The sequence below is a fragment of the Rana temporaria genome, chromosome 3 (genome assembly GCF_905171775.1).
Source record: "Rana temporaria chromosome 3, aRanTem1.1, whole genome shotgun sequence".
Taxonomy (NCBI): Eukaryota; Metazoa; Chordata; class Amphibia; order Anura; family Ranidae; genus Rana; species Rana temporaria.
In genome coordinates, this window is record NC_053491.1 from 97,136,125 (window position 1) to 97,208,213 (window position 72,089).

General features: G+C 47.8%; 1 protein-coding gene across 2 annotated transcripts; it reads right to left on the bottom strand.

The window, feature by feature from the left end:
* Window positions 1–14,449: 14,449 nt before the first annotated feature.
* Window positions 14,450–18,275, bottom strand: SENP8 (SUMO peptidase family member, NEDD8 specific). Of its 2 annotated transcripts, none has more exons than XM_040343043.1 (2): window positions 18,245–18,275; window positions 14,450–15,205 (listed from the first exon to the last, which is right to left on the bottom strand). In XM_040343043.1, the coding sequence occupies exons 1-2, from the start codon at window positions 18,265–18,267 to the stop codon at window positions 14,560–14,562; spliced, it is 669 nt and encodes a 222-aa protein (XP_040198977.1). In that variant the 5' UTR covers window positions 18,268–18,275; the 3' UTR covers window positions 14,450–14,559. The 2 variants fall into 2 exon arrangements, with proteins under 2 accessions (XP_040198977.1, XP_040198978.1); XM_040343044.1 differs by having other exon boundaries at window positions 18,176–18,265.
* Between the last annotated feature and the right edge of the window lie 53,814 nt (window positions 18,276–72,089).

Here is a 72,089-nt window from a genome sequence, read left to right on the forward strand (position 1 = left end):
CTGGGTGTCTATAGTATGCCTGTGAAGTGGCACGCGTTTCCCGTGTTTAGAACTGTCCCTGCACAAAATGAAATTTCTAGAGGAAAAAAAAGTCATTTAAAACTGCTTGCGGCTTTAATGTAACGTCTGGTCCTGTGCAAAGGACAGTAAATCAAAATACTGCAGGTACCTGCCTGTAGTTGTATGAGAACACCAGCAATTGTATTCAGGTAAGCTTTAGGTGCACGCTGTGCAAAGGACACAGTACACTAAGTGAAAAATACTGCAGCTAGCACAATCACCTGCCTGTCAGTATATTATGAAGAGAATAACAGGAACGGATCTAGCTAAACACAATACAGTGTATAAATATATATATACACAACACCTGGGATGCATATATATCCACTACACACTGTAACTGAAGCTAACTGACTCGCCTGCCTCCCTGCCTGCTCTATCCAACTCAAAAATTTTCGACAACATTTGTGTGACAGTGTGTATGCAAGACAAGTTTGAGCCAACATCCGTTGAAAAAAAAATCAATGGTTTTGTTGTCGGAATGTCCGATCGTCTGTACGTGGGAATTATAGGTTTTCTTCTAAGATTGCCCTGTATTTGGCTCCATCCATCTTGCTATCAACTTTGGCCAGCTTCCCTGTCCTTGATGGTGTATTCAGGGTGATGTGCAGTGTTAGTTTTCCGCCACACATAGCGTTTTTTCTTTTAGGCCAAAATGTAAAATTTTGGTCTCATCTGACCAGAGCACCTTCTTCCACATGTTTGTTGTATCCCCCACATGGCTTCTCCCAAAATGCAAATGGGACTTCTTATGGCTTTCTTCTTGCCACTCTTCCATAAAGGCCAGATTTGTGGAGTGCACGACTAATAGGTGTCCTGTGGACAGATTTTCCCACCTAAGCTGTGGATCTATGCAGCTCCTCCAGAGTTACCATGGGCCTCTTGGCTGCTTCTCTGATTAATGGTCTCCTTGCCTGGCCTTTCAATTTAAGTGGACGGTCATGTCTTGGTAGGTTTGCAGTTGTGCCATACTCTTTCCATTTTTAAATGATGGATTGAACAGTGCTCCCTGAGATGTTCAAAGCTTGGAATATTTTTTTTTATAACCTAACCCTGCTTTGAACTTCTTCAAAACTTTATCCCTGACCTGTCTGGTGTGTTCTTTGGCCTTCATGGTGCTTTTTGTTCACTAAAGTTCTCTAACAAACCCCTGAAGGCTTCACAGAACAGCTGTATTCATACTGAGATTAACCAGTTAACCACCGGCCGCCGTCGAAAAACGGCGGCAAGGTGGTTGCTTAACTGGGGGTCGCCGTTCTGAAACGGCGCCCAGCAGAAGCAGTAATGCGCGCTGCCTCGGGCGCGCACACAGAAAATGACCAGTTACACTTACCGGTAGCTGGATTTCTACGATGTCTTACAGGACGGCACGCTGAGAGTAGACTGGCCACCTGACAGGAAACACAATCAAAAAAGAGGTTAAAAGGCCCCACCCTTCCCATGTGCCTCAGTTTGTAGATAAGTAACCGCTATTAGAACACGGTCCTAGGACCTAATAAAAAAATAACTCCGAATAGCAGTAAATAACAGGGAGGGAAGTAGGCCTGCCGTCCTGTAAGACATCGTAGAAATCCAGCTACCGGTAAGTGTAACTGGTCATTTCTCCCTCGTCTTCCAGGACGGCACGCTGAGAGAAAAGCAAGCAATCTTTGGGCCTACCTTAGGGCGGGACCACCGTCTGTAGGACCTTCCTACCAAACATCAGATCTTGCGGTGACAGCAGTTCGACTCTGTAATGTCTGACGAACGTATTCTGGCTTGACCAGGTCGCCGCTTTACATATTTGTTCTATGGAAGCTCCTGCTCTTTCTGCCCAGGAGGCTGCCAGTGATCGGGTGGAATGGGCCTTGATAACAGGAACTGGTCTACCCGCTAAGGTGTAGGATAAAGAAATAGCCTGCCTGATCCATCTGGATATAGAAGCTTTTGTTGCCTGCTGACCCTTTTTCTGACCAGAAAAATTAACCAAAAGATGAGGGGAATTCCTAAACTCACTTACCCTCTCTAAATAAATCAAAAGACAACGTCTTACGTCCAAGCAATGAAAAGTAGCCTCCTTCTCATTCTTGGGATCTGCGCAAAACGAAGGGAGGACTACCTCCTGGGATCTGTGGAATTTAGTTGCCACTTTGGGCAGGTACAGAGGATCCTGACTCAGTACCACCCTGTCTTCAAAAACCCGAAGAAAGGGTTCCTTAATGGAAAAAGCATGCATGTCTCCAACTCTTTTGGCAGACGTGATAGCCAACAAAAAAGTAAATTTAAAGGAAAGTAATTTCATTGGAATACTATCTATAGGTTCGAATGGTGCCTTAGATAGCTGATTTAAGACTAGGGAGAGGTCCCAAGGGGGAACTCTAGAGACTTTTATAGGGGAAAGTCTGTCCCTGGCTGTCAGAAACCTCCTAATAAGAGGATCCCCAGAAAGGCTCCTGTCCAAAAAATAGGACAAGGCCGTAACTTGGACTCTCAAGGTCTTAGTGGCTAAGCCTAGTTCCACCCCATCCTGGAGGAAATCCAGGATGACGGGGATGTCAGGGTAGGAGATCTGTTTCGCGGAGCACCAGCGCGAAAAGACCCCCCAGATTCTTGCATAGATGAGTCTGGTGACTTTCTTGCGACTAGCCAACAGGGTTCCTATCACCTTTTCCGAACAGCCTCTCTGCTGCAGGTTCCACCTCTCAAGAGCCATGCCGTCAGGCTGAAGAATTCTGGGTTCGGATGAGAGACCGGCCCCTGCCGCAGAAGACCCGCCCGGGGAGGGAGAGGAAGCGGGGGAGCTAGAGCCCAATGTTTCAGGGTGGGGAACCAGGACCTCTTGGGCCACCAAGGAGCGATTAAAATCAGGTTGGTGTCTGAGGCGTTCAATTTTTGCAGAACCCTTGGGATGAGATTCAAGGGAGGAAAGGCGTAGGCCAACCGGAATCTCCAGGGTTGAGCCAACGCATCCACCCCCAGTGAACCCTGCTCTCGGGAGAGGGAAAAGAACCTGCTCACCTTTTTGTTCCCCTTGCACGCAAAGAGGTCTACTTCTGGGCGACCGAGCTGTTGGCAAATCCAGCTGAAGGTCTCCGGGCATAATTCCCATTCCCCCTGAAGGATGGGCTGGCGGCTCAGAAAATCGGCCTCCAGATTGAGGGACCCTCTTATATGGACCGCTAGAAGAGAGGGCACCCTCTGTTCTACCCAAGTTAGGATCCTCAGGGAGAGGGCTAGGAGAGAGTGTGACCCGGTGCCCCCCTGCCGGTTGAGAAAGGCGATCGTAGTCGCGTTGTCGGAGAGGACTAGGACCTCTCGGCCCTGAATTCTCTCCTCGAAGGCTTCCAGAGCCTCCCCAACCGCCAATAACTCCCGGTAGTTGGAAGAAGCCCGCCTTTGCTGGGGATTCCAAGAACCCTGGGCTCGAAGTTCCTCCGTATGGGCTCCCCACCCCCAGCTGCTGGCATCTGTGGTGACTTTGATCGGGTTGACCTGACTCCACAGACGACCCTTTAAAAGGTTCTGGGGCAATAGCCACCATTGTAAGGTGTCTTTTACTGGAACCGGGATACTGACCCTGGTATCCAACGTCTCTTCCGTTCCCCCCCAAGATGAGAGAAGGAAGGCCTGCAGGGGCCTTGAGTGGAGTTGTGCCCAGGGAACTGCCGGGATGCATGAAGTCATCCGTCCCAACAACCTCATGATTTCTCTGAACGAGGAATCTACAGCCGCCACTAGGTACCTGACCGCTGTCATAAGACCCTGTGCTTTGTCTTGGGATAAGACAAGCTTCCTTTCTAGGGAGTCTATAAGAAAACCTAGGTACATCTTCCTTTGTTCTGGAAGGAGAGAAGACTTCTCCTTGTTCACGATCCAACCAAGGGATTCCAGGGTGGTTATGACAGTGGCCAGGTCCAGAAGGAGCTGATCCCGACTCAGGTTGAAGAGCAAAAGGTCGTCCAAGTAAGGGACGAGGGAGATCCCCTTTAAATGTAGAAAAGCCATCACCTCTGCCAGGACCTTCGTAAACACCCTCGGACTGGAAGCCAGTCCGAAGGGGAGGGCCGAGAACTGCCAGTGCTGAACTCCTTGGGCAGAGGTGAGGGCGAATCTGAGGAATCTCTGGTGATCCGGACAAATAGGAACGTGAAGGTAAGCATCCCTCAAGTCTATTGTCACCATGAACACGCCTTCTAACAAGAGGCCCCTGAGACTGTACACATTCTCCATACGAAATTTCTTGTATTGAAGATGAACATTTAGGGGTCTGAGATTGATGATCAATCTGAATTTCCCCGAGTGGTTTGGGAACGACAAAAATATGGGAGTATACTCCCTGGCCCTCTTGATTTGGAGGGACTGGGACTATGACTCCCTGTTCGGCCAGGCTGGCAACGTTCTGGGAAAGTCCAGCGGCTTTGCGAGGATCGCTTGGTAGGTGTGTGAGGAGAAAAATGGGGGGAGGAAACTGGCGGAATTCTAGCCTGTAACCTTCCCTGATGATCTGAAGGACGTGAGGACTCCTGGTTATTTCCTCCCAAGCGGGAAGGAACCTGGAGAGCCTGCCCCCTACCCTCTCGTCACTTGGGATCCTTTTCACCAGGCTTGGGGCTGGAAAAAAGAATCCCACTCTTTGGCTTATCCTTTCCAAACCCCCAGCGCCTGCCGGGTGCCGATTTCTTCCCTGGGGGGGGGTTTTTTCTCTGGTTGGGACGAAAAAACTTCCCCCTATTTGCTCTAGGTTTGGAGGGAAATTTATTTCCTTTTTCAGAGGATCTCGCTAGGGCCTGATCTAATGCGGTGCCGAACAAGAGGGAACCCTCAAACGGAATCGCACACAAGCGGTTTTTTGACGCAAGGTCGCCCCTCCAAGTTTTCAGCCAGACAGCTCTCCTAGAAGCATTAATAAGTGCTCCAGTCTTGGCTGAAGCGCGAACCGTCTCAATAGCTGCGTCTGCCAAATAGGCTACCGCACTGCCGATCACCTGGAGGGACTCTTGAGTTTCTCTAGACTTGGAAGAACTTGCTAGATGATCTAACAGCCTGGAAGTCCAAGCGGCAGTGTTCCTTGCGACGCATGCTGAAGCTAACGCAGGACCCAAAGCGGCTGCATTGGCTTCCCAGGCTCTACGGAGGGAGGTATCCGCACGCCTATCCATGGCATCCCTTAAACTCCCAGCATCCTCAAAAGAGAGATCGGATTGTCTAGAGACCTGAGCTAAAGATGCGTCAAGACGAGGAACTTTAAAAAAGGTATCCTCCACCTCATCTTTAAAGGGGCAGCGGCGTTTCCAGGTTTTAAACTTGGGAAGTTTCTTTTCTGGCTCAGCCCATTCCCTCCGGATAATATCCTTGAGGGATTGATGCACTGGGATAGTCTTAGACTGAGGCTTAATTAAACCCAAATACATCCTGTCCTGGGCTGAAACCTGCTCCGCTGGATGTTGGATCTGCTCAGAGGCGTAAATGGCTGCGAGAAGACCCTCCATATCATCTGCGGAAAATATATATTTCCCAGACCTGGCATCCTCGTCCTCTTCCTCCGCCTGGCTTTCCACCAGGCCCTCTTCTTGAAGAGTGACCTCAGAATCCTCGGAGTCAGAGGAAGGAGCCTTCCTAGTTCGCTGGCGGGAACCCAGCCGCGCAGAAGTGGATCCCTCCTGAGACGAAGGACCAGGTACAGGGGGATCAGACTCCCTACTTTTCAAGGAAGATTTAAAATCCTTGAGAGTGGCGAGCATTTCTGACTGCACAGAGAGAAAATCCTTCATGATTTGCGAGGTCTCTTTCCCAGCTAGTTTAAGGATACACTTGGAGCAAAAGGGTTTGCTATAGTCTGTCGGGAGCTTATCATTACAATTCCCACATTTCTTAATTTTTTTAAGGGGTTTAGTGGCTCTACTGGCTTCCCCCTGGGCAGAAGGGTCCTCTCCTAAAACACAATGTAAAATGGAAAGGCCCATTAGCAACATACTCTCACAGCTGAGGTTCTACAACAAGAGGGGGGGGGGGTAGTGCAGCCATTCCCCCCCCCGAACACAAGGAGGACTCACCCCGGGTGGACTCCTCAGCAGCCATGTCTGTCAGACGGTCCTCCATGATGAGGGCGCCCGGCCCTTCTCTCTCCCCGGCTGCGCGTTGCTCTGCCTCTGCTGTGCTCTGCAGCGAAATGTGGCATCCGTCGGTGGAGGCCGCCATCTTGTAGGGGCGGAGTGACGTCACGCCGTCGGACGGCGTGCGCGTCATCAATACGCGCCCAGCAAGTGACGGCGCCGCTCGGAGCGGCGCCCAGCCCAGCCGACACCACGCTGCAGAGGGGAAGTCTCCCTGTAAGGTAGGAGGGAAGACGGGGGGGGAGAGAGGTACGGCCGCCTCAGAGCACTAGGGAAGCCCTGCTAGCTAGGAGGCTCTGGCGTCCAGGGAGGCACTCTTCTTAGATAGCACTTTCAGCCTCCCTAGACCATAAAGAAGGGATACCCCCCGGGAAAGTGCAAGCACCTTGACCGGACCCAAAAGCACCCAGTACCTGAGGTCTAGACTCCGGGGGGGGGACCACCAGCCCCAGGCCTTAGGTCAGCTTGAAAATAAAAAACTGTTTCGCTGTAGGGGAAACACAATCAGAAACTGAGGCACATGGGAAGGGTGGGGCCTTTTAACCTCTTTTTTGATTGTGTTTCCTGTCAGGTGGCCAGTCTACTCTCAGCGTGCCGTCCTGGAAGACGAGGGAGAAATTCTGTGCGCGCCGGGTCTATGAGACCCGGCGCTACACAGATCAAGGTAATTGACCAGTAACAGCGGTCTTTTACCATGTGATCGCGCCGTCCAATGACGGTGCGATCACAATGTAAACAAAGGAGGTCAGGGAAAGTTTACCTCCTCTCCTCTCCTCACACAGTATCAGCGGGAGAGAAGAGGAGATAAACTGAGTGTTGCTGACCTTAAAATAGTTAAAAAGTGCCCCATAGTGCCACATCTGTGCCCATAGTGCCACATCAGTGCCACATCTGTGCCCAATAGTGCCACATCTGTGCCTAAAGTGCCACATCTGTGCCCAACAGTGCCACATCTGTGCCACATCTGTGCCCAGTAGTGCCACATCTGTGCCACCTGTGCCACACCAGAGCCGCACCAGTGCCACAACAGTCCTATATTAGTGCCACAACAGTGCCGTACCAGTGCCGCCTGTGCCCACCAGTGCCGCCTGTGCCCACCAATGCCGTCTGCGCCCACCAGTGCCGCCTGTGCCACCACGGCCACCTGTGCCCACCAGTGCCCTCCAGTGCTGCCTGTGCCCACCAGTGCTGCCTGTTCTGCTAATCGGTGCACACCAGAGCCCCACCAGAGCCACCTGTGCCCACCAGAGCCACCTGTGCCCACCAGTGCCGCCTGTGCCCACCAGAGCCACACCCGTGCCACTACAGTGCACATAAGTGCCGCCTGTGCCCACCTGTGTCCACCAGTGCCACCACAGTGCTCTGCAGTACAGCCTCACCAGCCACCAGTATGGCAAAACAATTCTTTACCGGTGAGCAGGCCGTACAGCGTCTACTAGCCATGAGCGATGAGAGCAGCGAGGAGTCTGTCTGATTCTGATTCGGCCTATGAACCCGTTATAGACAGTGGGTCCGATTCAGAATCTGAAGAAGAACGTGTGCCCAGGAAAAGAAGGGGTGCTGGCATGGAGAAGCGGCCTACTCCCAGACGCGCAGGGCCGTCCACCTCAAGCGCTGTGCCTACCACCTCAAGCGCTGTGCCGTCCACCCCAAGCGCTGTACCGTCCACCCCAAGCGCTGTGCCGTCCACCCCAAGCGCTGTGCCGTCCACCCCAAGCGCTGTGCCGTCCACCCCAAGCGCTGTGCCGTCCACCCCAAGCGCTGTGCCGTCCACCCCAAGCGCTGTGCCGTCCACCTCAAGCGATGTGCCACTGCAACAAAGCCCAGGCACCAGTAGGGTGTCATCTCAGCCCCAAAGGGATAGGGGCCATGCCAGCCTTCCCTATGGCCTTCAAAACCCCCTGTGGCTTCCCCCTAATTCCGGAGCAGCAAATATCCCCCCCTTCACTGCCCAGCCAGGTGTCCAGGTGAACACCGAAAACTTTTCCATGCTTAATTTTTTTAATTTACTTTTCACCGAAGATTTGCTATCCTTCATTGTGGCCCAGTGCAATCTCTACGCACAACAGTACATAAGAAGTAACCCTGGTTCCAGATATGCCCGCCCCTTTGAGTGGAGAGAACTAACCGTGGACGAATTTAAAATTTTCTTAGGCCTAACGTTTACTATGGCACTTTCAAAAAAAAAACAATTGTACTCCTACTGGTCCACCAAACCCATTCACCACATGCCACTCTTCTCCTCCCTTATGCCAAGATCCCGATATTTAATAATTATGCGGTTCCTCCACTTTAACGACAACGCCCAGTGCCCTCCCCGAAATGACCCTGCTTTTGACAAGCTATATAAAATTCGGCCACTTCTAAATTTTTTCGCTCAACAATTTCCCCAATTATATACCCCTGAACAGAACATATCTGTGGACAAGTCCCTTGTCAAATTCTCAGGCAGGCTGAGCATCAAGCAGTTCATCCCCAGCAAAAGGGCCCGATATGGGGTCAAAATGTACAAACTTTGCGACAGAGCCACAGGGTACCTCTACTCATTCATGGTGTATGAAGGGAAGGACTCCCAACTGCATCCCCCTGAATGTCCAGAGTATATGGGAGTCAGCGGAAAAGTGGTCTGGGATCTGATCTATCCACTCTTTGGAAAGGGATACCACCTTTATGTGGATAATTTCTACACCAGCTTGCCCCTGTTTCGCTGTCTTTACCTTCGGAATACCCCAGCATGTGGCACAATAAGACCCAACAGAAAAGGCTTCCCGCAAAAACTGGTGGATCAAAAGCTCAGACGAGGGGAGTCTGCAGCATTGAGGAACCAGGAGATATTGGCTGTCAGGTGGAGGGACAAACGGAACGTCCACATGCTTACATCAATCCACAACGACACCTGCGTGGAAGTCCCCAAAAGAACCGGCCCAATCCAAAAAGCATCTATGACTATAATTTGTTCATGGGGGGAGTGGACTTCAATGACCAGATGATAGAACCCTACCTGCCCACAAGAAAATCCTGCCACTGGTACAAGAAAGTGTCCATTTATTTTTTTAGTTTGGCCTTCTATAATTCCTATGTAATTTACAAAAAATCATCAGAGAACCCCGTATCATATCTGGACTATCAAGAAGAAGTCATCACCGCCCTTTTGTACCCTGAAAACCCACCGGAAAATATTCGCTCTGATTCTGTGAGCAGACTGCACGAGCGTCACTTTCCTGAGCAAACCCCCTCCCGTGAAACAGGCAACAGAAATCAGAAGAGGTGCCGGGTGTGCTCCAGAAGAGGAATTCGAAAAGACACCACGTATTACTGTCCCGATTGTCCTTCCCAACCAGGCCTCAGTATTGGAACATGTTTCCGCCGTTACCATACGTTTCTACATTATTAGGGACGTATGGTAAACGCAATTCTCATTTCCTGTAATTTCCCCCCACACCCCTTATGCCACTGCACTGAACTGTACATACCTCTGCCTTCTCCGGAACCGACCATGGCCTGTTATACGACCACTCTTTTGCCTAACCCTAAACATACTTCTGCCTTCTCCGGAACCGACCATGGCCTGTTATACGACCACTCTTTTGCCTAACCCTAAACATACCTCTGCCTTCTCTGGAACTGACCCTGGCTTGTTATACGACCACTCTTTTGCCTAACCCTAAACTGTACCTACCTCTGCCTGCTCTGGAACTGACCCTGGACTGTTTGACCACGTTTTTTGCCTGCCCCTTGGATTGATCTTTTACCCTGCTATACTAGTGGGAACACAGGGGTCTCACATATGTGAGGGGCTCCAGAATTGTTTTTCTGGATGAAAAAATTTTTTTTTTAGTTTTCTCATTCCCGGATTAGGGTCTGGTTGCCCGGAGGCTTCAAAGAGATTTGGGTGGGAGAAGCCTCTACCCCTGTCCCCATTCTTTCCTGGCCCGCTACTTGGACCATGTTCCTACCAGGACGAATATTTTGCCACTGCTGGCACTGTACTGACTATGGACAATATTCCTGCCTGCTGCCTGGACAATTCCATTCACTGTCGCTGACCAGTGACCACGTCCCTGCCTGCTGCCTGGATGGGGGCTCTCCTTCTGTGGACAATTGCACTACTAAAACCACAGGTAATCTTCTTTTTTTTTACCCATTACTCAGCAGAATGTATTTTAGGGTGTAATTCTTGGTATGTACATGCTGTGTTAGAAATATGAAGGCCCTTCAAAAATGTGATAGATTGTAAGGAAATTGGATGTGTAATTTATGTCCCTAGAACACCTGATGGTGCTTCTTGGATGTTGGGCCTCTGTATGTGGCCACGCTGTGTAAAAGTCTCACACATGTGGTATCAGGAGGAGCAGCAGAATATATTTTGGGGTGTAATTTTTGCTATGTACATGCTATGTGTTGGAAATATCCTATAAATGGACAACTTTGTGTAAAAAAAATGCGTTTCAATTTTTTTTCCACATTTTCCAAAAACATCTGCAAAAAAAATGAACTGTTCAAAAGACTCATTATGCCTCATAGATTATACGTTGGGGTGTTAGCTTTCCAAAATGGGGTCACTTTGTGGGCGTTTCCATTGTCCTGGTGCTCCAGGGCCTTCAAAAGTGTAATAGGTGGTTGAGAGATTAGATGTGTAATTTATGCTCCTAGAATGCTTGAAGTTGCTACTTCGGTGTTGGGCCTCTGTATGTGGCCACGCTGTGTAAAAGTCTCACACATGTGGTATCGCCATACTCAGGAGAAGCAGCAGAATATATTTTGGGGTGTCATTTGTGGAATATACATGCCATGTGAGAGAAATAACCTGTTATAATGACAATATTGGTATGAAAAAAAAAAATCTTAATTTTGCAAAGAATTGTGGGAACAAATGACAACTTCAAAAAACTAACTATGACTCTTACTAACTACCTTGGAATGTCTACTTTCAAAAAAGGGGTCATTTGGGGGTATTTGTACTTTATTGGCTTGTTAGGGTCTCAAGAAATGAGAGAAGCTGTCAGTAATTCAGGTGTGATCAAATTGTTCAATTTTCAGAAATTGGTACCATAGCTTGTAGACCCTATAACGTTCACCCAGACTAATTAATATCCAAATTTTTTTTTTTTTTTTTTTTTTACCAAAAATATGTAGCAGTATGCATTTTAGGCCAAATGTATGAGGAAAAATTACTTTTTTACAAAATGATATGATAGAAATGAAGAAAAATTCATTTTTTTACAAAATTTTCGTTCTTTTTTCATTAATAGCGAAAAAGAAAAAAACGCAGAGGTGATCAAATACCACCAAAAGAAAGCTCTATTTGTGGGGAAAAAAAGGACAAAAATTTCATTTGGTTACAGTGTTGTATGACTGAGTTATTGTCATTCAAAACGTGAGAGCACCGAAAGCTGAAAATTGGTCTGGTTATTAAGGGTGTTTAAGTGCCCAGTTGTCAAGTGGTTAAAGGGGTTGTAAAGGAAAAAAATTTCTAACTCACCACCGTAATGCAAGGCTTTCTTCCTGGTGTGGAGAAAGCCTCTTGAGGGGGGAGGGGGCGAGCAGAAGTGTCAGGACGCTCACTTACTCACAGCTCCTTTCTCTATCTGCAAAGTAGAGTGTCCTGACTTGCCTGCTCGCCCCCTCCCCCTCAAGAGGCTTTCTTTACACCAGGTAGAAAGCCTTGCATTACGGTGGTGAGTTACAGACAGAAGAACAGGAAGTGAGCATTTCTCAGAAGAAATAAGGACATTTAAAAGCGAAATCAAAAGGATGAGGTAAGTGAAGGAGGACTGCACTAAGGTAAAGGAAGCTATTTAGGGGAAAAAAATATTTATTTTACAACCCCCTTTAAAATTACACACAGGTGGACGCTATTTACTAATTAGGTAACGCCAATTGGTTACACTAGATTTTAGTTAGGGGTATCGGAGTAGATATTTGTAAAATATCATTTTCCTTTCACTTCACAATTATGTGCCACTTTGTGTTTGTCTATCACATAAAATAAATTTACATTTTTGGTTATAACATGACAACATTTTGAAAATTTCAAGGCATTGTATTTCTTGTCAACATATATGTGTCATACGTGGTGTTACACCTAAGGCCTCGTACACACGGACGGACTGTCCGATCGGATATTTTTGTCTGATGGTTGTACACACCATCAAACAGAAATCCACGCGGACACGATACGCGGTGACGTGCGCGGCCCTGGAAGGTCAATGCTTCCACGCATGCGTCGAATAACTTTGACGCATGCGAGGTGTTTCGGCCGAGCGGACATGTCCGGTGAGTCTGTACAGACGACCGAACATGTCCGACGGACAGGCTTCCAGCGGACATGTTTCTTAGCATGCTAAGAAACATTTGTCCGCTGGAAACCTGTCCGATCCGCCGGAAAATTGTCGGGTCGGACGTACAGACGACCGAACATGTCCGCTGAAACTGGTCTGCGGACCAGTTTCAGCAGACATGTTCGGTCGTGTGTACGGGGCCTTACAGGTCCTCAAAGAATTATTTTGTTTCTTTGTGAAACAAATCTTACATACACTAAAAGTTGGGCATTATCAGCTATATCTGTTGATTAATCAATGGTTAAAAAAAACGCACACTGCTCTCTGAATAGCTGCAGCAAGCTGTGCCAATACATCCTCTGTTAAGATTTCAGTCTTTTTTTTGTTGCTGATGATTTTTTTTTCTCAGTTCAGTTATTTTACGTGCCCTCACCTTGGAATATTTTAGATATGTCTGCTCAAATAGAATCATGTTTTGTTTCTTAGTGGCATTTCACACACTTTTTATTATTATTGCCCTGGTTTCACAACAAATAAGACAAACTGGTTTTAAGCTTGATGAAGAATGAACATATAATTGGTCTGTCTGTTCATTTTTTCAAGCCTCGGTTTTCAGCAGCTACTCTCCTTTTTTTGGCCCAAGCAATGCTCTCTGGTGTTTTTGTTACTGTTTCCTCCCCACACTCTGTTAATACTCTGTAAATGTCCCCATTAGACCCCTTTCACACTGGGGCGTTGTTCAGGCGCTTTTGGGCTAAAAATAGCGCCTGAAAAACAGATCCCCTGCAGTCTCAGTGTGAAAGCCCAAGGGCTTTCACACTGAGGTGATGCGCTGGCAGGATGTTAAAAAATACTTTGGAGCTGTGTGTACACCGCTCCTGCCCATTGAAATGAATGGGCCGCGCGGCCGAACCGCTGCTGGTGGTGGTTTTAACCCCTTTTCGGCCGCTAGTGGGGGTTAAAAGCGCTCCGCTAGCGGCCAAATACCTCCACAAAAACTATGGTAAAGCGCCTTACCACCGACGCCCCAGTGTGAAAGCAGCCAAAGGGTTCCTCTACCAGAGTAAAGCCTGGTACAAACATTTTTCATTTGTTCACCCAAAAAAAAACCTGACAGCTCCGGCTGGAGCCATTGTACTAACGTTGTAATCCAACGTTAGTACAGCAATCTCCCCCACTGGGCTGTTGTGTTTCTCCACCACCACCAGAACACTCCAGTCAGCGTTCGGAGCCATTGGCTGAGAGCGCATAAGCGGGAGCCAGTTGGCTGATGGAATGTCAGACAGTTTTTATTGAACCAGTGGTTGTCGTCTGACATTTGGCTTGTGTGTACTATACATTATTCGTTACATTGGGTGCCCCCATCAAGAGTACCCCCTTATATCAGGTGTGCCCACTTATAACAGGTTTCTGCATCAGAAAACCCCCTTAGATCTGGTGACTCCCATTAGTGTGCCCCCTTACATCAGTTGTCCCCATCAGAGTGACTCATTACATAAGGTTTCCCCATTACAGTGACCCATTACATAGGGTGTTGCCATCAGAGTGCTCTTACATCAGGTGTGCACATCAGAGTGCCACCTTCGATCATGTATTCCCGTCAGAGTGCCCCCTTAGATCAGATGTCCTCATTAGAGCACCCACGTACATTAGGTTTTTGCAGCAGAAGACATCTGGTGACTCCCATCAGTGTACCCCCTTACATCAGTTGTCCCCATCAGAGTGCCCCCTTACCTTAGGTGTCCCCATCACAGTGCTCCTTTACATCAGGCATCCCCATCAAAGTGTCCCCTTCCATCATATTTCTCCATCAGAGTGCCCACAGGTACCAGCAACCAATGACTGCTGAGTGGTGGGATTTGACACTTCGGCTGACGGTCCAGACAGGAGCATTGCATACAATACAATACAACTCTTTATGGAAGATGCACCCGCTGGTAACTTCTAAACACATCATGCTAAAACATACTGTCCCTTAAACAAATAAAAAATAATAATAATGATAATAAACATCAGTGTGGTAATGGAACAATTTTAATGCATCTGATCATAACTTGGATCTGATAGTAGTCAAAAGCAAAACTGATTTTTCAAGTTCTCTTCTTGCATAAGCAATCTGGCTGAACTCAAAAGTCAGAACTTGCCGTGGAATTAGAACTCAGTCCCCTGATGATCTCTTTCCACTCTTTCCTCTTCTGTGTAACATACTGGGGTGTAATATTTTGAAAGTTCAGATTATTACCCCCAAGAAAATACTGCTCACACAGCTCTTCAGCCACACATACCACATACATTCCACAATCATAGCTGTTGTGCTGGACAGGTGCCTTCTCCTCCTGGCAATGAGGATTACCACCCAGCAACATCCCTAGGTTTTTTGCCATGCGCTTGGCATGTGGGGCATTAGTCCCCGGTGCAGAGTCGAAATGAAGAAATCCATTGAACTTACGGAGGTAGGCAAGGAGGCTCCAGTGTGTGCCACCTGCTTCCGACCCTGCATTATCATTCACAGGCAACAAAACAAGGTCCTTGTTAGGAAGTTCCAGTGGCTGTAGGAACTCTTTGGCTTCATTCCCACAGCATTTGATGAACTGGCTTACTTCAGGGCTGAGGAAAGCAACTCTTTTAGCTATAGATGGTGCCAAGGATGATGCCAAGAATTCAAAGGTAAAGCCGATGACGTTATCATTCAACCAATGTGGGGCATCGAGAAGAGTAACATCAGAAGAGCGTAGAAGGGAGTCTCCATGACTTAATACAACCTGCTCCATTCTGAAAGACAGGAAAACAAAGAATAATTAAACTAATAAAGTGATAGAAAAAAGCACAGGTGTTTCATCTGCATTAATAACCCGAGTCTCATAATGAATTATTAAACGGTTGTCTTGCTTACCTTTGTCCTACAGGCCTTTTTTTTTTAAACATACAGACATTATAAAAAATTAGCAAGGGAGGAAGGAAGGGGGGTGGGGGGGGGGAGAAGTCACGTCCTGCATTGGTGTCTATGAGAACTACCACACTCATGTCAGCAGTGGGTAAGAGGTATCGTGGGAACAGCACCATCTCTACAAAAACATATTTTAAGTGGAACATTGAAAAAAACATAAAAAAAAAAAAAAAGGAGAAGGACATACATAAAGCATTTCATTACAAGAACAGTTTTATTACCTGTTGGTCCCGCCAGCAGATTTGTTATTTTCCGCTAACTGCAAAACGTCACTTCTGCCCATAGCTCTTAAAGGGACATTTTGTTCTTAGAATTTGCCATTGGCTGGCGCTGCTGTCAATCACTTCCAGTGACGCGGCGTGGCCACAGGAGCGTGCCCGCAATTAATGACCACAATGCGAGCTCTCGCATGACTGTGGTGACCAATTGCGGGGAGGATCGAGACAGCCGCAGAGGGACCCCAGAAGACGTGGATCGGACATGGAACAAACTGCACAGTGGAGGTAAGTATGACATGTTTGTTATTTAAAAAAAAAAAAAAAAAATTCCTTTACAAACCCTTTAAGAGGACCTGTCATGCTTTTTTCTATTACAAGGGATGTTTACATTCCTTGTAATAGGAATAAAAGTGACACATTTTTTTATTTATTCTTTAAAGAACAGTGTAAAAAATAAAAGGTAAAATAAATAAGAATAATAATAAAAAAACATTATAAACGTGCCCCGTTCCGCTGAGCGTGCAGAAGCGAATGCATACGTGAGCAGCGCCCGCAAATGAAAACATTGTTCAAACCACACGTGTGAGGTATGGTCGTGTGATTTTTAAGAGTAAAAGTTTGTCGCCATTCCACGAGCAGGCGCAATTTTGAAGCGTGACATGTTGGGTATTAATTTACCCAGTGTAACATCATCTTTTACAATATAATTTTTTTTTTTACTGTTCTCTTATTTTTTTATTCAAAAAAAGTGTATTTTTTTTCAAAAAAAGTGCGCTTGTCCACTTGCCACGTCACCTGGCCACAAGTTGTGGATTGTCCACTGGCCACATCACCTGGCAATGTCATCTGGCCACAAGTTGCAGATTGTCCACTTGCCAAGTCACCTGCCACGTTACCTGTTCACATCACCTGGCACGTCACCTGGCCACAAGTTGTGGATTGTCCACTGGCCACGTCACCTGCCAAAAGTTGTGGATTGTTCACTTGCCACATCACCTGGCCACAAGTTGTGGATTGTCCACTTGCCACGTCACCAGGCCATGTCACCTGCCACATCACCTGCCACAAGTTGTGGATTGTCCACTTGCCACGTCACCTGGCCATGTCACCTGCCACAAGTTGTGGATTGTCCACTTGCCACGTCACCTGGCCATGTCACCTGCCACAAGTTGTGGATTGTCCACTTGCCACGTCACCAGGCCATGTCACCTGGCCACATCACCTGCCACAAGTTGTGGATTGTCCACTTGCCACGTCACCTGGCCATGTCACCTGCCACAAGTTGTGAATTGTCCACTGGCCACGTCACCTGGCCACAAGTTGTGGATTGTCCACTGGCCACGTCACCTGCCACAAGTTGTGGATTGTCCACAATGCATTGCAAGCAATTACAGTTTTTTTATGTTTTTTTTAATGTTTTTTCATCATTTGCCATAATTTTTAAGGTTTCTAATGTAAAAAAATAGGTCACCTTTAAAAACGCCTATAAACGAAATCGCGGCAAAACGCCGGGACCGCGTATAGCCGCATTTTGCGTCTGAACCCATTTTTTTGCTTTTGAAAAAAACGAGCATAAACGCAACTGCCGAAAAACGCAGAAAAACTTGACTGCGTGCATGGACACATAGGATGACATTGAATGTGTTCAGGGGCAGTTGAAAAAGCTGTCCAAATGCCTCTGAACACGCGTTTACCAGCGTCTCACGTGCATGCGGCCTTAATTCTTGCATTTGAGAATTTCTATGGGACAAAAAAAAATAAAAATGCTTAAAAATAAAATAAAAATATGCCCGATTTAAGCTACAAAGAAAGCTCCAGAATGTTCTTGAGCTTCACACAACTTGTAGTGGACATGTGAACCACCTTTATAAAGAATCATTGATATCTTTTTCCCCAGCGTTTTGGCGCTCTGTGCTTCAAACTACAAAAACGCTGAGGCGTGAATGGGGCCTTAGCCCTGGTTCACAACGGTGCGATTTGTCATGCAAATTGACAGTTCAAAATTGCATGACAAGTCACACCCCATTGCCAGCAATGGAACCATTCAAATTGCTGCGACTCATGTCGCAGCGACTTTGAAAAAGGTTCATGCACTACTTTGTTTGCAATTTCATTGCGACTTGCATTGACTTCTGTTAAAAGAAGTCATGAGCAACAATGAAAGCAGAGACCCAAACCGCACTGATCTGCAGCTTCGAAATCACACTGAAGTAGTGTTATTTCAAAGCCGCACTGGTGTGAACCGGGGCTTGGAGTGAGTAAATCTCAGACACATCTGAATTATAAATCATGCAGAAAGTAAAACCGGTCACATTTCTGTCTTCAGCCAATCTATTACATCTGCTGGTGTCAATATTGTATTTGTATGACATAAAAAAGCAGTAATAAATGTGTGTAGGATCTGAGAGCTGGGAATACATACAGCCATCATATAACTGGAATCATGGCTTCCTCAACCTACACAGCACTACCTCCCAGGCCAGGGTGCACATCACAGTCACAGTGTAGTCTAATAGGCAGCCCAGGACATACAAGGAGGTATAATAGATATAAAACAGCACAGACAGGACAACTCACAGCAACTGCAGCACAGGAGCACGGCACTGTTACATGGCACACACCACTTCCAGCATCAACGGCTCTCACCTCCCGTCCCTAAAAGATGACATCACATGAAACGCTTCTGAGCACTAGAGAGAAGGAAGTCATGTAAACAGTGCAAGAGCGGGGGCCATTTTGCTGTAGACCAACAAATGTCCACAGCAGTGTTTCCCAGCCTTTTTTCAGTCAAGGCATCCTTTAAATCGGAGCTCCACCCTAACATTAAACTTTATTGTACTAGCTTCCTTTTGATGAGTTAAAAAATTTGTGCAAAATGTTTTTTTACTTGCCTTTAACACCCTGTTGCTAGGCAGAATTGCTAATCTGCTTTCTTCCTGGACCGCAGTGATTCCTCTATCCTATGGGACAGATGTTACTGGCGCAAATAAAAATAAATTTGTTCCGTGTGGTTTGCTGCAATCAGAAAAATGTGCAAGTCACTCTATGGTAGGGTGACCAGACATCCCCAGTTTCAGGGGACAGTCCCCTGATTGAGGACACTGTCCCCAGACCAAGTCTGTCCCTGGTTTTGTCCCCAGATTGAATTTAATAGGGGGCAGGGGCAATTTCAAAGAAAGTCAGTGCAGAATTAAAATAAAAAAAATAGAATTACTCACCCCCGCTCCACAGTGCCTACTAGCATAGGAGGGTTGTATTTTTTCCATTATCTGTGCCCCTTTCTGATGATCATGTGCTGGTCAGAGCGCAGGGAATATTTCTTCAGTTTCGGGTGCATGCCCATTCAGCTCCGCTCGCATGTTCTTCTGCCTTGGCTCAAATCCCGGCCAGCCAGCCACCTGCCTATCTCCTTGCCTTCCCTGGCGGAGTGATCTTCCTCCGCTCCCCATCCAGTAAGAGTAAGACTTGACAGGCTGTGAGGCAGGCGGCAACGGGTCGCCGATTGTTGCCATTACTAGTAAAGAAAAAATATGTCCCCGGATTTCATTTTAAAAATCTGGTCACCTTACTCTATGGTGGCTCGCCCAGAGTATACTTAAGATAATATATGGATTCCTCTATCCTACCTAAGACGCACAGACTCCTGGGAAATGAGTGTCATCATTTCCCAGGAGACTGTGCGCTTTTCTCTGCCGAAAACCTGCTCTACTGTGAGCAGATCTGTTATCTGCGTTATTTGAGTTGTCATAACAATGGGGCGTGACGTTCCTCCGTCGCCGCCCATCATGACAACGAAACAAACTAACAGCGCTATGAGCGCCGCTCTACTGCACATGCGCGAGATCGTGAGGTGCATGCTGGTTACCCAGCATGCACCTCAGCATGATAACCAGGAAGAGAAACAAACTGGGCTTCAAATGCCCACACACAACATGGATACGGCCAGATCTGGAGAGAAAGAAACTTAGGCAAGTGTGCACAACGATTACTTTTGGGGGATGGGGAGATAGTGCTATGTTTTGAGGACTATGTTATCTGACAATTACGAACATGCAAAAAAAAAAGCAAATACACTTTTGCACACAGATACTGACTAGTATTCCTATGTTTCCCTTCTCCCTTAATTTTTCTCCACCACTCAGCTAATGTCACCCCAGTGCTAAGGGAGAGAGCCAGGGGAGGGTCAAATAAGGATGCTGTGGAGGCGACAGACATCCTCTTATCAACTGATGATATCATTGGTTGTTAGCATGCCAGTATCTAGAAAGTCGTAATGGTGCATAATGAAAACCTGTGGTTTTGTGTAACTAAAAGGCAGGCTTCATCCACCTGTTGGCTTGCATACAATTTTTTATAAATTTTTAGGCATTTTGCCAAGGCACCACTGAAGAAGCCTCAAGGCACCCCAGGGTACCTGAGCTAGGGTGACCACATTTCCAAACTACCATTCAGGGACACCCTCCCTTCCCAAAAATCAGCTTGTGCTGTAATGAATCACAGCACAGTGATAGGACACAAGAGGCGGGATTTATGACTTCTCCAATCACAAGCAGGGGGCAGGGATTGTGCTTCCCCAGGCATTCCTGGCCTGGACAAGTGATGTCAGTGAGTAAAGCGGTGATGTGGCGGCCTTTTTTGGGGGCATCAGATTGGCCTGGGGGGTTGCTGTGTCAGTTTCATTCCGGGACACTGTATTTTCCTTGAATGAATGTGCCCGGACAGACCTGCAAAATGTGGGACTGTCCCGGGCAATCCGGGACATGTGGTCACCCTAGCCTGAGCACCCTTGTTGAAAAGGCTGGTCTACGGTGCGGTCAGGCTGCTAAAATAAGGTGACCAGATTTTTAAAATGAAATCCGGGGACATATTTTTTCTTTACTAGTAATGGTGGCAATCAGCGATTCTCTGCCTGTCGCCGCCCACCTCACAGCCTCTCAAGTCTCACTCTTCGGGCCCCGGCTACTACTGGATGGGGATGAGGAAGATCATTCTGCCAGGGAAGGCAAGGAGATAGAGAGGTGGCTGGCCAGGATTTGAGCCAAGGCAGAAGAACATGCGAGCGGAGCTGAATGGGCATGCGCACGAAACTGAAGAAATATTCCCTCCGCTCCGACCAGCACATGATCATCAGAAAGGGACACAGATAATGGGAAAAATACAACCCCCCTATGCTAGTAGGCATGATGGAGCGGGGGGTGTAATTCTAATTTTTTTATTTTAATTCTGCACTGATTGTCTTTGAAATTGCCCGTGCCCCCTATTAAATCCAATCTGGGGACAGTGTCCTCAATCAGTCTCCTGAAACTGGGTATGTCTGGTCACCCTATTCTACCATCTAAACCTGCTTATTTGTGCAGCCCAGATGGAGATTCTCATTCATCCACCGCAGCACCGGACCGTGATCACAGGAGGCAGTAACCCTTATAACCCTTATAAGTAAAACTTATCTGAACTATTAGCTAGATTCAGGTAGCCCCGCGCAACTTTAAGGCGGAGTAGCGTATTTACGCTACACCGCCTTAAGTCAGAGAGGCAAGTACTGTAGGCCAGATTCACAACCAGCGGGCTCAACGTAACTTTTCTGATTTAAGTTACACCGCCGCAAATTGCACAAGTTAGTGCCCGATCCACAAAGCACTTACCTGGAAATTTGCGGTGGTGTATCCTAAATCAGTCCGGCGCAAGGCGGGCCAATTCAAATGGGGCGAGTCCCATTTAAATTAGGCGCGCTCCCGCGCCGGACGTACTGCGCATGCTCCCGACGCTATTTTCCCGACGTGCTTTGCGCAAAGTTACGTTGCGCCGAGTTTTGTGAATCGCGACGGGTAAAAAAGAGTTGCGGCGGGAAAAATAAAAGATTTGAAAAAAATTCAAAACCAACGCGGGAACGACGGGTATACTTTTGCATGGTAGAGTACCTTTACACTTTTGTAAAGGTACCCTATCTTTGCGACGGCAAACTAACACTTACGGCGACTTAACGAAGGGAAAAAGCTTTGTGGATCTCCGTAAGTGCTAATTTGCATACCCGACGCTGGATTACGACGAGAAATGCCCCCAGCGGCGGCCGCGGTACTGCATCCTAAGATCCGACAGTGTAAGTCCATTACACCTGTAGGATCTTAGGACTAGCTATGCATAACTGATTCTATGAATCAGCCGCATAGTTAGAAACAGAGATACGACGGCGTATCAGTAGATACGCCGTCGTATCTCTTTTGTGAATCTGGCCCTGTATTCTTAAAGTACTTGCCTCCTAACTTACGGCGACGTAGCGTAAATGCGGCGGGCGCAAGCGCGCCTAATTCAAAATAGGCTGAGGGGGCGTGTTTTATGATAATATGCTTTGACCTGACGCGATTGATGTTTTTTTGGAACGGCGCATGCGCCGTCCGCCTACATTTCCCAGTGTGCATTGCGGCTAAGTACGCCGCACGGTCATATTGATGTGGACGTAAATGACGTAAATCCCTATTCACGGACGACTTAGGCAAACGACGTAAAATTTCCGAATTTCGAAGCGGGAACGGCGGCCATACTTTAACATTACTATTCCAACTATTTGATAGAATAACTTTAGGCCTGATAAAGCGTTACGTAAACGGCGTATCTGTACTGCGTCGGCCGGGCGTACGTTCATGAATAGGCGTATCTAGTGATTTACATATTCTACGCCGACCGCAATGGAAGCGCCACCTAGCGGTCAGCCTAAATAGTGCACCCTAAGATAGGACGGCGCAAGCCGTCGTATCTTAGATAGGTTTAAGTGTATCTCTGTTTGAGAATACACTTAAACTTAGGTCGGCGCAGATTCCGAGTTAGGTCGGCGTACTGATACGCCGACCTAACTCTACCTGAATCTAGCTACATATATACAGTATATATGTACAAAAAGGGAGGGTTTTGTTTTTTGTTATCAGGAAATGTTGATGGTGATTGGTGCAAAACTCTCCCCTTTTGTACATATATATATCTATATATCTATCTATATATCTATATATATATATCTATATATCTATATATCTATCTATATATCTATATATATATATATATATATTTCAGATATGTTTTAAACAATTTGAATAAAAGTTATATATTAATACCAATGGCCTATGGTGCACAGGGCGATGCACCCTCCGTTCGGTTAGAATTCAGTGATTGTCAGCAAGGTGTTCTTTGAAATATTTCAGGTATTAGTTTGTGTTAATTGATCTATTTTACATTCTACAAATATTGTTTTTAGATTTGTTACGAAAATTACAAATATAAGAATAAGGCCATATTTAACAACATTTGCAGTTTATATGACTTGCACCTTTTTGTTTTAAAATGCATATATTTTTAATGCGTGCAATGACGTGCACTAAAGTGATGCACATACTAATGCATGAATAGACATCAATTCACCAATTAAAAATGCATGTTCTTTTAAAACACAAAGGAGTGAATGTGGCCTTTAAATGTGAGCCCAAGGAGTCCTAAACTATACTAATTACACTGGCTGCTAGACTACCTATAAAAAATACATGATGTTCACGTCACATTTGTTTTGTTTTTTTTACGCTTTTTTTTCCATTCTAAATATTTATGAGATGCATCCTCGCATATTGCAGACTTTTGTTAGGGCCCTTTCACATGGGTGGCATATGTTCTGACCCTCCATGAACTGATCTCCTGCTGAATAAGAGCAGAATGGTACAGATGACATTTTTATTTAGAGCCCATTTTATTTATGTCCATTCAGGTTTTTCCTCCACTAAGCTTAAAGCGGAGTTCCAGCCTTTTTTATGTTTAATAAAAGTCAGCAGCTACAAAAAGTGTAGCTGCTGGCTTTTAATAAACAGACACTTACCTGCTCCACTGTCCAGCGAGGCGGCCGCCTGGAGATCCGCTTCCCCCCCCCTCTCCACCGGCGCCTTCATTAATACTGTGGGCACCCGGCCATGACAGCTTTCTGCTTCACGGCCAGGCACTCACTGCGAATGCGCGAACCACGCTGTGCTCTAGGAGTGGACAGGCGATCGTCTGGGACCTGTCACGTGTCCCAGGCGATCGCCTACAGGGAGGGGCCGCCTAAGGCGATATGATGAGTCGCCTAAGCAGTCGCTGGGCGGAAGGAGGAAGTGGAACAGGAAGTCCCACTCCTAACAAAGCCCCCCCCCCAAAAAAAAATATTACATGCGGTAATGCCTCAGGCTTGGTGGCCACTGGGACAGTTGGCACCTTTGCATAATTAGTAGAATTCTCACTTCATTACAGCTGCTGATTCTGTGATAGCCGGGTGGTGGCGCCAGGCCAAGGCTCCATCGACAGATGAATAGGCTTGTGAGTTGAACAAGATTGAGCTTATGGAACTTATGATCGCATTGGAATGAGGATAAATCTGAATCACACAACTTATGTGGACAGTTTGGTCTCATTTCAGATATTCTTCTGTCTTTAACTCCTTTATCTCCACTGACATTTAAGGTTCTAAGCTTATCTGGGATTCTCCCTTTTTTTTTCTTTTTCTTTTTACTCTCACCCTCCTTTTCATCTCTTTCTTTTCTGCTTCTCTTTTTCCTTCCCTTATTATTACACTTATTATTACTTTTCCCGTATATTTTTTCTATCCCGCGTGACATTTTACATGGTAGACACCCATAGTGTGCAACAATAAACAGAAAAGAAAAAAAAGACCCAGAGGATCGCACTAAGGAGACAAAATAAAGAAGAAAAGAAAAAGGGAAAGGAAGGGACGACGAACGGGGAAACCAGAGGGGGGAGTAAAAGGGATCCAGTCATACCACCAACCTTACAGGACCAGGAGACACAACAGAACAATCCCCAGATGAGGGGATTTAGATCAACCGAGTTTTGTGCTCCTCAGAGTAGACAAATTCGTACAAGTAGAACAATTTTTCAAGGAATTATTTTTCTTTGTGGCCTTTCCCGTATACATATCTATAGAAAGCTAGCATCTTCGTGTTGCCTGATACTTTTTTTTTTCTCTTCTATTTACTGTTTTCTTAATGTAACCCAGTGGCTTCTGATAACCTGTCTCATAATGGGATGCATGTACAAAGTTGGATACATTTGTTCAGTTACGATCTGTATTTGTATTTCACACTTGTATTGTTCACAAATACTTAAAGGGGTTGTAAAGGGAAAACATTTTTTTCCCTAAATAGCTTCCTTTACCTTAGTGCAGTTCTCCTTCACTTACCTCATCCTTCCATTTTGCTTTTAAATGTCCTTATTTCTTGTAAGAAATCCTCACTTTCTGTTCTTCTGTCTGTAACTACACACCGTAATGCGAGGCTTTCTCCCTGGTGTGGAGAAAGCCTCTTGAGGGGGCGAGCAGGCAAGTCAGGACACTCTCTACTTTGCAGATAGAGAAAGGAGCTGTGTGTTAGTGGGCATCCTGACACTCCTGCTCGCCCCCTCCCCCCTCAAGAGGCTTTCTCCACACCAGGGAGAAAGCCTCGCATTACGGTGTTTAGTTACAGACAGAAGAACAGGAAGTGAGGATTTCTCAGAAGAAATAAGGACATTTAAAAGCAAAATGGAAGGATGAGGTAAGTGAAGGCGGACTGCACTAATGTAAAGGAAGCTATTTAGGGGGAAAAATTTTTCCTTTACAACCCCTTTAATAAAAAAAACTTAAACATAATTAATATAATTCTCAATTTTGCACAATAGTATTGCATTAAATGGTTAATCAAATTTTACCCAGTTGTATGGAAATAAATTGTTTGTGATATCATATGTGTATTAAAAACTTGTAATACTGTGATCTTTGCCAAAAAGAAGGGCACAACAAGATCAGAAACACTTTCCTCCGACACACAAAAAACATTGCCCGGAGCACTTAATACTCAACCTTTCCTGTTCTCCATTTCTGTTTGAAAGCTGTTTGAAGACTTAATCTAAAATAGACCACAATCTGCATCAATTTAAAACAAGGCACATTCCTTGCATGTTTCTGCTACTGGGTTCCAGGCTTTGGCAAAGCTAGGGCAGACATTCAACAAGATGAATCAGTTACACCCTCTTTAGGACTTCATGTACAAAAGGGGGAGATAAGTTTCTGCAAACTGAGAATAATTTGCCTTACTGATAAGAAAGGTGCAGTGCCATATGGTAAACATGTTCTTATTTTTTGGACATAATGCTCCCTTTTGTGTCATGCTGGGTTTACTTTATCAAGATGGGAACATTTGATATTATGCTAATTCTTTCTTTGCTTTATTAATAAATTATAAGTAATGTGTAAGTTTTATACATTTTTACACCTGCATTGCTCTCGTAAATATGGATTACCTTTCAGAGAGCAGTACTAGTGCTGCTGATAGATATTCACGAGGCAACACGGCCTCCTTGGTGCCTGCTTTTTAAAATGTATTTGACAGGAAAAAATGTTTTTTTTTTTATGGGAATACTTTGTCACAACTGTGAGCCTAGCATTTGCTGGCAGGTGCGTAGCTGCCCCATTCACTTGAATGGCACACATTAGGTGGTGGTCAAGTTTTGCCAACTGTCAGTATTTTTACTGGCAGCCAGTAAAAAACTGAATTTTTTCTCCTGCCAGTAAATGTAAAAGGTTGCCAGTAAAAAATATGGCTGTGACGCTCAGCTTGGTCCGGAGTCGGCTGAGACCATCCGGGTGCCTGCTACAGTGTGACTGGGCGGCTCCGGCGGAGCATGTCGTGTGATGTCATGGTGCAATGGAGCCAAACAGAGCGGCCAGTGCCTTGTGTGTGGGTCTGTGGTATGGGAGCAAGGCAGGCTGGGACCGGAACAGTCAGTGATGTTTGGAATAGAGTGGACTGGAGGGACCGCTTGGCTTGGAGAGAAACTGTCACTGCGACTCAGGAGGGGACGTTTTGTGTCAGTGAGGTCTCATCATCATTTGTGCTGCTGCACACTGCTGTCATTGTCACTGTGAGAGTCAATTGTATGTGTGTGCCACCCATTCTAATTTCTTGCCCTCCTGAGCCGTGTCCCTGAGCTACTTACTATATAAAAAAAAAATATATATATGTTTTTTGCCTTATTATCTACCTTAAATCATATTGCTAATTGTAAAACTGTATTTTGGAAATGCCAGTAAAAACTTGGGTGTTTTGTCAGTAAATTGGTACTATATATACACACACACACACACACACACACACACATACATACATACAAACACATGGCTTGACAAATTTGCTTTGAATCTAGGAGCCAGCTAAAAAAGTTGGGCGCCAGGTTTTTTTTGTATGACTCAGTGATGAGCCCCAGTGTCATCACTAGGGTTGGTATAACCCCCTCCACCAACTATAGTCCCCCCTCCACTAACTACAGACCCCCCTCTCTCATTATAGATCCCTCTCACTAAATAAAGACCCCCCCTCCCGCAGTATAGATCCCCCTCAGCAGCCAAAGGAAAGATGACGAAACAGATTCCCCAACTAACCAGCACCAAGAACTGGTGGGGACCGACGATGACAAAGTCGAGAGAGACGTACGGGAGCAGCGCCGCGACCAGGCCATTGTAAAACTTCAGTCGCTCATCAGAGGCTATGTGGCCCGGAAACACTATAAATTGTTAATGAGAGACGAGAATCCTCCTCTGAGAACGGTCAGATACTTTTCCCGACTCCTGGACCCCGTTGACCCGAGCTTTGTTCAGCAGCTTCAGCTGAACCTGCTGAAGGAGAAATCTGCATCTAATCTAAAGACCATCTACAAGCAGAAGGAGGAGATGATTTCCCTCGAAAAGGACATTGTTTTGTTAATAAAGGACAAAACTGCTCAGCTGGATCTTCTGTCCAGATACAAAAAACTGACAAGCAAAAACAATAATCAAATCAAAGAGGCTATCACCATGGGAAGGCAGGCGGTTTCTGAGGCCATAAAGAACAGGGAGAAGTTGGATTCCTACAAACACCTCTTCTATTGTCTCCAGACCGACCCAACTTACCTGTCTAGGCTCATTGGCCAGATGTCTGACCCTCAGGATATGACGACTGTTGTAGACAGATTGCTCCACAGTCTGTATAACTACGCTTCCAGACCACGAGAAGAATACTTTTTCGTGAAGTTGATGGAGGCCACTCTTCGTGAGGAAGTGGAGACAAGACTTGATGCCATTGAGGATGTATTGTATGGGAAATCAATGATTTTAAAGCTTATTGTGAAATTTTACACGCATCAAGCCAACTACAAGGGCCTAGTCAAGGCGCTGACACCAGCAATAATGGAGATACTCAGCATCACATATTATCTTGCCGACTTTGCAAACATGACTTCCAATCAACAAAAAAAATTAAAAAATTTAATAGAAAAAATACATCCAACAACTCATGATTATGCAACATACAACAAGGCACACAACCTTGTGGAGTCCATATTCTCCTCTGTTGACATCATTCCTTATGGACTGAGGTACCTAACAAAGGTCCTTCAAAAATCTCTGCAAACAAAGTTTCCAGAGGAAACTGAAGAGGTCGTGTTGAGGACTGTTAGCCAGTTCTTATCTCAGTACCTCCAGCCAGCCATAGAGAGACCAGATCTCTATGGTCTCATTGCACCAGACGTGTATTTAGGTTTAATACAGAGGGTGAACCTCATGCATGTGTCTAGGATTATCCTCCGGACCATGCAATTCTTCACTGACAAAACCGTCTATGACCCTTTGTGGTCCATCTTTATCTGCAGTACTGGTCCAAGGTTTAGGAAATTCTTTCATAATGTTCTGAATGTTCCAGAGCCAGAGGAAAAATTCAAATTTTACAAGTTCTTTGAGGCTATATGGGATCCTGTGGTGAAGATCTCCGCAGAGGACATCATCTATACACATTCTCTGCTTTCTAGATATGAGAATGTTGTATTTTGCGACACCATGGACATCGCCTACCAAGCGTTTAAGGATATTGGACCAGTCCCTCACGTGAACGATCTTCTTGCCATGGATGCAGCGGGCTATGCCAAAAATAATATAATTAAAATCTCGCTGTTCATAAGCAAATATCCTCTATTGCACAATTTTAAGACTGAAAAGGAAAACCTTAAGATCATCACCAAAAAACTGGTTTTGGACGTGATTCATCTGGTGCCTGGAGAAACTCTCCAAGACGTTCTGATGACACCTATTTCACTGGCACAAGAAGAGCAGCATAGGACTCTAATGGGAGGCACGCCTTCCACCAGGACTAATGATCCACAGGACATCACAGAGTCCTACTTAATGAAAGACCATGATCTCCCCCTGCAGATTAAATGTTACAAGATCAGTGCCAACCTGAACACTTTACAAGACGCTTGTGCATTCTCAAGAGTGAGGAACCACCAAGACCTCCTCAACCTAATCGCCCGGGAGATAAAAGAGAAGCACAAGCTGCGTCTGGAAAGAAAATCTGAGACAAGAACCATCCAGAAGATATTAGATATACTCTGCAGAAAGGTAGACGATCAGCAGAACAACAAAGACCTATATAAGAGGTACTGGGAAAAGTGTTTGGACAACATTTTGGCCCACGAGACGCATCCTGGTGGCCAGATCCGATTTGAAGACGATGAGGGGATTACATACACTGCAAAAAAACTATCGAAGAAAGGAGTGATAGTGGGCACACAGGGGGAATTCAGGCAACTGAAAAACGAAGTCCTCTGTATAAAACTCGCAGGTGATGTCTTCAATGTCAGTTTAGGCAGCAAAGGTGTCCTCCTTCCAGTTGTCGATGTGCTGCGCCTTCATAATAGCAGCAACCCAATCTTGAATCTTTTCCATTATGACGTCGATGTTGGCATGTTTTTATTTCTAGTGACCAAGCGTTTTGGGAAACAACACAATCTACCAAGTTCTCCCAGCGCTGTGCCGCTCCTACAAATGTAGCGCCTCTCACCCGTCACAGAGAGAGAGAGAGAGAGAGAGAGGAGGGGGGAAAGAGAGGAGGGAGAGAGGAGGGGGGAAAGAGAGGAGGGAGAGAGGAGGGGGGAAAGAGAGGAGGGAGAGAGGAGGGGGGAAAGAGGAGGGAGAGAGGAGGGGGGGAGAGAGGAGGGGGGAAAGAGAGGAGGGAAAGAGAGGGGGGGAAGAGGGGGGAAAGAGAGGAGAGAGGGAGAGAGAGGTAGGTAGCAAAGGTAGGTGACAGAGAGAGAAGGGGGGTGGGTCCGGGGGGGTGCAGGTATGGGACACTGGGATGGGAGCACAGGGGGGACACTGGGATGGGAGTACGGGGGGACACTGGGATGAGGGAGGGGAGTATGGGGGGGACACTGGGATGAGGGAGGGGAGTATGGGGGGGACACTGGGATGAGGGAGGGGAGTACGGGGGGGACACTGGGATGAGGGAGGGGAGTACGGGGGGGGGGGACACTGGTATGGGAGCACAGGGGGGACACTGGGATGAGGGAGGGGAGTACGGGGGGTTACACTGGGATAGGGGAGTACAGGGGGGACACTGGGATGAGGGAGGGGAGTACAGGGTGGGACACTGGGATGAGGGAGGGGAGTACAGGGGGACACTAGGATGAGGGAGGGGAGTACAGGGGGGACACTGGGATGAGGGAGGGGAGCACAGGGGGGACACTGGGATGAGGGAGGGGAGCACAGGGGGGACACTGGGATGAGGGAGGGGAGCACAGGGGGGACACTGGGATGAGGGAGGGGAGCACAGGGGGGACACTGGGATGAGGGAGGGGAGCACAGGGGGGACACTGGGATGAGGGAGGGGAGCACAGGGGGGACACTGGGATGAGGGAGGGGAGCACAGGGGGGACACTGGGATGAGGGAGGGGGGACACTGGTATGAGGGAGGAGATCACAGGGGGGACACTGGGATAACGGAGGGGAGTACAGGGGGGACACTGGGATAAGGGAGCAGATCACAGGGGGACACTGGGATAAGGGAGGAGATCACAGGGGGGACACTGGGATGAGGGAGGGGAGTACGTGGTGGGACACTGGGATGAGGGAGGAGAGCACAGGTGGGACACTGGGATGAGGGAGGGGATCACAGGGGGGACACTGGGATAACGGAGGGGAGTACAGGGGGGACACTGGGATAAGGGAGGAGATCACAGGGGGACACTGGGATGAGGGAGGGGAGTACAGGGGGGACACTGGGATGAGGGAGGGGAGTACGTGGTGGGACACTGGGATGAGGGAGGAGAGCACAGGGGGGACACTGGGATGAGGGAGGAGAGCACAGGGGGGCCACTGGGATGAGGGAGGAGAGCACAGGGGGGCCACTGGGATGGGGGAGGGAAGCACAGGGGGGGACACTGGGATAAGGGAGGAGATCACAGGGGGGACACTGGGATGAGGGAGGGGAGTACAGGGGGGACACTGGGATGAGGGAGGGGAGTACGGGGGGGGACACTGGGATGGGGGAGGGGAGACACTGGGATAGGGGAGGGGAGTACGGGGGGGGGCACTGGGATGAAGAAAGGGAGTACGGGGCGACACTGGGATAGAGGAGGGGAGTACAGGGGGGACACTGGGATAGGGGAGGGTAGTACGGGGGGGACACTTGGATGGGAGCACAGGGGGGACACTGGGATGAGGGAGGGGAGTACGGGGGGGGGGGCACTGGGATGGGAGCACAGTGGGGACACTGGGATGAGGGAGGGGAGTACGGGGGGACACTGGGATAGGGGAGGGGAGTACGGGGGGGACACTGGGATAAGGGAGGGGAGTACGGGGTGGGACACTGGGATGAGGGAGGGGAATACGGGGGGGGCACTGGGATGAGGGAGGGGAATACAGGGGGACACTGGGATAAGGGAGGGGAATACGGGGGGGACACTGGGATAGGGGAGGGGAGTACGGAGGGGACATTGGGATAGGGGAGGGGAGTACAGGGGGGGACACTGGGACGAGGGAGGGGAGTACAGAGGGGACACTGGGATAGGGGAGGGGAGTACGGGGGGGGGGGCACTGGGATGAGGGAGGGGAGTACAGAGGGGACACTGGGATAGGGGAGGGGAGTACGGGGGGGGCACTGGGATGATGGAGAGAGTACGGGGGGACACTGGGATAGGGGAGGGGAGTACGGGAGGACACTGGGATGAGGGAGGGGAATACGGGGGGGGGACACTGGGATGAGGGAGGGGAGTACGGGGGGACACTGGGATAGGGGAGGGGAGTACGGGGGGACACTGGGATGAGGGAGGGGAATACGGGGGGACACTGGGATGAGGGAGGGGAGTACGGGGGGGACACTGGGATGAGGGAGGGGAGTATGGGGGGGACACTGGGATAGGGGAGGGGAGTACGGGGGGACACTGGGATGAGGGAGGGGAGTACGGGGGGACACTAGGATAGGGGAGGGGAGTATGGGGGGGGACACTGGGATGAGGGAGGGGAGTACGGCCTCTCATCATTGCATGGTCAACCCCCCATCCCCCCCCTCTCTCTGCACCTACCTTTTCTGCCCTGCAAATTGTAAACTGTATTATCTCTCTCTCACACACCACCATTGCACGGTGCACCCCCCCTCTCTCTGAATTATACATACAGATAGTTTAAGGTAGGTGACAGAGAGAGGAGGGGGGGGGGCCGGGGGGGGGTGCACCGTGCAATGGTGAGAGAGAGTCGAGATACAGTACAGGATTTCAAATTTTGTTTTTTACCTTGAGCTCCACAGGTGGCCAGCGCCATTCACTGCTTCTCCTCTGCGGCTCTGCCTTCACACGTGACCTCTGCAGGAGAAACATAGTGGGCGGTGCTGGCGCCGCACGGACAATTGAAGATCTGACACTCGGTTCTCCTGCTCGGCTCCTCCCCTCCCTCAGACACGTTCGCTCCAGTCCACACACAGCGCGGGAAGGAAAGGAAAGTACAGCGGCGAGCATGGCGGCCGCAACCCGCCGGCGGCCGGCCCGCCGCTGCTTTTTATTAACATCATAATGTATGTGACATTAACATGACACTGACTGCAGCTAGGGCAGGCCGCGTATAATTGCAAAGTGCGGCCGCCGCCGTGGCCCACAGGCAGCTCAGCTGATTAATTTGGCTGACAGCAGGCGGCCTACCGGGAATTTTCCCGGTCTCCCGGTAGGCCAGTCCGGCCCTGGACCAGTATGATCCATCCAACTACAGGGGGATATGTGACAGCAGCACACTAGGGAAACTATTCAACAGTATCCTCAACAAACGGATCCTCAACTTCCTGACACAACACAATGGGGCTGATTTACCAAGCCTTTACTCCATGACTCATGGAGTAAAAGCAGGAGTAGCAGCCGTTTTGACATTTACTAAAGAAATACGCTGCTAGTGCAGTGTATTTTCCTAGTTACTAATGTGCTCAGTGCGCCCAGGAGAGGGTGCATTGTGCACCACTATAGACCTGGCGCACGGCACATTGAAATGTAAATTGCGGGGAATCGGGCGGGAGTTTATTAGGGGAGGGAGGGGGGTGATGCAGGGGAAGTGTAGTGACGTGTTTGAATGTGTTTGGCGGGCCGAATTGAAAGTGAAAGTGTTTTTTGGAAACTGATCCCCGTACGCTTACACAGTGCGCCTGAACCTCGGAAGGGTTCATTTGCATACTGGGCATGAGTACAGAGAAATGTCAGGGATTCCCGTGCGCCTTGTCAGTACGCCGAGAAAATCTTGGTAAATACCAAGCAGCGTACCCGTGATTGCGCTGCGTGACGCGGCGCACGGGAATCTCTGAGCCGTACCAGACCGCATGCCCTCAACATGGGGGAGTGTGTGCTGTGGGGGAGGGGGGCACTGCCCCCCCACCCCACAGCACTCTTGTCCCCATGTCGATAGGGACAAGAGCCTCTTCCCGACAACCCTTGCCATTGGTTGTCGGGGTATGCGGGCGGGGGCTAATGGGAATCTGCGAGCCCCCTTTAATAAGGGGCCTCCCAGATGCCGGCCCCCCACCCTATGTGAATGAGTATGGGGTATTCTTCTCTCCCGATCTTCCGCCGGGACCCTGGGCTTCGGCGACTTCTGCCGGGGGAGGGCGCCATCCCTCGGTCCTCTCCGGAGCCTTCCGCCGGGGCCCCCAACCCATTTAAGCTCTTTAACATTGGGGGGGGCATCCGGACTTCGGCGACTTCTGCCAGGGGATGGCGCCTATCCCCCGGTCTTTCCGGTGCCTTCCGCCAGGGTTCCGGTCTTGTTCGTCTTCTGCCGGGGGTGCGCCAACTCCCCGGTCTTTTCTCTGCTGTCTTCTCTGTTCCCTCTTCTGCCTGGCTCCCCCGCGGAGCCAGGGCTTTCTTTCCGCTTTCTTCTCTGTTCCTTCTTCTGCCTGTCTCCTCCGGGAGCCCAGGGCTTTCTTTCCGCTTCTTTCTTCTCTGTTCCTTCTTCTGCCTGTCTCCTCCGGGAGCCCAGGGCTTGTCTCCGCTGTCTTCTTCCCTCTCTTCCATTGGATGTTGACACAACGAGGTTCCGCGCTGACATGCCGTGTGAGCGGCGGGCATCGACTTATATAGGGCAATGCCACCATGTGACCTCAACCCATGTGACATCACATTCCCTGGGCATTATGGGAATGTGATGTCACATGGGTTGAGGTCACATGGTGGCATTGCCCTATATAAGTCAATGCCCACCGCTCAGACGGCATTCCAGCGCAAGACCTCGTTGTGTCAACATCGAATGGAAGAGAAGGGAGAGGACAGCGGAGACAAGCCCTGGGCTACCGGAGGAGCCAGGCAGAAGCGGAAGGCACCACAGAAGCCCGGAGGGTGGTGCCCTCCGGCGGAAGACAGCGTGACAAGCCATGGCCCCCCGCGGAGGTGCCAGGCTGAAAGCGACGAAGCCCGGGACCCTCCCCCATAGGCAAGGAGCCTCATGGTGAAGGGGGTCCCGGCGGAAGACGGCGCAGAAGACGGGGGGGCAGGTGCACCCCCCCGCAGAAAGCAACGAAGCCCGGGACCCTCCCCCATAGGCAAGGAACCTCATGGTGAAGGGGGTCCCAGTGGAAGATGGCGCAGAAGACGGGGGGACAGGTACACCCCCCGCAGAAAGCGACGAAGCCCGGGACCCTCCCCCATAGGCAAGGAGCCTCATGGTGAAGGGGGTCCTGGCGGAAGACGGCGCAGAAGACGGGGGGGCAGGTGCACCCCCCGCAGAAAGCGACGAAGCCCGGTACCCTCCCCCATAGGCAAGGAGCTTTATGGTGAAGGGGGTCCCGGCGGAAGGCGTAGAAAACCGGGGGGGTAGGTGCACCCCCCCGGCAGAAAGCGACGAAGCCCGGGACCCTCCCCCATAAGCAAGGAGCTTCATGGTGAAGGGGGTCCCGGCAGAAGACGGCGCAGAAGACGGGGGGCTAGGTGCACCCCCGCAGAAAGCGACGAAGCCTGGGACCCTCCCCCATAAGCAAGGAGCTTCATGGTGAAGGGGGTCCCGGCGGAAGACGGCGAAGCCTGGGGCCTAATGGGGTGGTGGTGGGGGGCCCTGGCAGAAGACCCCCAGCTGACTAATAAATTAATTTATAAATGTGTGTGGTGTATTATTTTTTTTACATTTTTTCCCCCAGGTGAATGGGTAGGGGTACAATGTACCCCATACTCATTCACATAGGGTGGGGGGCCTCTCAGATTCTGATAAGCCCCCCGCCCGCATACCCCGACAACCAACGGCCAGGGTTGTCGGGAAGAGGCTCTTGTCCCTATCGACATGGGGACAAGAGTGCTTTGGGGTGGGGGGGCAGTGCTCAGACACTTAGAAAAATGTTTCCATTCTTTTTAAAAGGTGAAAATCACTTGGATGCTCATAGAGCGTAGGGTGGGTTATTACCAGGTGTACCAGGTGTAAGCACTTACAAGCTCACCCAAACTAGAGACTTTGTTCATGTGATTTCAATTGTTTAATTAGCACACATGTTATAAAAAGCGTGGATCGATCAGTCCTCAGCTGCCCTCAGAAGGGGCAGGCAGGCATGCTGTTGCTAAACAGAAATGTGGTTTGGTGCATGTTTATTTTTATTTTGACAATGTTTTTGTTTATTTTTAAATGATGTTCACTTTGATGTATTTGTCTCTGCTGCATTATTTTGAAAAAAAAATCTGAAGATGTTGGGATGGTTAACCTATGTTTATTTTCATTTTTGAAATGTATTATGTTTGTGTGTTTGTTTGTTTGTTTGTTTGTCTGTCTTTTTTTCTTACCTTGTTTTGTTGACCAATAAAAATTACTTTTAAATTTTGAAGTTTGTTTTTTGTTACTTTTTCATGCTACAGTCAGCTGCAGCTGAAATAGGTTTGGGCCTAACAAATTAGGTGTGACTGCACGTTTGCTGTTAAATAGCACCTAAATGTAGTTGGTCTGACTGCACGTTTGCTGTTTTATAGCACCTAAACGTAGTTGGTCTGACTGCACGTTTGCTGTTTAATAGCACCTAAACATAGTTGGTCTGACTGCACGTTTGCTGTTTTATAGCACCTAAACGTAGTTGGTCTGACTGCACGTTTGCTGTTTTATAGCACCTAAACGTAGTTGGTCTGACTGCACGTTTGCTGTTTTATAGCACCTAAACGTAGTTGGTCTGACTGCACGTTTGCTGTTGAATAGCACCTAAACGCAGTTGTTGTGACTGCACGTTTGCTGTTAAATAGCACCTAAACGCAGTTGGTCTGACTGCACGTTTGCTGTTTAATAGCACCTAAACGTAGTTGGTCTGACTGTACGTTTGCTGTTTTATAGCACCTAAACGTAGTTGGTCTGACTGCACGTTTGCTGTTTTATAGCACCTAAACGTAGTTGGTCTGACTGCACGTTTGCTGTTTTATAGCACCTAAACGTAGTTGGTCTGACTGCACGTTTGCTGTTTTATAGCACCTAAACGTAGTTGGTCTGACTGCACGTTTGCTGTTTTATAGCACCTAAACGCAGTTGGTTTGACTGCACGTTTGCTGTTTAATATCACCTAAACGCATTAATATGTCTGGAAGCACAACAAATAGAGGCAGAGAGTCACGAGGGCAAGCAGGCTCTGCATCTAGAGGTAACGCTGGTGGTGGATGCGGTGCATCCTCTTCAGCACGTGGCCGTGGCCACTCGTCCTTCTTTCCGGGAGCTGGCCGTGTTGAGCCTCAACATGCAGAGAAATTAGTAGAGTGGATGACCAAGTCGTCCTCATCCTCCTCATCCTCTGTCACACAGACTGATTGTAGTTTGTCTGGCAAAGCAGCTGCCAAGGCGTCCTCTTCCCTCTGCACAATGGCATCACACAATCCTTCCCTAGTCCCACCATGTCCTCCTGAGGAGTCCCCCGAACTGTTTCAACACAGTGTTGGGTACATGCTGCATGAAGATGCACAGCGTTTTGAAGGCTCCGATGACGGAACACAGATAGAGGAAGGCATTGATGTGAGCCCAGGGAGAGGGGGTGGCCGAGAGGGACAGCAATCTGGCAGTGATGTTCCCCCAGCTGGATCATACTGCCAGGTTTTCGACAGTGATGAGGAGGGAGGGGATGATGAGGTCACTGACTCTACGTGGGTGCCTGATAGGAGAGAGGAGGAGGAGGAGGACGAGGATGAGGCACAGGCACATCTCCAAAGAGGCAGGATGCCCTCCAGGGGTCAGCTTAAGGGCAGCACACCAACTGCATTACGTGGCACATCTTCTCTTGTGCATGGCGCTGCTGTGTCTCAACGGTACAGCAAAAGTTCTTTGGTGTGGGCCTTTTTTGAAACATGTCCATCAGATCGTACCTTTGCTATTTGCAACATATGTCTCAAGCGTATCTCGCGTGGCCAAAACATCACCCGCATGGGCACCACATGCTTGTCCAGACATATGTCGAGCTGCCACGCAGCTCGTTGGCAAGCATACCAGAAAGACCCACGCCAAAGACCAAAGCGGACCTCCCCTTGCCCTTCTGTGACCTCCAACCCCACTAGACCCCCAGTCCTCTCTGAAACCTGCACTGAAGGTGTAGAAATAGGTGTGTCACAACCTAGTAGTGGTAGTACATGCAGGCAATCTACTGATAGTACCAGACAAATTTCCCTGCCCCAGCTGCTGCAGCGCCGAAAGAAGTACGATCCCAGCCATCCACATGCCCAGCGGTTGAATGCTAGCTTAGCAAAATTGCTAGCACTTCAACTGCTACCTTTTCAGTTGGTAGATTCTGCCCCCTTCAGTGAGTTTGTGGAATGTGCAGTACCTCAGTGGCAAGTACCCAAACGCCACTTTTTCTCACGGAAGGCGATTCCGGCTCTCTACCGGCATGTGGAAGGCAATGTCCATGCCTCGCTGGACAGGGTGGTCAGTGGTAAGGTGCATCTTACCACTGACTCATGGTACAGCAGGCATGGACAGGGACGTTACCTGTCTTTTACGGCCCATTGGGTGACTCTGCTGGCAGCTGGGAAGGACGCAGGGCAAGGTACAGTAGTTTTGGAGGTTGGTCCACCACCACGCCTCCAAAACACTACTACTGGTTGTGACACACCAATCTTCTCCACCCCCTCCACTTCTTCTTCCTCTGTGGCCTCTTCCTGTGGTGATGTTTCCTCAGAACCAGCCGTGCTCCGTAGGCGTACGAGGGGCTACGCAGGAATGCAGGCCAAGAGATGCCATGCGGTGCCAGAGCTGGTGTGCTTGGGAGACAGGAGCCACACTGGGGAAGAGGTTCTTTCAGCTCTGCAGGGGCAGGCTCAGAGGTGGTTGATGCCACGCCAGCTGAAGCCTGGAATGGTGGTCAGCGATAATGGCACCAACCTCCTCTCTACCCTGCGACAGGGAAAACTCACCCATGTGCCCTGTTTTGCGCATGTCCTGAATTTGGTGGTGCAGCGGTTCTTGGGCAGGTACCCGGGCTTACAGGATGTCCTGAAGCAGGCCAGGAAAGTCTGTGTGCTTTTCTGGAGGTCATATAATGCCACTGCTTGGCTCACAGACCTCCAAAGGGAATACAACCTGCCCAAGAACCGACTAATCTGTGACATGCCCACCAGATGGAACTCTACGTTGGCCATGCTGCAGCGGCTGCACGCGCAGCAGAGGGCCATCAATGAGTACCTGTGCCAATATGGCAGCAGAACTGGGTCAGGGGAGCTTGGTTTTTTTTCACCACGCCAGTGGGCCTTGATCAGGGATGCATGCACTGTCCTGTCACCATTTGAGGAGGCCACGAGGATGGTGAGCAGTGACAGTGCATGCATCAGTGAGACTGTCCCTCTTATTCACATGTTGGAGCACACGCTACGTGGAATAATGGACAGGGCCCTTGAGGCAGAACAGAGGGAGGAAGAGGAGGACTTCCTTACCTCTCAAGGCCCCCTTTATCCAGACACTGTTCCTGCTTGCCCACCTAGCACACAGGAAGAAGAGGAGGAGGATGAGGAGGAGGAGGATGATTGTATCAGCAGCATGGAGGTGGAGCCTAGCACTCAGCATCAACAGCAGCATTCTTCAAGGGATCATTTACAGTCCCAAGGAACATGTGAACTTTTACGTGGCTGGGATGAGGTGGCTGCGGATCCTGTCGTCCTCAGTGACCCAGAGGACTGTGCCCCGAATGCCTCTGCAAACCTACGCTGCATGGCCTCCCTGATCCTGCAAAGCCTGCGTAAGGATCCTTGTGTACGTGCTATCAAGGAGAGGGATCATTACTGGCTGGCAACTCTCCTTGATCCACGTTACAAGAGTAAGGTAGCGGACCTTATGTTGCCATCGCAGAGAGAGCAGAAGATGAAACTTCTGCAGGAGGCCTTGCAGAAGGGTCTGTGCAATGCGCTCCCAGAACCGGGGGGATTACCAAAACCTGGCCCTGGACAACGTCTTGCTGAGGCTTCGGTGAGTCAGAGAAGGAGCGGTGGAGAAGGTGGCCGTCTGACCGATGCGTTCAGACAATTTTTTAGTCCCCAGCCCCAAGGTCTGACCGGTTCCAGCAACCATCGCCAGCGTCTGGTTTACATGGTCCGGGAATACCTAGGGGCAAGATCCGACTTGGACACCTTCCCCACCGAAAATCCTCTGGCTTATTGGGTCTTGAGGATGGATCACTGGCCAGAGCTTGCACAGTACGCAATTGAGGTACTGGCTTGCCCTGCATCCAGTGTTCTTTCAGAACGCACATTCAGTGCTGCTGGAGGCTTTGTGACCGATCACAGGGTGCGCCTCTCCACCGACTCTGTTGTTCGACTGACCTTCATCAAAATGAATCAGGCTTGGATCAAGACCAGCTACCAAGCACCTGATGCTGATGTTACTGAATAATAATTTTTTGTTGAAATGTCAGATCCCTTTGAGACTGCGTATGCTGATGCTGAGTGACTGTCCTGTTATGCTGCTGATGGAATATCCTTCTCCTCCTCACTTTTCTTGCTGATAGCTAGTAAGACATTATGGGCCAGATTCTCATACATTCGCGCTGCTCCTGGGCAGCGGAATATATGAGATCTACGTTACACCGCCGCAGGTCTACAGGTTTACATCCTGATTCTCAGAACACTTACCTGTAAACTTGCGGCGGTGTAGCGTTAGATTGCTCGTCGCAAGCCCGCCCAATTCAAATGGGGCGGGCACCATTTAAATTAGGCGCGCTCCCGCGCCGAGCGTACTGCGCATGCTCCGTCGGGTAAATTACCCGACGTGCATTGCGCTACATGACGTCGCCCCGACGTCATTTGCCTAGATGTATACGTAAATGGCGTCCAGCGCCATTCACGGACATCTTACGCAAACGACGTAATTTAGATTGAATTCGACGCGGGAACGACGGCCATCGTTAACATTGGTTGCGCCTGCTAATTAGCAGGGGCAACCTTACGCGTCGGGTACGCTACGCAAACGACGTTAATTCGCTGCGTCGACCTCGCGTATGTTCGTGAATCGCCGTACTTACCTCATTTGCATAGACGACGGGGAAAAGCGACGATGCGACACCTAGCGGCGGGAAAAAAAAATACATTTAAGATCTGACAGCGTAACAGCCTTACGCATGTCAGATCTAATGGGTACCTATGCGCAACTGATTCTGAGAATCAGTCGCATAGATACCCGGGGCCAGATGAGGTGTTACGACGGCGCTAATGGTGTTGCGCCCTCGTAACGCCTTTGAGAATCTGGCCCTTTGTGTTTCTGGGCTCCGCCACCAGTGCCTAAGGCCTAATTTTTCTGGAATATCAATTTTTGATGCAATACTTTGCACGTGGCTCCTTGTTGCGCTCCAATTACAGTTATTGGGAGGGGTTGCAGTGTTGTGTTGTGCCTAAGTCCCAATTTTTCTGCCCCTGTTTAACAGGGGCGCCTAATAACAATTTTTGATGCAATACTTTGCACGTGGCTCCTTGTTGCGCTCCAATTACAGTTATTGGGACGGGTTGCAGTGTTGTGTTGTGCCTAAGGCACAATTTTTCTGCCCCTGTTTAGCAGGGGCGCCTAATAACAATTTTTGATGCAATACTTTGCACGTGGCTCCTTGTTGCACTCCAATTACAGTTATTGGGAGGGGTTGCAGTGTTGTGTTGTGCCTAAGGCACAATTTTTCTGCCCCTGTTTAACAGGGGCGCCTAATATAAATTTTTGATGCAATACTTTGCACGTGGCTCCTTGTTGTGCTCCAATTACAGTTATTGGGGGGGTTGCAGTGTTGTGTTGTGCCTAAGTCCCAATTTTTCTGCCCCTGTTTAACAGGGGCGCCTAATAACAATTTTTGATGCAATACTTTCACGTGGCTCCTTGTTGCACTCCAATTACAGTTATTGGGAGGGGTTGCAGTGTTGTGTTGTGCCTAAGTCCCAATTTTTCTGCCCCTGTTTAACAGGGGCGCCTAATAACAATTTTTGATGCAATACTTTGCACGTGGCTCCTTGTTGTGCTCCAATTACAGTTATTGGGAGGAGTTGCAGTGTTGTGTTGTGCCTAAGGACACATTTTTCTGCCCCTGTTTAACAGGGGCGCCTAATAACAATTTTTGATGCAATACTTTGCATGTGGCTCCTTGTTGCGCTCCAATTACAGTTATTGGGAGGGGTTGCAGTGTTGTGTTTTGCCTAAGGCCCCTTTCAGACTGAGGCAGGAGCTGCGGTGGCGGTATAACGCCGCTAAAAATAGCGGCGCTATACCGCCGGAATTGCCGCGGGTATCAGCCGCTAGCGGTGCGGTATTAACCCCCGCTAGCGGCCGATAAAGAGTTAATATCGCCCGCAATGCGCCTCTATAGAGGCGCATTGCGGGCGGTATTGCCGCGGTTCCCATTGTTTTCAATGGGAAGGAGCGGTGAAGGAGCGGTATACACGCCGCTCCTCTCACCGCTCCAAAGATGCTGCTGACAGGAGATTTTTTTGTCTCCCGCCAGCGCATCGCCTCAGTGTGAAAGCCCTCGGGCTTTCACATTGAGTCTGCAGTGCAGGAGTTTTTCAGGCGGGATAGCAGCGCTATTTTTAGCGCTTTACCGCCTGAAAAACTCCTAAAATGTGAAAGGGGCCTAAGTCCCAATTTTTCTGCCCCTGTTTAACAGGGGCGCCTAATAACAATTTTTGATGCAATACTTTGCACGTGGCTCCTTGTTGCGCTCCAATTACAGTTATTGGGAGGGGTTGCAGTGTTGTGTTGTGCCTAAGGACACATTTTTCTGCCCCTGTTTAACAGGGGCGCCTAATAACAATTTTTGATGCAATACTTTGCACGTGGCTCTTTGTTGCGCTTCAATTACAGTATGTTTGAGGGGTGCCCTTTTTTCTACAATTTTGCTTTCACAAAAAAATAATGGCCCCCCACCACCCCTAAAATAATTCGAGATATTGTTGCCACACAGCACGTGCGCAAGCAGTATTAAATTACTTTTTTCTTATAATAATTTCATGTTGTGCAGGGACATTTATAAACACGTGCCACTACTATAGACACACAGCAGGTGTAATATTTAAAGGAATTTTTGATTTTTTTTTTTTCACTTTAAGCATCATTAAATCGCTGCTCCGGAAAAACTGACGTTTTCCAACATTGAATTGAATATTGGTCTTTAAAATTAGCGTTTTTGAATTCGAACGTTCGAGTCCCATAGACTTCAATGGGGTTCTAAATGTTCGCACGGACCCACGGTCTGTTCGTACGCGGGTATGTTCGGCTCATCCCTATACAGGGCTGGTGGAGAATTTCCGGTACCCCGTTGGTATAGAGTGGAAGTGATTTCAGCTTGGGGGCGAACCGCCTCTACATCTCCAGCCTTGTGAGTTATAACATTTTTAATAAATTGCCCACTAGATGGCGCTTTTCCCTTTCTATACAAACACACACGAGCTATGGGGGAAATCGCATGTGATTCAGACAGGAATCACTCCACATTTCTGTTCAAATCAAATACGATTCTTTGCAGTACTTTTTTTGCAGTGCTTTTCTGGGCACAACCCAAAATTTGGGATTTTCTTTTACTTTCACATTCAATGATAATGGTAAACAGGATAAATCGAGAGGGTGAATCTCCCTAATGGGGACACAGACAGCAATAAAAACTGACAAGTGTTCTAATCCCTCTCTAATCTTTTCAAAACTGAAAAAAAAATGTTTTGCCTTCAGCTTTGCTTTAACCGCTTCCCAACCGCCGCATGCACTTTTACATCAACAGAATGGCACGGCTGCACAAATGGGCGTAATTTGCGAGCCGCGTGGTCGCGCATGTGACGCTGCCGGTGCGCTCGCTACCCTAGAAGCACTTCCTAGGTCACACTTAACCGCTTCAGCGCCCCCTACAGGTTAACACCTTCACTGCCAGTGTCATTTTTACAGTAATGAGTGCATTTTTATAGCACTGATGCTGTAAAAATGACAATGGTCCCAAAATGGTGTCAAAAGTGTCCAATATGTCCGCCATAATGTCGCAGTCACGATAAAAATCACTGATCTCCGCCATTACTAGTAAAAAAAAATATTAATAAAAATGCCCTATTTTGTAGACGCTATAACTTTTGTGCAAACCAATCAATAAACGCTTATTGTGATTTTTTTTACCAAAAATAAGTAGAAGAATACGTATTGGCCTAAACTATGGAACAAAAATGTTTTTTTATATATTTTTTGAGGATATTTATTATAGCAAAAAGTTAAAAATATTTGGCTAGATTCACGTACGGCGGCTTAACTTTCTGCGGGCGTAGCGTATGTTATTTACGCTACGCCGCCGCAATTTAGATGGGCAAGTGCAGTATTCACAAAGCACTTGCTCCGTAAGTTGCGGCGCCGTAGCGTAAATTGGCCGGCGTAAGCCCGCCTAATTCAAATGTGGAAGAGGTGGGCGTGTTTTATGTAAATTAATCGTGACCTCACGTAAATGACGCTTCGAACGAACGACGCATGCGCCGTCCATGGACGTATACCAGTGCGCATGCTCCAAATCACGTCGCAAATAGTCAATGCTTTTGACGTGAACGTAACTTACGCCCAGCCCCATTCACGGACGAGTTACGCAAACAACGTAAAATGTGAAAAATTTGACGGCTGTACGACGTCCATACTTAACATTGGCTGCGCCATCTTTTTGGTGGTTTATCTTTACGCCTGAAAACGCCTTACGTAAACGGCGTATCTTTACTGCGACGGCCGTGCGTACGTTCGTGAATAGGCGTATCTTGCTGATTTATATATTCTAGGCGTAAATCAGCGTACACGCCCCTAGCGGCCAGCGTAAATAGACATCTAAGATACGACGGCATAGGAGACTTACGCCGGACGTATCTTAGCAACATTTAAGCGTATCTCAATTTGAGCATACGCTTAAAGATATGACGGCGCGGATTCGGACTTACGACGGCGTATCTACTGATACGCCCGTCGTAAGTCTTGCTGAATCTAGCCCATTGTGTTTTTTTCAAAATTGTCGCTCTTTTTTTTGTTTATAGCGCAAAAAATAAAAACCGCAGAGGTGATCAAAAACCACCAAAAGAAAGCTCTATTTGTGGGGAAAAAAGGAAGCCAATTTTGTTTGGAAGCCACATCGCACGACCGCGCAATTGTCAGTTAAAGCGTTGCAGTGCCGAATCGCAAAAAGTGGCCTAGTCTTTGGCCAGCGAAATGGTCCAGGGCTTAAGTGGTTAAATATGTACAAGGGAGCGACCATATTTTCTCATAACATAGGCAGGCTCTGCTTTCTGCATGAGAGTATGTCTGCTATATTGATCCTTCTAACAATACTGTACAAGTCTATGTTTCAGCTTGTTAAAAACAGATATATCTGTTATCTTATCTGAAGACTTTTTAAGCAGTGAGGCTGTGAGCGCACAACTGTGTTTAGTTTGTGTTTTAGTGTGATTGTGCTACTAAAATCACACATAATTTTTGATTGTGAATGACTACATATAGGGAAAAAGTAATGTGGCATGCAGGAGCAATTAACTGCTAATGACAACATAATGCTTCAAATCATTGCAATCAGTTTGTAGGCAGGTGTAGTTAGCCTTCCCGCCAGTAGGTGGCTTAACATTGTTATTGCATGGGAAGGGAAGTCTTATAAGGGAATTGGTTCATTAGGCTGCTTTCACACTGAGGCTTTTTTCAGGAGCTAAGTGGCTAGAAATAGCGCCTGAAAAACACCTTCCCTGCCACCCCAGTGTGAAAGCCCAGGTGCTTTCACACTGGAGAGGTGCGCTTTTTGAGGATTTTTTTTGAGGATTTTGAAAACTGCCTTCCTTTTATGGCACAAGGACGTTTCTTAGTTAAAGGATGTGCAGTTAGCCACTAGGTGGCTCTGTCCCAGAATAGTGTGATAATAGGGAATTATGTACATGGGCGTTAGGTCCCCTTGTAGACAAAGCCTTCAAGTAGTATAGTAATAGGTGGAGTTAGTGTCCATACATATGCCAGGTTGGGAGGAGTCTAGTGCAGTCAGGGCATGGGAGCCAAACACCCCTCCAGCATGCAGATGTTGATAGCTATTGCAAAGGCCCTGGACAGTGTGGAGGGCCCAGAGTGAGATAGTCCAATTTCCAGAAGATCAGGTAGCCGTTTTGTCACACTAAACAGGTGGTCAAAGTGAACTGAGATCATGGCCTAACTGGCCTGGGACTGGGAGCTGCATGTAAAAGGCCTTTTAGGCCATGCGAAGTATTCCCTGTCATGAATACTAATACTCCTGGACTTCTAGTGACACCTAGAGGAAGTGTACAAAATCTTAAGGTGCCGCTGCAGTAGTCCTGTCTCTGGAACAACATGATGGGAGTCATGAGCTGGATGCACAAAGCCTAATGGGGAGTGGGAGAGAGACATTAAGGAGCTAGCTTCCAACACAGTGGTGCTCCCAAGGAGAGCGATATTAGGGGAAGATGGCTAAACCGTGAAATTCAAGTGCAACTTTCACATTTGACTATTATGAACCGTCCACTTTATGTGATTGGTGAAGTATGATAAGCCACAACCGGATAGTATAGTATATCTATGTGATGTGATGTGATGCGTCACTGCCGTTTTAAAAAACAACAGTAAAGTGTGGACATTCCTTTCTTATGGATATAAAATATCCTTTCCTAGGAATGTCATAGGAAGACTTAGGACAAGGAGTTGGGCACAATATGGCGGAGGCTTTGGGCAATAACAGTGGATTGTTGGTCTATCCAAGAAGAAGCGGACAAGAACTTGAGTAATTTGGCTCTGACAGTCAGCTAGTCCGAATCCCCCCTCAATATACAGGGTATTCTTTGGATTGCTTATATGAGTGCTGGAGACAGGGGCGGATCCAGAGTTTAGTTTCGGGAGGGACACTGACAGAAAATACATTTTTTTACGGCAATTTTTCTGGGAAACGGTTGGTGTTGGAGCTCCAATCATCCGGGCGCCAAGGTTGTTATGGTGTCAGTATGTTTGAAGCACATTATTTCTATTATTACACTGTAATATAAAATTAAATGGTTCAACTCACCATAATGCAGAATCAGTGGGAGTCCCGAGTGTGTCACTTGCCACCATCGCCTGCCATGCGTTGTGGATTGGCACTTGCTACAAATTGCTACTACATTCAACTATATGTGTAGTGATCATTAGTAATTAATGGCTAGAGATTGCTGGTGATTTAGCACAATTGAACAGTAACCACACGCATACACCAGCCTTAAGCCGGGTACTCACTATTCGTTTTTTTTTTTCGTTCAACCCAGAGAGTTGGACAAAAAAGAACTGTCAGCTCCAGTCGGAGCCGCTGTACTAACCCCCCGCCAGAACACTCTGATCAGGAGTCAGTCAGCTGCTGGTTTTCCACCATGCCCGTCCGACAGACAGACATACACACGGGTCAAATGTCGGTCATTGTTTTATTAACTGGCTGTTGTTTCCTGACATTCAGGCCGTGTGTACAGGGCTTTAGGTAAAGTAACTCTATTAGCTAATCTACTCTATTAGATAATCTACCTAATCTGCTACGTTTTGTGGCAAATCCACAAATCTCTACATTTAATAAACAAAAAATGAGGAAGTGTACAAAAATGTATAGCTCCCAACTGTCCCTCAGTTGGAGGGACTGTCCTGTTTTTGAGACCAAATCTCTCCCCTGTGCAGCCTCAGTTGTACCACTTTTTGGTCTGATGTGTACATCTTTATATAAAACTCTATGGGCCAAATCCTCAAAAATCCTGCCTAACTTATCTTTTCCCATTTAAGTTACACTGACTTAAAATTTCTACCTAAGTGCCCGATCCACAAAGCACTTACCTAGAAATTTCAGGCCGTGTAACTTAAATGTCTCCGGCGCAAGGCGGTCCTCTTCTGCAGGGGGGCGATGACAATTTAAATGAGGCGCGCTCCCGCGCCGGCCGTACTGCGCATGCTTGTGACGTCATTTTCCCGACGGGCAGCACGCGAAATTCTGTTACGTCGGGCTTTGTGGATTGCGACGGGACAATAAAGTTGCGTCGGGTAAAAAAAAAGTTACGCGCCAGGAAAAAAAAATTAAAATTTTAAAAAAAACGCGGCGATCGAAAAAAAGATCTGTTTTTACAAGGTGTTACTAGTTTACACTTTGTAAAAGCAGAACTAATTTTACGTATGCAAACGTAAACTTACGCAGAAAACACAAAGCTGAAAAGCTTTGTGGATCTCCGTAAGTCCTCATTTGCATATGCAAAGCGGCATTTCAATGAGAAATGCCCCCAGCGGCGGATGCGGTACTGCATCCTAAGATCTGACAGTGTAAGTGTCTCAGGCCCCATACACACGGGAGTATTTATCCGCGGATACGGTCCAGCGGACCGTTTCCGCGGATAAATCCTCTCGAGGATTTCAGCAGATTTTAATGCGATGGAGTGTACTCACCATCGCATTGAAATCCGCGCCGAAATCCTCTGGCGATGACGTGTCGCGCCGTCGCCGCGATTATGACGCGGCGACGTGCGCGACGCTGTCATATAAGGAATTCCACGCATGCGTTGAATCATTGCGACGCATGCGGGGGATCCCTTCGGACGGATGGATTCGGTGAGTCTGTACAGACCAGCGGATCCATCCGTTGGGATGGGTTCCAGCAGATGGATTTGTTCTGCATGTCAGCGAATATCCGATCTGCTGGAATCCATCCCAGGGGAGATATATCCGCGGATAAAGATCCGCTGGCGTGTACACACCATAGGATCTATCCGCTGAAACCCATTTGCTGGGATTTATCTGCGGATGGATTCTATGGTGTGTATGGGGCCTCACAGATGTCAGATCTTCTGCCTATCTTTGGAAAACTGCTTCTGAGGATCAGTTCCAAAGATAGGCACAGGGATACGCAGGCTGAACATCAGTTCCGCCTGCGTATCCCTTTTGAGGATTTGGCCCTATATTCCTTTTTTCCTCTCTCCCTTTTTTTGCCCCCTCTCCTCCCCTTCTTCCTTTTTTCTCTCTCAGTCTATCCATAAAAAGTGGCCTCTCATCATTGAATTACACCAGGCATCTATAGGCACATTGGGGCAGATCCTCAAAGAAATTACGCCGGCGTATCTGTTGATACGCCGCGTAATTTCAAATTTTGCGCGTCGTATCTTTGTTTTGGTATCCACCAAACGAGATACGACGGCATCTGTGTTAGATCCGACAGGCGTACTTAGTACGCCATCGGATTTAAGATGCAATTTTCCGGCGGCCGCTGGGTGGCGTTTCCGTCGTATTCCGTGTCGAGTATGCAAATTAGCTATTTCCGGCGATCCACGAACGTACGAGTGGCCGTCGCATTCTTTTACGTCGTTTTCGTTCGGCTTTTTCCGGCGTATAGTTAAAGCTGCTATATGGTGGAGTACTCAATGTTAAGTATGGCCGTCGTTCCCGCGTCTAATTTTAAAATTTTTACGTCGTTTGCGTAAGTCGTCCGTGAATGGGGCTGGACGCCATTTACGTAACGTCAAAACCAATGACGTCCTTGCGACGTCATTTAGCGAAATGCACTGCGGGAAATTTTAGGGACGGCGCATGCGCAGTTCGTTCGGAGCGGGGACGCGCTTCATTTAAATGAAACACGCCCCCTACCCGCCGTAGTACCTAGTATCGATATCGGTACTGATACCGAGCATTTTCCCGAGTACTTTTACTCTGGGAAATGCTCCGATGCTTCACCTGATACCTGGGCAGTCAGGGGTGATCGGTGCGGCTTTGGGGGGAGTTACAAGCACTGATCTGCCCCCTTTTCAGCTTCTTTAAAGTTATACAGCAATGATCAGTGCTTGTAACTCCCCCCAAAGCCGCACCGATCACCGCTGACTGTCCCTGTATCCTCCTCCGTGCTGCTTTCCCCCTCCGGGTTTGTGTCCCCCTCCGTGCTGCTCTCCCCCTCTGGGTCCTTGTCCCCCTCCATGCTGCTGTCTGTGCTCCGTGTCCCCCTCTGTGCTATGTGTCCCCCTCCGTGCTGCTGTCCGTGCTCCATGTCCCCCTCTGTGCTATGTGTCCCCCTCCGTGCTGCTGTGCGTGCTCCGTGTCCCCCTCCGACCTGTAATGTGTCCCAGAAGGTAGCAGTGGAAGGAGAAGAAACTTCAAGCTCAGATCACCATGGCACAGGCACATCTGGCTGGAAGTGGGAGTGGGTACCTGTCAAAACCGGTACCTGCTAAAAAAAAGTGCTAAATGTGGAGAGGGGAAGGATGCAAACAAGCGGATCTTCCCCTTTTGGGTGAAGCTACGGTTTAAGTTAAGCACTGCAATAACATGTAAAAACATGTAAAAATATGAGCAGATTCAAACTACATTTTACTTTTTCATTCCAAAAAGAATGCAAACGAAGTTTGAAGTACATTCAATGATGGAAAATTGCTTTAGAAAAGTATAGGTTTTGTTTATAATAGCCAGTCAGATAATAGCTTTTATACTGTAACCTTTCATTACTATGATTATTATTATTAGTATACAGGATTTATATAGCTGCAACAGTTTGTGCAACACTTCAATACACAACACTACACTACAATTCAATACAAGGGGGTTAGGAGGGACCCGCTCCTGTAAAAGCTTACAATCTAAAGGTAGAAGCAAGTGATACAAAATTGTAATTACTGTGGGGGGGGGGGGGGTTATTAGGTGGAGGTGGGGTAGGCTTCCCTGAGGAGTTGAGTTTTTAAGCTTTTCCTGAAGGTGGACAGGAGGAGCAGGAGCTAGTAGGGGATCCCAGAGGAAGGGAGAGGCTCTAGAGAAGTCCTGGAGACAAACACAGAGAAGGTGACAAGGGAGCAAGAGAGGAGGAGGTCTCGGGAGGAGTGGAGAAGATGGTTTGGGTGATATTATGTGATGAGGTTGGTTACGTAGCTAGCGGTAGAGTTGTAGATGGATTTGTATGTTATAGTTTTGAAATGTATGGATTTGATGAATGAAAACCAATGGAGGAACTGACAGAGAGGGTTGGTGGGCACTTGTTGCTATAGCTATGCATACTTAATTTATATTTCCTTTTGCTTTTATAACTAAACCCTAAAATGTTTGACACCCCAAGCAACTGTAAGCAAATGCGTCAAGCAGAACTTGGTAAATTGCTTAGTAATAGTGCAATGTTGAGTGTAATCTGTTATGCTTCCTTATACTTACTTTTCCTTCTTTAAAGAGGAACTTCACTGGCCCCAAAAAATCAGACATCGCTGTCTTGAAATAAAAATATATACTTACTAGACCAGACCTGAGCAAATTGCGGCCCCAGGGCCACATTCAATCCTATCTGGCCCTTGATGCCTCTACTGTCAGCATGCCTGTCTTGAGAGTTGTCAAGAACTGGAAGCAGAGAGCCTGAGGAGCTGATTGGTAGAGCGGTAGGCTTGATTCCAGTTGGAGAGCGCTGCCGAGGAGACATTCCAACACTCCCCCGACACTCTGCTACCCGCCGCAGTTCTTACTGTGTTAGCACCTGCACACTACAAACCCCAGGAGCTGTGTACCTGTTCCTCACTTGTCATGGTCTTACCTCTCTCCTGTCTCCTTCGTTTGACATGTGCTGGCGGCCATCTTGGTTTCTAGGTCTCTTGTAGCCTCCCACCCTGCGGCTCCTCCTTCCCACTGGGAGGAGCTGGATACCTGGCTCACATATATAGGAGGTCTGTGACTTCAGTTCCTTGCTTGGTCCTCCTGTGTGCACATGCTTCTAAGACTGCTGCTGCTTCTGGTTCTGATCCTGGCTTCGTCTGACTTCCCTGCTGGTTCCTGATCCTGGCCTCGTCTGACTTCCCTGCTGGTTCCTGATCCTGGCTTCGTCTGACTTCCCTGCTGGTTCCTGATCCTGGCTTCGTCTGACTACCCTTCTGGTTCCTGACCTCTGGTTTCACCATCCGTTGGACTTTTGCTTTACAGCTTGATTTTCAATAAAGCCTTCTTATTTTCACTTATCTCTTGTTGTACGTCTGGTTCATGGTTCCGTAACATTAGGACCAAGCCATGAATTTTGACGGTACAGAGCCATCCTCGCTACCCACGCTGGTTGCCAGACTTGTTCAGCTGGAGTCCCTGATGAGTCAGTTCGCCGTGGCGTTGCAGACCCTGCTTGAACGCACGGCTCATTTCGCTTCCGTTGCCGATGGGTCGGTCGTCGCTCCTGGGCCCGCTCCTACGGCCGATCCGACTGTTGCGCCAGAGTCTACCTCGACACCTGTTGTTGCGCCTGCGGTGTTTCGGGGTATGTCCGGTTCTGCCCCCCTTCCACAGCGATTTGGGGGAGAGCCAACTCAGTGCCGAGGTTTCCTTAACCAAGTGGGCATTTATTTCGAGTTGCTGCCACATGCCTTTCCCACTGAGAGATCAAAGGTGGGGTTCTTGATCTCGCTGCTCTCGGACAAGGCCTTGGCCTGGGCCAGTCCTTTATGGGAGAACAACAATCCGGTGGTTGCCGAGTTTTCCGGTTTTGTTGCTTCTCTTCGGAAGGTATTCGATGTGCCGGCTCGCGCCGCCTCTGCTGCGAAGCTCCTTATGTCCGTCAGACAGGGTTCACGATCCGTAGCCGAATACGCCATTGAGTTTCGTACCCTGGCAGCAGAGGTAGGTTGGAATAATGAGGCCCTGGTCGCTGCTTTCTCTCATGGTCTCTCGGATGCCTTGAAGGATGAGGTTGCAGCTAAGGATCTACCAGTGGAGCTCGAGGCTCTTATTTCTTTCCTGATTTTGATTGACACCAGACTCAGGGAGAGACCTTCCTTTAAGGTGAGCCTGCGGAGGCCTCCTAACAGTTTGGCGCCTACGTTTGCTGTCCCACCCGTGCCTCCCTCTCCTCCCACGCCTCCTGGTGTTGACTTGCCTGGGGGTGAACCCTCGCAGCTGGGGTTTGCTCGCTTGTCCGAGGGGGAGAGGGTACTCCGGAGACGCGAGGGCCGATGCATGTACTGTGGTCTCGATGGGCATTTTCGGTTGGCATGTCCGAACCGTCCGGGAAACGCTCGCACCTGAGATCCTGTCGGGGGCAGATCTTGGGTGGAGTCTCCTCGTCCCCGGTTTCCCGTGTTGATAAACCACTGATCACTGTTGTCCTCTCCTGGGTCGGGGGCTCGGTGACGACCCAGGCGTTGGTGGACTCTGGTGCTGGTGGTTTTTTCATTGATAGTGAGTTCGCTGCCGCCAATTCCATTCCTCTACAGGCTCGAGGTTCCCCGCTGGCTCTAGAGGCGATAGACGGCAGACCCCTCCAACCGTCACACGTGACTCATGAGACCCTTCCAGTGGGGGTAGCCATTGGTGCCGCTCACAGAGAGTCGGTCTGCTTCCAAGTTATTTCGTCTCCACACTACTCGGTGGTCTTGGGGTACCCCTGGCTCCAGAAGCATAATCCGACTTTTGACTGGAGATCGGCCGAGATCCTCTCATGGTCACCACAGTGTGGGGCTAAGTGCATCCATGGGTCTGTCAAGTTGCTGTGTACTTCCTCGGACTCTCTGTTGCCTCCTGAATACGAGGAGTACCGGGATGTATTCGATAAGGTACGCGCAGTTGCCCTACCTCCGCACCGCCCATATGATTGTGCCATTGAGTTACAACCTGGTGCCGTTCCTCCTCGCGGCAAGGTCTATCCACTGTCGGTTGCGGAGAATGAGGCCATGGAGGAGTACGTGATGGAGGCGCTGTCCCGTGGTCACATTCGCAAATCCTCGTCCCCGGCAGGGGCTGGATTTTTCTTTGTGAAAAAGAAGGGCGGTGAGTTGAGGCCTTGTATCGATTACAGGGGTCTCAATCGCATCACGATCAAGAACGCTTACCCGATACCCTTGATTTCCGAGCTGTTCGATCGCCTTAAAGGGGCCACGGTCTTTACCAAACTCGACCTGAGGGCGGCATATAACCTGGTAAGGATCAAGGCGGGCGATGAGTGGAAGACCGCCTTTAACACCAGGACCGGTCATTATGAATCCTTGGTTTTGCCCTTTGGGTTGTGCAATGCGCCCGCAGTCTTTCAGGAATTCATCAACGATGTTTTCCGTGACCTGTTGCAGCAGTGTGTGGTGGTCTATTTGGATGACATCTTGGTATATTCTGAATCCAGGGAGGCCCACATTCTGGATGTCAAACGAGTGTTGCAACGGTTACGAGAGAACAAGCTGTTCGGTAAGCTTGAGAAATGCGAATTTCACCGATCCCAGGTAACCTTCCTAGGTTACATCATTTCCGCTGAGGGGTTCTCCATGGATCCTGAGAAGGTTTCGGCTGTTTTACAGTGGCCTCAGCCCAGTGGTCTTCGTTCCTTGCAGCGTTTTTTGGGCTTCGCCAATTATTATCGGAAGTTCATCAGGGACTTCTCCATGCTGGCCAAGCCTCTCACGGATCTGACCAGGAAGGGCAGTAATTCCCAGGTCTGGCCGCTCGAGGCCATCCGGGCTTTTGAAGCCCTAAAATCCGCCTTTGTGTCAGCTCCGATTCTGTCTCATCCCAACCCTGGGTTGCCCTTTGTCCTCGAGGTGGACGCGTCCGAGACGGGAGTAGGCGCCCTTCTGTCTCAGCGTAGGACACCAGAGGGTCCGCTGCTTCCTTGTGGGTTTTACTCCCGGAAACTGTCACCCGCGGAGTGCAACTATCAGATTGGTGACAGGGAGTTATTGGCCATAGTGCAGGCTCTCAAAGAGTGGAGGCACTTGCTCGAGGGCTCGGTGGTTCCGGTTCTCATCCTGACGGACCACAAGAATCTGACCTACCTTTCTGAGGCCAAGAGATTGACACCACGTCAGGCCAGATGGGCTCTGTTCTTGTCACGTTTTAATTACGTGGTCTCCTACCTACCTGGTTCCAAGAACATCAGGGCAGATGCCTTATCACGGCAGTACTCCGAGCTGTCCAGGGAGGAATCTATACCGACTTCGGTCATACCTCCGAATCAGATCCTGGCCGCCATTCGCACCAGCCTGACCTCTCCCCTTGGTGTGCAGATTTTGGCGGCTCAGTCTGGTGCTCCCTCTGGGACACCCAACGGCAGATGTTTTGTGCCTGAGGAGTTGCGCACTCGGTTGTTGCGAACCTACCATAATTCCAAGACCGCGGGGCATCCTGGTAAGAATCAGCTGTCCTGGGCTGTTTCACGTCTGTTCTGGTGGCCTTCCCTACGTTCCGACATCGCCGCATATGTAGCGGCATGCTCCGTTTGTGCCCAAAGTAAGTCCCCTCGGCACCTTCCGTTGGGCCTGCTGCAACCCATAGCCACCGGGGAGCGCCCATGGTCACACCTGGGGATGGATTTCATTGTGGACCTCCCTGCATCCCGAGGCCATACGGTCATTCTCATGATTGTGGATCGGTTTTCCAAAATGTGCCACTGTGTTCCTCTCAAGAAGTTACCCTCTGCACAAGAGTTGGCCACGATTTTTGCCCGGGAGGTCTTCCGGTTGCACGGTTTGCCCAAAGAGGTAGTGTCGGATCGGGGGAGTCAGTTTGTGTCCAGGTTCTGGCGCGCCTTTTGCTCCCAGTTGGGGATTCATCTCTCCTTCTCCTCGGCCTACCACCCTCAGTCCAATGGGGCCGCAGAACGATCCAATCAGGCCTTGGAGCAATTCCTTCGTTGCTATGTCTCCGATCACCAGGACAATTGGGTTGACCTCCTGCCTTGGGCTGAGTTTGCCAGGAACACGGCTGTGAACTCTTCCTCTGGGACGTCTCCCTTCATGGCCAATTATGGGTTCCAACCTGCCGTGTTACCGGAGGCATTCTCTCCCCAGGATATTCCGGCTGTGGAGGATCACCTTTCTGCTCTACGTGCTTCTTGGGTACAGATCCAGAGGTCCCTTGAGGTCTCTGCGCAGCGCCAGAAACTCCAGGCTGATCGCAGACGAGCGCCTGCTCCTTCCTACCAGGTCGGAGACCGTGTATGGTTGTCTACCCGCAACCTCAACCTTCGAGTGCCCACTCCCAAGCTGGCTCCTCGCTTTGTTGGTCCCTTCCGAGTGCTTCGCAGGGTAAACCCGGTAGCCTATGCCCTTGCGCTTCCACCTGGCATGCGGATCTCCAACGTGTTTCATGTCTCCCTGTTGAAGCCACTGGTGTGCAATCGCTTCACTTCCTCGGTTCCTCGGCCTCGTCCGGTCCAAGTGGGCAATCACGAGGAGTATGAGGTGAGCAATATCCTGGACTCACGCCTGGTCCGCGGTCGGGTGCAGTTTTTGGTCCACTGGCGTGGTTATGGTCCTGAGGAGCGTTCCTGGGTTCCCTCCGCAGATGTCCATGCTCCTGCCTTGCTCCGAGCCTTCCACGCACGCTTCCCTCAGAAACCGTTTTTTGCACCGCGGAGGAGGGGCCCTTGAGGGGGAGGTACTGTCATGGTCTTACCTCTCTCCTGTCTCCTTCGTTTGACATGTGCTGGCGGCCATCTTGGTTTCTAGGTCTCTTGTAGCCTCCCACCCTGCGGCTCCTCCTTCCCACTGGGAGGAGCTGGATACCTGGCTCACATATATAGGAGGTCTGTGACTTCAGTTCCTTGCTTGGTCCTCCTGTGTGCACATGCTTCTAAGACTGCTGCTGCTTCTGGTTCTGATCCTGGCTTCGTCTGACTTCCCTGCTGGTTCCTGATCCTGGCCTCGTCTGACTTCCCTGCTGGTTCCTGATCCTGGCTTCGTCTGACTTCCCTGCTGGTTCCTGATCCTGGCTTCGTCTGACTACCCTTCTGGTTCCTGACCTCTGGTTTCACCATCCGTTGGACTTTTGCTTTACAGCTTGATTTTCAATAAAGCCTTCTTATTTTCACTTATCTCTTGTTGTACGTCTGGTTCATGGTTCCGTAACATCACTTCAAGTCAGGATATGCAGAAATCCACCTTGTCCCAATCTCAGGCTCTCTTCTTTCAGTCACAGTACTTTTCAGAGGGCATTTAACAGTCAGCGAGGAGGAGTTATTGCCTCTTCAACCGCCCAAATTAACCCTATAATGCTGCATTACAGTGCTCCTATCATGACATTGCACGCAGTTGCAGTGCTGCCCTATTGAACTCAGTGGTCAAGTTTAACAAGCCGTGCCACTTCTCAAACTCTCCAGCCCAAGGTAAAAATGCTGCAGCATGTGAACAAGCCCGTCTGTTATTTTGCAGATTAGGGGGGGGGGGAGGGTGACTGGGGGGTGGTAAAACCAAAGCTCAGCCACCCATTGTTACCACCCTTTGACTGCCCACCGGAAAGAGACCTAAAGGGGAGTTCCACCCAAAAGTTGAAGCTCCCCTTATCTGCCTCCTCCAGTGCCACATTTGGCACCTTTCAGGGGGGAAGGGGGGAATGGGTACCTGTTTTTGGCTGGTATACATCCCCACTTCCGGCTTGGAATTTCAGCCCCCCTCCTCTTTCCTCTGCTGCCGGGCCATTCAGAAAGTGCAGCGCACTTTGGCCATGCGTGGCAGGGAACCTTTTCGGCTTCACTGACAGTTTCCCTTGTGAGACTACAGTTACCTGTCCTAGTGTTTGTCCCCTAGGATTCTCAAATAGACAGGTTAAGAGGCTCCAAGAGGATTGTTAAATTTATAAGAAACTGTTTTATCAGTATCCTCTGTGGTTGGTAAAGTCCAGTTGGGAACCTGGAGCCTGGAGATTTCATAGCGATCTGGGTGGGATAAAATCTCCAATCCTGGGACCAGGTTTTGGGAACAGCCAGGAGGTTGATTGCGCAGGTGGGTCCTGGGCTGATAGTAAAGTCAGGACCAGGGTTCTGTGCTCCACCCTCCCGAGGAGTCCAGACGAGTAAGGGAAAAGCATGCATGTCTGCACAGTATAGTCAGACAGAGAGCCCAAGCCTGTGGGCTGAGCAGCAAGGAAGCTGGAAAAGAGGTACCGTGCCTGTACAGGAGCTCTGTTATCAAGCCAAGAGGGCTGAAGCATAAGCCTGAGCAGCAGTTCTGCTAAAGAGAGCCAGGTGGCTTGGCATTTTTCATACACATTGTTGCTGTGGAAAGCTGAAACCCCTGCGTTGGTAACTGTTCCGTGTGGACTCAACTCACTGGGTAGCTCTACACCTAAACTAAACAACCCCCAAACTTTACACCCTTACCACGAGAGTTACTGAAAACACCGGCTGAAGTGCCGACTTCACTGGATTATTATTCTTAGTACTAGGTGTTTGTTTTTCATATGTTTGCATACTTATGGACCTTCCCGGGTCCAAAATTAATATTGAGCAGAATTAAAGGAGAAATAGGGCCAAAGCTCTAATTCTTATTTACTGCATTTTAGCGCACGTTTTCTATCTATTTCAACATAAAGACTCCAATCTAGTGTTCTAACAATGTTAGGATCATGCAAATTTTTAGGAACCATGATCTGCAGCTCCATCTTCCAAGCTGTCAGAAATGTATCCACTGACTGTTGGTGGCTAATGTAAAAAAAGTATGCTATAGGCAAAATAAGTAGCAACCAATCAGATTCAAATCTATCGTTTTACAGTTCTGAAAATGAGGATGGGGATGCGAGAAACAAATATAGTAAAACATTGGTTTGAGAGCGTTTTGCAAGACAAGCAACATTTTTTAATACATTTTGACTTCATATACAAGTGATTTATTGATATACAAGTAATGTCATGTCACAACTGAGTATAAAAGAAAAGAGAAAAGAGAAGAGAGATGCCTCTAAGAGCCCATTCACACAGGGGCGGCACGACTTTGGGGGCGACTCGGCAAGCCGACCTGAAGACAACTTCAGAGACGACTTGCAAAATGACTTCTGTATAGAAGTCAATGCAAGTCGCCCTGAGTCGCCCCCAAAGTCGTAAAAGAACTTGCGTCACTCCTATTAGAATGGTTCTATTGAATAGAACGGGATGCGACTTGTCAGGCGGCTGTCGCCCCTGATGAGTCGCCCATGTGTGAATGGGCTCTAAGTGTAGTAATATGGTTACATTTAATGAAGGTACAACATTTAGCAACTTATTGCTACACTTAGAGGCGCCTCTCTTATCTTTTATACTCTGTAGCTCTTGCTGGATTTTGCTTCTAATCCCCTTGTGGAGACTTCCATTTGTGGATAGACATTTTATAGTTCTGGAACGAATTATGTTCGCAATCCAGAGTTTTAATGTAGGTGCAAATTAGGGTATGTCCAGTATATTTGCTCTGGGTAAAAATAAGCCTTAGAAACTTCATGCAGATTGAATTTTGTTTGGATTACCCAAATTGTTAGAAATAATGAATTATGTAGATGATAAATATTGCCACTTCAGTTGTTAGTAGGTCTCCCATGTAAATAAGAGCTTCTAAATTTTCAAGTAATTGCGGCATACAGCTGTCTCAGCAAAATGGAGGCACTCCTGTCAAGAACATCTTTAAACTGTTATTTTATCCTGAATGGTGGATGCTACGTTACTAATAGCAAATTATCCACTTTCTAGCTGGTGAGGGACTTTTAGCTGTATTGCAGATTGCCCCCCGGGAAAAAATAATGTACGACTAACTATAATTAGATAGACTGAAAGCACTTGGTTTAGCCTATCCTTTTTAGCCTGCTTACACAGATAGTGTATTCACTTCATACTCATTCATTCCCTGTCTTTTTTCAGATAGGGCATCATATCTTTATGTATGATCTTGTTTTTGCTGCTAGCTTTACATTTTAACACCATGCCAAACTCAAAGTGGTGTGTGCCTTATGAGTTCAAGGGATAATACAAAATTTTGGGGCAGCCCATGGTTTTTAGTGGGGGTGCGCTTCGGCAGCGGCGATACACAGTCGCATTTAACCCTTTTTTTCAAAAGCTAGCGGGGTTAAAAGCGCCCCGCTAGCGGCCGAATAGCGCAGCTAAAACGATGGTAAAGTGCCGCTTTTTAGCTCCGCTTTACCAATAACGTGGCCAGCTGGCGGTGTGAAATAGCTCTTGAGATAATTCAGCTTCACTCCATGCCCATATAAATATAGCCTAGAGAATGTACAGACCCCCTTCAGCATAGATGGACCCCCCCTTCAGCACGGACCCCTCCATTCGGCACAGATGGACCCTCCTTCAGCACAGACCCCCCCTATTCCGCACAGACCCCCCCTTCAGCACAGACCCCTCCATTGAGCACAGATGGACCCCCCATTCACCACATACCCCCCTTCAGCACAGACAGACCCCCACTCCCCTTATTGCTTTCAGTACCTCAGATCAGCCATTAGCGTGGCACTGTGTGGCATCTGGCCCGGGACCGCTCAGACAGCCGGCGGCCACAAGACTCTTCAACACCTCGATTTTCCAGGGGGGGTCAATTGCCCCCTTTGCCCTATGGAGTGCACGCCCATGTAGATAGCCTAAACAGGCAGTTACCGAGCGTTTAAAAGCTCCAGTGTGAACAGAGGGGAATAACAAGAGATGCCTCCCATAGTGTAGTAAATATTAAAAACTAGGGAATTTATTAAATAAAGTTGGACTCTTACATCAAAACAGTAATAAAAATCGCATAGAGATAAAAGACAGGCATTTACGCACCTTCTCAATTCACTTCCGGTGTTCTTCTACGTCAATCTTCGGCCACACCCTGCGCGTCACTTCACGACATGTGACTTCATCAGTGGAACCCCTGATGCGATTTTTATTACTGTTTTAATGAGTCTAACTTTATTTAATAAATACCCTAGTTTTTAATATTTACTACACTATGGGAGGCATATCTGTTCTTATTCCCCTCTGTTCACACTGGAGCTTTTAAATGCTCGGTAACTGTCTGTCAAACGTAAACCAAGGCAATAACCCCCCCCCCCCCCCCATCCCCGCAATGTGTAGTTCCACACCCCTAGATAGGCTTACTAAACAAAACATTAATAATTTCTTCCCATATGAATTAGTTGCAATTATCCACCTCTCCCTCCAGGGTATCATCAGAATCCACCCAAAGATGCCACACCTTCCTAAACTTCTTGGGAGAACCATGTCCCTTATATGTCATGCGGTAGAATGGGAGGTCAGCATTGACTACTTTCTTCCACATCCCCAATGTCAGGTTCTCAGTATATCCACCTCCTTGCTATGAGCTTATGAACACCAAAGAAAAGGAGTCTAAAGAACAGTTCCATAGACACATTCATCTCCTCGTCTTAAAGAATTCTCAAAAGACACCGCAAGGGAGAGCATATGTTAGGGAGACCGAATTTATCAGCTATAAACTCTGTCACCATAGCCCACAAAGACCTGATCTTTTAATGGTCTTTTTTAATGATTTTACTTAATAGGCAATACTGAAAAAAATGCCCTATTTGTCCAAGTAGGCAAAGTTACAGTGTCTAGTTGAAAATAACTTTTACTAAGCGTTGTTTACCTATAAAATTGGTAGAAAATTATTATAACCTGTTGGAAGAACCATATTTTTTCTTCCTGTTAATGGGATGACAAAACTTCATGTGAAAGAAATCTAAAAAATGTAGGACTTATGTAATGTGTATGTGATTATCTACTCACAAGCATGTGACTAATTAAATCTGCAAGCATGGAGTAAAAAAAAAAGTCACTTTAATGTGCAAAAGCAATAATACAGTAAAAGTTCATATAATTTTGAATAAGGTAGTCCCTTACAACTTTTGCGCAGCGGTCTTTCAAATGCAATTTTTGGGTAAAAAATACACTTTAATGAATAAAAAAAACATGAAAGTTAGTCCAATTTTTTTGTATAATGTAAAAGATGATGTTATGCTGAGTAAATAGATACCTAACATGTCATGCTTTAAAATTGCGCACGTTTGTGGAATGGCGGCAAACAACAATACTTAAAAATCTCCATAGGCAACACTTTAAAACATTTTACTTTTGTTTAGTGTTACAGAGGAGGTCTAGTGCTAGAATTATTGATCTCACTCTAAGGGCTCTTTCACACTGAGCGCCCATACAGGTCAGGTTTTTTTTTGCGGACCTGTACGGGCGCTCCATGCTCCTCTATGGAGCCGCGGATGTCAGTGGTGACATGCCAGCTGACATCCGACCCGCTCCGATCCGCCAAAGTGTGACGGAGGAAAACCCTACTTTTCCTTCCATCTGGCGGATCGGATCGGGTGAACACGGACAGACGGTCCGTGTTCATCCGATCCCCACATAGGGGAGAGCGGAGAAAAGACAGGGCGGTACCTGCACAGTGCAGGGATCCCCCTGTCATCCGCCGGCTCAGCGGGGATCAACGGAGCGATCCCCACTGAGCAAGCGGAGGTGCACGGGGCAGATCATTACTGATCCGCCCAGTGTGAAAGAGGCCTAAGGATCATGCCGATACCTCACATGTGTGGTTTGAACACTGTTTACATATGCAGGAGCAACTTATGTATGCGTTCGCGAGCACTTTTTATTTTTTATTTTTACACTGTGCCTCTTTTTTTTTTTTTTTTATCACTTTTATTCCTATTACAAGGAATGTAAACATCCCTTGAAATAGAAATAAGCATGACAGGTCTTCTTTATTGAGAGATCTGGGGTCAAAAAGACCCTTACCCTTAAAAGCAAAAACAATAAATGATAATTTATAAATAATAATAATGAAAAATTACTTCTAATAATAATTATTAAAAGAATATTATTTATAAATAATATTATATTATAATAATAATAGTAATAATAAATTACACTTTGACTGTAAAAAAAGAAAATTTGACTGTAAGCCCCGTCTACGGAAGTGACATCGGAGGTTGCTTCAGTCTTCCAAGGGCATAGACCTGAGTGGGGGCCATCTTTCCCTCACTCGACTTCCTGCCTAGCAATCAGCCACATTGGTTTCTAAGCTTTCCGACGGCTCCAGTAAGCTCGAAAATGACCGGGAAGCGGAAGGAGGGGCACTTTTAACCAGCACACCACTGGGACCACTTTTAACCGACACCGAATCGCCCACAGAACAAAATGATACTGGGGTATTAAATGTCCAATTCATGATGTAAATGTAGAAAACACCCCCACAAGGGTTAATCCCTTTTTGGGCAAACTTTCACTTTATACATACTTACTGTATGTAATGTGGCCAATCCTCCTCAGCATGCTATAGTTGCTAGTGGTAGAGAGACACGGACTGCATTGCTCACAATGTCTCCACTCTACTCAATGATTTTAAAGCTGGGAGGGCATAGACCACAGATTATACTGGGTTTAGCAGATCAGCTAAGTATTATGGGCCAGATTCAGATACAATTACGTTGCTCCACGGCACGTAACGTATCTGATTTACGTTACACCGCCGCAGGTTTACAGCGTAAGTGCCTGATTCTCAAAACTCTTACCTGTAAACTTGCGGCGGTGTAACGTAAATGCGCACGGCACCATTTAAATTAGGCGCGTTCCCGCGCCAAACGTACTGCGCATGCTCCGTCGGGTAAATTACCCAACGTGCATTTCGCTAAATGACGTCGCACGGACGTCATTTGTTTAGACGTTAACGTAAATGGCGTCCAGCGCCATTCACGGACGACTTACGCAAACGACGTGGTTTTTTAAATTTCGACGCGGGAACGACGGCCATACTTAACATGGCTTAGAACAACTAGGGCTCAGCCCCAATTTTACGCGGCGTAACTCGACGGAAACGACGGAAAGTTAGATAGACGGGCAGCGCGGACGTTCGGGGATCGCCGTAACTAGTCATTTGCATATACTACGCCGACCGCAATGGCCTCGCCACCTAGCGGCTGGCCTAGAATTGCATCCTTAAGATCCGACAGTGTAATTCAATTACACTTGTCAGATCTTAGGGCTAGCTATGCGTAACTGATTCTATGAATCAGTCGCATAGTTAGGACGGCCGTAACACAGAGACACGACGGCGTATCAGGAGATACGCCGTCGTATCTCTTCTGTGAATCTGGCCCTATATTGGTAGATCTTACAGCGTCAGAAACAAGAAAATTGTACATAATATTAACAGATCTAATTAACTCTGCCATTAAAACCCATTAAGGAAGACAATCAAAATACTTTACAAACTGTTAAAACTCTCTTATTGCAGGTATCATCAATTTGTATTGCTTCATGCAATTTTCAGTTCCTGATGTCACATACAATATATCTTTCATATCTTTTAGGTATCTATTGCAGTGTTAGTTGGTCAGCAAAGTTTTGAAGAGGTAAACCCAAAAACAAAAATGTATTAAATTGGAGCTTACCAATCTTAGATGTGGTGGCTGCATTTGATTTCTTTTTTGTAGACTTGTAGGGATCCTCTGCCCTCTACTGTAATTGACTGTGCTTAAAATGTTTACAGAAGTTATTTATGCACACCACTTCCTGTCTTTGTGTGTCAGGGCCATGGTCAGAAACCCCACAGGGCATTTGACAGGCAGTGAGAATGAATTACGCCTCTTCAATTCCTGATTTAACCCTAAAAAACAGGGGTCTGCAAACTTTTTAAACAAAGGGCCAGTTAACTGTCCTTTAGAAATTAGGGGGCAGGATTGTGGCCAGTGGGGGTAGAAAATGTCCCAGGCCCAGTATCCGTGAGAATAAACATGGCCTCAGGGTTGATGGTTAGTGGAGGAGTAATAGTTTCCCATCATTTGTAGTACTGGGCGGAATAGTACCCCATCATTGGTATCAGTGGAGGAAATAGTGCCCCATTATTGGTGTCAATGGGAGGAATAGTGCTGCATATCATTGGGAGGGGAAAGTGCCCCAAGGGCCAAATAAAGGCTGGCAAAGGCACACATCTGGCCTGGGGGCCGCAGTTTGGAGACCCCTGCTATAAAAGAAAGCAGAGAGAAAGAGAAAAAGTCTGAAACGCATCTCCTGTTCATGGGAGTGCTGTTGCTGAACCCAGACCAGAATACAGGGATTACTAGGCAAGTGTTCCTATGTTAATAGTTTACTAGAAAAAAACTGTTGCTGCAACTGCTTATAGGTAGTTATCTGGAGTTCTGCTTCAGTTTGTTAGTCAAGTTCACCTAAATCTGTTAATCTAAAGCTGGACACACACTGGCCGAAAATCAGCAGGAACACTACTCTCTCCCAAGACTGACAATGCTCCTGTCCTAAGGTATCTGCTTTATTACTGCATTCAGAATTTAGACACACAAGGACAGTAAATGTATTACTGGCTGGAACACCAGGTTAAAAAAAAAAGTAAGAAGACCAGGCCTGGAAAGTGAGATGCTGAAGCATATTGTACCACTGCTGCAAATTTTAACTAAGTTCTTTAAATTCGACAATATATTTGTGCATGTGGATTCTGTTTTATAGAATTTTTTATTTATTTTGTAATGGTTTCACTTTTTAAAGAATCAGTTTTTCAATTGTGTGCACAGATTTTCTTTACAGAATCGTACAGTTATGCACTCACGAGTCACAACAAGCATTTGGAAAAAAATGAACGACAATATAATATCGTTTTTTTGTAGCTTTGCTGCCAAGAGTGTCAAAACAGCATTCAAATCACAGTTAAAAGCCAAGAGTTGTTACCTCTCTGCTTGTGCTATCAGATGCTACCAGCTAAGGTGCTTGATCTAATTTTATAGAACAGTTTTTTTGTCTAAAATATTTAGACAATATATATTTGTTTAATATTTCTAATATCATCAGTCTGCTTTGCACCGATGTTGCTAAAATATATTTAAAAAAAAAACGTTTTTTTCTTGCAATATTTATATTTGGACAGATTAACCAAGATGAGTTCCGATCAAACATGGGTATAATGTGTGTGGGGAATCAAAAGGGAATGTTTATCTCCCTTTGCAAAAAGGGTATTAAATGTATGCTTCAAACTGGATTTATACCTTTATTTAGTTTCCAGAGGCTTCGTCCTACAAGTGACTTGGGATTGGAAAAGCTATTCTGCAAAAGATTGCTTTGTCAGTAGTAAAACATGACATATATTCAAAAAGCTGCAATCATGGCTGTCAACAGTTGGGGGTGCTCAATGATTTATTAGCATAGCATGCATAACATGACAAAATACAGCTACATGATTGAGGAATAAAGATGGAGGTCAAGGATATTTAATATGTGTGAGTATTTTATAGTTACAACTTAAATATGTGTAAGTATTTTAACTTTATAACAAGCATACAATTTTACCTGTTAAGAAAAAGTATACAAACCTGTAAAAAAAATGTATTTGCCACAAATGTATTTTTTGCACTGATGCATAGTTACGTTGCCTAAGAATCAGTGTGGAAATTCACTTTGTAAAGAATACTCAGTCACATGCAAGAGATGTAAAAAAAAATGTTTTTACTTGAAAATGTTTGGATGTTTGAATTTAGCTTAGCCTCCCTACATGCATTAAAAGAGAAGTATGGTTTTCTTTTTTTATTGCAGAATCATACTTACCTAGGTGGATGCAGCATCGCTTACTGGAGCGCTGAGCTGGGGAGGGGGCGGAGCAGACCATCTCAGGCTCTTAGCGGCTCACTGAGAGCCAGAAACGGGTATCAATCCAGGCACCTGGCAGATACAGACTTCCATTGTCTTGATGATGCAGAGCCTGCACTGATTTATGTGACATCAGCAGACAGCAGACTTCACTCCTGTGATCCATAGGAGAAGCCCAGCCAAACGAACTTTAGCTGGACTTCTCCTTTAATAATGGAAAATTCTCATGCAAAATTAAATTTTCCTTTTTCACTTGATTCACACATGTTGGAATCACCTGGGCAAATGTGATAAGTTAGCCGCATGGTGCTATACAGGTCTAGGACCGTGGCCCATCCGCTTCTGGGAAGACTAAGACCTGGATGGGGCTTGCCGATACCATTCATTCCTCAGCTACTGGGACCGAAAGACATAGTGGTAAGTCAGTCTGGGAGCCTAGAGTGCTGCCGCCCTGGTCCAATTTGACATTGGGGAGCCGGATTGTGCCTTTTTCAGTTGCAGTTAGTGTCAGGAGTATCCTTTTTCCACACCTGCACAGGTCCAGGCCAACTCTGCATCTGCACAGCTTTCATCTCATGGGGATTTACTGGGTAGGTCAGCAAATACATCCACTCTCTGCCTCCTCCTGGCCATACAGCACAGTGGTCCTTTGACATTCTGGGCCCCCTCTGCCCACAATGACTGGTCACAAAAGGCATAACTCTTTCTGCTGTGCAGTACAGGACATACAGTTGTATTCAAAATTATTCAACCCCCACTGAAATTGATTGTTTTGCCCAGTTTGACATTGATTTTGATCATTCAGTCATCCTGCTTACAATTAAATCAAAGAGGCACGTGTAGGTCAGACAAATATAACATAACATTTATAATGAAATAACCACAAATGTCTTTTCTGTGCAAACATCATTATCAGTTTTATTCAACCCCCAGTTGACATTCAATCTTAGTACTTAGTACAACATCCTTTTACAGTTATAACAGCTTTTAAACTTGAAGCATAGCTTGACACAAGTGTCTTGCAGCGATCTACGGGTATCTTCGCCCATTCGTCATGGGCAAAAGCCTCCAGTTCAGTCACATTCTTAGGCTTGCACACTGCAGCTGCTTTCTTTAAGTCCCACCAGAGGTTCTCAATCGGATTTAAGTCTGGTGACTGCGATGGCCACTCCAAAATGTTCCAGCCTTTAATCTGCAACCATGCTCTAGTGGACTTGGAGGTATGCTTGGGATCATTGTCCTGTTGAAAGGTCCAACGTCTCCCAAGCCTCAGGTTTGTGACGGACTGCATCACATTGTTATCCACTATCTCCTGGTACTGAAGAGAATTCATGGTACCTTGCACATGCTGAAGCTTCCCTGTACCTGCAGAAGCAAAACAGCCCCAAAGCATGATTGACCCCCCGCCATGCTTCACAGTAGGCAAGGTGTTCTTTTCATCATAGGCCTTGTTCTTCCTCCTCCAAACATAGCGTTGATCCATGGGCCCAAACACTTCTAATTTTGTTTCATCAGTCCACAGAACACAATCCCAAAACTTCTGTGGTTTGTCCACATGATTTTTGCATACTGCAGTCGACTCTTCTTATTCTTTGGAGACAGCAAGGGGGTGCGCCTGGGAGTTCTGGCATGGAGGCCTTTATTACGCAGTGTGCGCCGTATTGTCTGAGCAGAAACTTCAGTACCCACATCTGACAAATCTTTTCTCAGTTCCTCAGCAGTCACACGGGGACTTTTCTCCACTCTACGCTTCAGGTAGCGCTCAGCAGTCGAAGTCAGCATCTTCTTTCTGCCACGACCAGGTAGCGTTTCAACAGTGCCCTTTGCCTTGAATTTGCGAATGATGCTTCCTATGGTGTCTCTTGGTATGTTTAACATCTTTGCAATCTTCTTATAGCCATTGCCCTTCCTGTGAAGAGTAATCACCTCTTCTCTTGTCTTCCCGGACCATTCTCTTGACTTCACCATGTTTGTAACCACACCAGTAAATGTCTAGAAGGAGCTGAGTATCACAGTCATTTTAAAGCTGCCTGATTGGTGCTTATTAGGCTTTATTGCTGCTCCCTGACATCCACAGGTGTTTTCAATACCTGATTGAGAACACTTCAATGAACCTCTGTTCTTCAGAGTGGTAGTCTTTAAGGGGTTGAATAATTGTGTAAATGAAGAATTCACAAAATAAACATTTACTACTGTATTACAAAACCAATTGATGTCATTTTAGTTGCATATGGTTCTTTAAGAAGTCCTTGTAGGATTTCATTCTGAATACAATTACAAATGTACACTAAATTCCCTAAAACCATTTACAGCATTGGGGGGTTGAATAATTTTGAACACAACTGTAAGTACATCTGCTGAGTTATTATTCCTCACTACACATGGTGGATCAAAGACACAAAGGGCATGGTTCAATGGACATATTACATCCGTGTCCGTCTGTCAGACCTTAGCTGGTTGGATCAAAAACATTCCTCAGGAACATGGGTTCATTCTTATGACTATCTGCCCTTCTGTCAGGGAAGGTTCCCCCTGCTGGTGTTACTGCTATGTTATCCTTGGGCTGCAGTACTGGCGTCCACCAGCGGGGCGTTCTTAGCAGTGTGGAGCACACAGCCCTTCCTGCGTTCAGGTGTGACCTGAATGCAATCGGCACGCCTCTATAAATACCCGGCGTGTGTAATCACTCCTCGCCCTGGTATCGTCATACCTCCTGGACCTGAGCTGGTATTTGATCCTTGATCCTGATCCTTGATCCCTGCCTGGACTTGTCCTCCCTGTGTCCTGATTCCTGTCCCCATCCTTACCCATCTACTGACCTCCCATGTGTATGACCTTGGCTTGGCTCGTTTATGAATACGGTATTCCCCTTTATTTGTACATACTGTTTGTCATTTTATTGTGCACTGGTGGTTCACACATTTGTAAATAAACACCTTTTAACTTCACCGCATACATTGTGGGTCTCCTCTGTGCAGTCACACAGTACTGGTCTACCAGCATTCCTGACAGTATACCAGGGCCATCCCTGACCAGACGTGCCTGCATTGAGGAACCATCCTGTTGCGGTGCGTTTTTTGAAGATGGATTTCAATGAAATCACTTACTTTTCTCTGCTGGCAGAGGAGGATGAGGAGTATTGTCGCCAGGTTTTTGAGGGATGGACAAGTGACCGGCTGATGGAAACCATCCGATCAGCCCATTCCATGGTGGATCATGGTTATATGTCTTATGATGATGTTCAGGCATTAATCCGTTTGTGTGTAAAGCCAGCCCTGTCATTTATTCCTGATGGCAGTGACGATTTCTCTCCCCCCTTCAGTCATGACCAAGTTGAATCCCTGGTGTGGTTATTAGAGGATGATCCGGCGTCTTTTGATGAACATTATTCCTCTTGTCCCCAGCAGAAGTTGTCTGAGTGCATTAGTTCAGTGCAGTCTCTGATTAGGCAAGGTGTGTGTGAATCTGATTTTGTTCAGCCTGTGCTGCAGGCATGGTCAGATCTCCTGATTTCTGCCAAACCACCTGTTTCCAGCCCTGCCATTAACCACCTGCCTTCCCAAGGATCCATCTGTCCATCACCTATGGCAACCCCAGCCCAGATAATTCCGCATCCTACCAAATATTACTACCCAGTTTCTACTAATTGTACCTATCCTGCCTTTAATCCACCTGTTTCCAGCCCTGCCATTAACCGCTCACCTTCCCAAAGATCCATCTGTCCATCACCAATGGCAACCCCAGTATACACTGCTTCCCACCAGATGCCAATATCCAGTCTCTGCTCCCTGTACCTATCCTGCATACAACCCATCTGTCTCTTCTCAGCCGCCTACTAACCCACAAAAACTTCCTCCAGCTACTGTTCCCTCTACTCTGCCATATCCCAATCCTCCTTTTCAGTCTGCTGCACCCCTTACCTACAGAGCTTCTGTGGCTAAGCCCAAGAAAAAACGAAAGTTTTTCCCAACCAAGATGATCCTGCCAGTAACCCAACCTGTCTCCACACCAACCAACCTGCTCCAGTCTGCTTGCATGCCAGCTGAACCTGATTCTGCCAAACCTCTACCTGCTATGCGGCCAGTTTGCCAGCCTGATCCTGTATGCCAGCCTGAAGTTCCTGTGCCAGTTTGCCAACCTGAAGTTGCTGTGCCAGTTTGCCAGCCTGAAGTTGCTGTGCCAGTTTGCCAGCCTAAAGTTGCTGTGCCAGTTTGCCAGCCTAAAGTTGCTGTGCCAGTTTGCCAGCCTGAAGTTGCTGTGCCAGTTTGCCAGCCTGAAGTTGCTGTGCCAGTTTGCCAGCCTGAAGTTGCTGTGCCAGTTTGCCAGCCTGAAGTTGCTGTGCCAGTTTGCCAGCCTGAAGTTGCTGTGCCAGTTTGCCAGCCTGAAGTTGCTGTTTCAGTGCCATCTGCCCTGCCTGTTTCAGTGCCATCTGCCCTGCCTGTTTCAGCGCCATCTGCCCTGCCTGTTTCAGTGCCATCCGCTGCCCAGTCTGAGGTGTCCCTGCCCGCTGCCCAGCTCGACGACCCAGAGTTTGCTGCCCAGCTCGACGACCCGGAGCCTGCTGCCCAGCTCGACGACCCGGAGCCTGCTGCCCAGCTCGACGACCCGGAGCCTGCTGCCCAGCTCGACGTCCCGGAGCCTGCTGCCCAGCTCGACGTCCCGGAGCCTGCTGCCCAGCTCGACGACCCGGAGCCTGCTGCCCAGCTCGACGACCCGGAGCCTGCTGCCCAGCTCGACGACCCGGAGTCTGCTGCCCAGCTTGATTTGCCCCTATCTGCATCCCAGCTTGATGTACTTTTTGCCCAACTTAAGATTTCTGTACCCGCTGCCCAGCTTGAGCTGCACTTTGCCCTGTTAAAAGTCATGGACTTTCATCCGGCCCAACCTGATGTGACTTTATCTGCTGCCCAGCTTGACACCACGGACTTTCCCCAGCAACATCTAATTGGAGCGTCCGGAGGCCACTCCTTTGGGGGGGGTACTGTCAGGGAAGGTTCCCCCTGCTGGTGTTACTGCTATGTTATCCTTGGGCTGCAGTACTGGCGTCCACCAGCGGGGCGTTCTTAGCAGTGTGGAGCACACAGCCCTTCCTGCGTTCAGGTGTGACCTGAATGCAATCGGCACGCCTCTATAAATACCCGGCGTGTGTAATCACTCCTCGCCCTGGTATCGTCATACCTCCTGGACCTGAGCTGGTATTTGACCCTGATTTCTGGACCTGATCCTTGATCCCTGCCTGGACTTGTCCTCCCTGTGTCCTGATTCCTGTTCCCTCTTGGATTCCTGCCCCGCAGCCTGTCCATCCATCCTGCCTGGACTTGTCCTCCCTGTGTCCTGATTCCTGTTCCCTCTTGGATTCCTGCCCCGCAGCCTGTCCATCCATCCGCTCCCTGATCCGCTGTGTTCCCATCCTCACCCATCTGCTGACTTCCCCTGTGTATGACCTCGGCCTGGCTTCGTTTATGAATACGGTATTTCCCCTGATTGTATATGCTATTTTGTTACGCACTGGTTGTCTTCATTTATTTGTTAATAAACACCTTTTAACTTCACCGCATACATTGTGGGTCTCCTCTGTGCAGTCACACAGTACTGGTCTACCAGCATTCCTGACACCTTCATAAGCTGGAGCTCTTATTCAAAGCCTTGTGATACTGTTTGGATGAGTTACCAGATATTCTCAGCCAAATGTCCAGGATCAGCCTCCTTTCAGTAGATATGCGAAGATTGCTTTTGCTTAAGTGTTGGTCTGTGGAACTTTCCTGCAAGAAGCGCCTTGTGCAGATGTCTTTTGTCAATGTCACTCACATCAAGGAAGTCATGAGGAGTAAAAGTACCATCTTACCTCAGAAGAAGCTGGGAAAAGCCCCTGCAGGCAAACCTATGGTTCCTGAGACTCAGAAAAGTTCCTTATATTTCTCTCAGGACTCCGGGTCTAAGTCCAAGCCCAGTTCACATTTTCACCATAAGATGTGGACTCCAAAGCATGCCATTTGGAAACAAGCCCTCCTCATAATGAGGGGGCACCCACACTTTTCAGAATAGAAAGACTCTTGTTGGACTTTGTGGTCATTTAGGCACAGAGATTGCTGCACCGTGCAACCGGGATCCAGTCAGATAATCCTTCAGCAGTAGCTTAAATCAACCACCAAGAGAACACAAAAGAAGCTCAAAACTAAGTAAACCTCATTTTAGCTTGGGTGGAACTAAACGTCCTGGCTCTATCTGGAGTGCACATTCTATGCATGGAAAATTGGCAGGCAGACTTATTCATTTGGCAGTGTCTGATTCCAGGGAATTGCCCTCCACACCTTAAAGTGATTGTAAAGGCTTGTTTTGTTTCCCTACAAAAATAACAAATATGTTATACTTACCTGCTCTGTTGCAGTGGATTTGCACAGAGAAGCCCGGGTTCCCTTTATTCTTGGGTCCCTCTT

Bases quoted from the DNA above. Each gene is read 5' to 3' on its own strand.
- SENP8 (XM_040343043.1), bottom strand. From the start codon at position 18,267: ATGTCATCTTTTAGGGACGGGAG. The intron at 15,206-18,244 runs GTGAGAGCCGTT...CCTGTCTTTCAG, and splicing joins TCATCTTTTAGGGACGGGAG to AATGGAGCAGGTTGTATTAA.